Here is a 72,089-nt window from a genome sequence, read left to right as displayed (position 1 = left end):
TGCTCACCCGGCAGGCCCCAGCCGAACTAATAGCCAGAGAAATGTTAACAGAAAGATTACGGGGCCTCAAACCTATAGAGGTGAAGAAGAGTGTGGGTAATCAAACCTATAGAAGTGAAGAAGATTATAGGGCCTCAAACCTATAGGAGTGAAGACAACTTAGAAAGGTTGTATTGCAGCAAATAGGATTTTGTGTGGATAAAAGCTATCCAAAGTAGTTAAACAATGCCAAGTGTTCAGTTGTGAACTCCTATACAAAGAAGTAACATTATATGAACCAAAAGGTTGTATTTATATATTTAGGAGTCAATAGAGATACATACGTAACAGCAATTAAAGGCATAAAGACCCTGAATTTTAGAGACAACAAAAGGAGTGTATGTGAACGGTTGGAGGCCGGAAAGGAAAAACAGAAAAAATATGCAATTATATTTTTATTTCAAGAAATAAAACAAAATAAATTAAAAATATAAATAAATATAAAGTGAAATAAGTTAAAATATATAAATAAAACTCTAAAAGCTTTTACAAAAATAAAATAATGTAAAATGTAACTGCATCGTTTACTCAGCTCCCTCTTCTTCCTCTAAGCGTTCCTGTGCCTACCCAGACATACATAAAAATCTTATGTTACATGTTTCTGTATATGATTCTGATTTTAAAGATTAAAATCTTTATGTCATTATGCTGTATACTTAACATCATGCATGTAATATGTAACATGAAAATAAAATGGAACTACCAAACAATGAAAAGACCTCCCGTGTTCAGATATTATTAGCTTTAATATTAAGAAAATGCCATCATACCAAAAGCAACCTACAGATTCAGTGAAATCCCAGTCAAAATTCAACTGAAATTCTCCATTAAAATAGAAAACCCATGAGCACCTCTTTCCATATATACTTATGTAAAATAACATAGATGAACATTGGCTTGGATTTTAGGTAGAATTTCAAACAATTTCTGAACATGGTTTAAAGAAACTTAGGCAAACTTGTATACTTTAAATAAAAATGTGATTATTTTATAATAAAAATACTTATACACCTTAAAGTGTTGACTATACCTTGTCTTGGAATAGAAACTATTTATTCAAGGTATAATTCATTTTGTAATGTAAATGAGCATACCTTTGTCATAAGTATGTGAATTTGCCATTTTAAAACTGAGAAGAATAGTATATTTATCTTGTGAAAACTGCTTCAGGGACTGAGAAATTAGGTCAGTGAGTAAAGCCCTTGCTGCTCAAGTGGAAGAACTTGAGTTCTGATCACCTGAATTTATATAAAGCAGGGTGTGTAACTCAAATCTGTCATCTCAATGTTCCTAAGGGAAGGGGAAGTGAGAGGAGAGAAGAGAGAACAACTCTTGGAAGTGAATTGGCCACTGACCTGGGAAACCCATCAGTAAACAAGAAATCCTATACCCAAACAAGATGGCAAAGGAAAACTGACCTACCAAATATCCATAAATTTCGCTGAGTACTTCATGATGCAATTGTACCCCCCCCCCTCTCTCTCTCTCTCTCTCTCTCTCTCTCCCTGTTTCTCTTTCTCAACCCACATAGTAGAACCACATACATAAAGAAAAAACAAATTGTATTAAAATAAATTTCTTTAAATAACTACCAGCAATTCCACTGCAATTATTACTATTAGGTTATATGTCGTATATACATATATGTCTACAGTTGTGTAAAAATATTTTTTCGGATAAAGTTTAAGAATCCCTTATTTAGTGTATAGTTGCATGAGCAACATCTATAATTATGTAATTAATATGTGCTGGCTATTTTTTGTCATCTTGACACAAACTAAAGTCACCTGTGAAAAGAGAATCTCAACTGAGGGCTTACTTCCATCATATTGGCTGGTAAGCCTGACTTTGGAGGAAATTTTTAGGTACATTATTATGTGGGAGAATCCAGCCCACTGTAGGAAGATTGTCCTGAGCAAGAAGAAGCAGAGAAAAGTGTTGAATTCAAGCCAGTGAGAAGCACCTCTCTATTTTCTGTACTTCAGTGATTTTGTGCCTTTACTTCCCTCACTGGCGGATTGCAACTTGTAAGCAAAGAGAGCAGTGCCTATTCCAACTTGTTCTTGGCCAGTGTTTTATATAGAAACGAAGAAGCACCCCTTGATTGTTTAAGACCAGGAAACAGTACCCTTCTGTGATTTCTTAATTAATTTCAGCCTCATAATATGATTAAAAAGAAAAGACAGGCTTTTTATTGTTATATCATACATACACATTTCAACATATAATGCTGTATCTCAAAATTTTTCTTTATGGCAATATTTTCTGCTATTTCGATAAATTATAAAAATTAAATTAACAAATAAAGGAAGAAAATAAGGAATACAGAGTTACCAATTAAATATGTTCACTAAATACAAGATATACTTAAAACAAAAAGTACAAGCATGAAGACACATGTTTCCAATCAAACCTTCCACCTTGCCAACATTTTTCTTAGGGCAATTTTAACATCTTTATTTTTTAAGCTATAGATTAATGGATTCATCATAGGAACCACATTGGTATAAAAAACAGAAGAGATTTTTGCCCCATCCATAGACCCAGCTGAGGAGGGTTTGAAATACACAAATGCACCTGAACCAAAGAACAGAGAAACAGCAATGATGTGGGAGCTGCAGGTGCTAAAGGCTTTGGACCTGCCCTTTGATGAACTGATGTGGAAGATGTTGGAGAGGATAAAACTGTAAGAGATAAAGATGGTAGGAGTGGAAACAATGATGTTGATGATCACTATGACATAAGCTACGAGCTTATTAACGTAGGTGCTTGTGCAGGAGAGCTGAAGCAAGGGAAGAATGTCACAGAAATAATGATTGATGTTTGCATCACAAAAGGTCAGTCTCAGCATACACACAGTGAGGGCTAAAGCCTCAGAAAATGCCATCAAATATGAACCAATCATTAGGTTTAAACACACTTGAGGGGACATCACAACATTATATGAAAGTGGCCTACAGATGGCCACATATCGATCATAGGCCATTGAAGTCAGCACATAGCATTCAGAAGAAACAAAAAAAGAAAAGATGTAGAGCTGAGTCATACATTGCATATAGGAAATGACATTCAGTCTTAATGTGAAGTTCATCAACATTTTGGGAGTGAACACAGAAGAATAACAAAAATCTATAAAAGACAAGTTAAAGAGGAAAAAGTACATGGGTGTGTGAAGATGTGAATTCAAAAAACTAGAATCATCAAACCCAAATTTGCCAACGCACTGACTAGATACATTGCTAGGAACAGAAGGAACAGGGGTATTTGGAGATCAGGCTGGTGTGTTAATCCTATTAGAATGAAATCAGTCACCAAGGAGACATTTACTAAGTCCATGATTTTTAAAAGAATCTGTCAACTCAGGAAAAGTTGTACTAGAGATGAACCACATTCAGTCATGGGTCGAAACCACATGTGATGTGCATGCTGGGAATGTTTCTTCTAGCTCCCACTATGTCTAGAGATGCAGTTGGTATAATCACAAGCAAATTGTCTTACAGTCACAAGGCCAGTGGAACCACATTTCAATATTATTCCTGAAAAAGAAAATGCATGCAAAGGATGAAGACGAAAAGTACAAAATATGATTCAACTTTTCCCACCTAATTTTTCTGTTCACTAGAGCCCTCTCTATGTTAATGAAATCTGAAGCAGATATCTTGACAATGCAGAGTTATCTTTCGCAGCGACAGATTTTCCTGTTATGGCCTGAGTGAAAAACGTGTTTAGTCAAAAACTATAAGAACAAGAGTGGTGTAACTACTACCAAATGTCACAGAGTGAATAATCTTGAAGTCTGGAGTCCTGAGCATGCATAAGGACCATAATACAGATGTTGCAAATCCAGTGGCTACTTAGGCTTAAGACCAATCTCTGATTGCCCTGATGGCTTTCTTCTGCCACTTTCTCTTAGTCTCCAGTTATATAGGATAGACAAGGAACTGTTGCTAAATACCTTCATACACCAAGAACTATTGTTACTGTACTTGGTATTCAGAACCTCATTATTTACCTCTCTCTCTCTCTCTCTCTCTCTCTCTCTCTCTCTCTCTCTCTCTCTCTCTCTCTCCTCTCTCCCCGTGTGTGTGCTATATTTATTTAAATAAACTCCCTCATACAATACATTTTGAGGACAGTTTCCCCTCTCTACAGTCCTCCCAACTCTCCTACACCTAACCTCCCCGCTTGATTTACTCATCTACTATTTTCTCCTTAGAAAAAAAGAAGCCTCCAAGAGACAACAGGAATACATGACAAAACAAGATAAATAAAAGTCAAAAGTCTTATAGAGGCTAAATGAGACAGTACAACACAAGGAAAGGAGTCCCAGAAGCAGGCAAAAGAGTCAGAGAAACACCCACTCCTACTGTTAGATGTCTCAATCCAAACCTTGAAGATTTCCTGAGTTCCTATTTATACATATGCACCTGGTAGAATTACTTCTGATTCCACGGATCCATTCCATATCTTGTCAGTGTAAGAAGATGTAATCAAAATTCAATGCCTGAATGTTCCTGGAATGATGGTTGAATTTTGGAACATAATCACTGATTAATACTTTGAGTCTTTACTTGAGGCAGAAAAAATATGAACTGTAATGATATCATCCCACTGCCAATGGTAAGGCCCAGAGAGTTTTGTGTGGGCTTACCTGCAGAATACAGTTGGTTATAAACAGTGTGGAGATGTGTCTGCCTCTTCCCCTGAGAATGGCATTTAAACAGAAGAGTGAACTTGGGAAATTGTGTTACAGCCTGGGTGATGATTTGTCTTTAGATCTTCAGGGACTCGTGTATTTTCTCTTCACTCTATGGTAAATGCATCCCACAGTGGACGTAGAAAGATAGAATCTCATTTCCCCAGTCATCTTGAGATCTGTAGAAAATGTGTGTTTTAGATTCTTCATCTATTCCTTTCTGCAGTTAAGTGTAAAATGTCCACAGACTGTAGTCTAGGTTCACCAAGTTGCTTATAAACACTTACTAAAATATCCTGATCACCCTGTATATCCAATGACACTTATTATTTCATTTTTTCATACTATCATTCTTAAGTTTCTAATCTGATAGTATTAAGTTTATCTACTTGTATTTCATAGGTATTTGTTTTAGTGCTATCCCATATCATTGCCTAATGCTGGCCCTAAACTTACCCCTCTAGGTCTTATCATTTATTGTTGACATTAAATCCATACCTCCTTTTGTTTCAGTAGAGGTAGAGATGATTCATTCTCTCTCTCTCTCTCTCTCTCTCTCTCTCTCTCTCTCTCTCTCTCTCTCTCTCTCTCTCACCTCTCTCCTGCTCTCCCTCTCTCCCTTTTTCTCTCTCTCCCTTTCTTTTCCTCTTTCTCTCTCTCTGATATGGCTATGCAACTATAATTATTGTAACCCTATTTCTTGAAATTCCTCTAAATTATTCATTAGAATTCTTATATACTATTTAAAAAATTAGTCTTATGTATGAATTTTATTAGACTGTGAAGTTCAGTAACACAATTTAGTTAAAACTTCCAAGACCCTAAGCAACCACTTTACTCTGTCCATACAGATTTGCCCATTTGGACCTTGAACATAAAAATAACTGAGGATGTGTTGTACCTAATAGAAGGTGGTAAGCATCATGCTTCTTTACACATTCCAAAGCATACAAGGAACATGGGAAAGGTTATGAAAATAAATGCACCTTAGTGGCTGAAATTCAGTGCCTGAATGTTCCTGGAATGATGGTTGAATTTTAGAACATAATCTCTAAATAATACTTTGAGTCTTTTCTTGAAGCAGAAAAAAATATGAACAGTAATGGCATCATCCCACTGATAACGATGTGCCAATTATAACACGTACTTTATAACACAAATGCTTCAGAAGTTCCCATTATGTACCCTGTGTGCTATTTAGAACTAGAATGGAATAAAAGGTAAGCAGGAAAAATTAATCCTTACAGAAATTACAAGATTTAAGGCACACAAAAGTTAATAAAGTAAAAATAAATTATAATGATACAGAAATTATAACCAAACGCATAATGACAACTAGTATTTACTAGTATTTAAATACAACTAGTAATACTAGTTGTATTTAGCAATGACAACTTGCTGTGAGCCACTTAACAATTTCTACCATATGCTTTAAAGTGTATATAACTATATATATACTATATAACTTTATATAACTATACATTATATTTATATTTATATATTATATTCATTTTTCAATAAGTTACAATAAGCAAAGAGTATAAAAATCCCCAAGGTATTACTTAGAGTAAACACAGGATGGAAAACGGATTCAATGCCTTATATCTCACTTTATACAAAAAAGTAAATGACAAAATTGACATTAATGAAACTTACACAGACACACACACACACACACACACACACACATACACACACACACACACACGAGCAAAAATGAAAAACGAAAATAAACACAGGCTACAAACGTAAACCTGTCAATTGCTTAGAGAAAAAGGCATGGACATTGTTAGGTTTCTTATGAGTCTGATGCCAACCTAATCTATAAACAAATTTGGATCAGCTTATGCTACACAGAGAAACCCTTTTTTAATAAATATATTAATTGTTTTAAATTGTTTTAATTATCAAAACAAAGGTGGTCATAAGTTTGGTGGCTATAAGGGTATTACATATCCTCTAGGAGAGAGGTCAAAGCCTAAAGGAAAAAAATAAGAACAAAAACAAACAAACAAAAAACAGACTGCCAAATTGCATTAATCTATACCTTTGATGACTCTGAGTTGCTGGAGCATGGACATGTTATATTGGGAAAGAGGCTCTGTATTTAAGTTAACAGGAAGAAAAGTAGACTTTGGACTCCTTTCAAACTAATAAGGATTATATTTGATAAATGAAGACCACTCCCCCCAAAGATCTTAGCTACAGACAGGAAGGAAAAAATTCAAGACCAAACAGGACAGAAAACATGATTTCCTGATCCTTCTACATGGGAATAGCCCTGAAACAGGCTGAGACATAAAAATGTCTCTAGGCAGACCTTCAGCTATAAATAGTCTATAAATCTTGTTGGCTACAGAATCCTCAAAATTTATCATGCCATGGTTTCATGCAATATGAATGTATATTTATATCAGAATTTGGTTGATCGAACTAATTTTTAAAAAGACAGTTGTCTTTCACCTGCTCAAACAAGGAACAAAAATTCATCTTTAACTGATCTGTGCACCTGCTTAATCTATACAAATATGTTTATGGAACTATATATTAATTATAAGGTTTATATATTATATAATGTAATACCAAAAATGCACCTCTAACAAGATTCACCAATGGGGATGCTAAAATGACCTGATTTCTCATCTTCCTGTCTGATCCTTCTTCAACTAATGCTGTTTCCTAAGACTTGATTTGAAAATAACTTCAAAAATGGCTGCCAATCCCCAGGGACTTAGGTTCATCCAGCCTTTCAGATGGTTCCAGTCAGTACTTCAGTTAAGTCCTGAACTTTCTTAACACATAAAGATTAGACAATAACTAACGCCAGCTAGCTTTATTATGGCTTAACCATTTTTTTCAATTTCCTTTTGGGTAGAAATTCTTTTCCTCATTTCAACAGGAAGCAAAGACTGTAACTCCTATTCCCTTAAGTTGGGATAGTTGGTTTGGTCATTTTATGAATTATAGATATGTTGTCATTTTAAGGGATAATTTACAAATAATTATACTTTTGGACAGGGAGAGAGCTTACACTCAGGGATTTCTCTCTTTCCTTTCCTCTTCTCTATATCTCTTTTTTCCTTAGGTGAAGGGAAGAGAATTGAACAGAAAAAATGGAGGATATAGTAAAATTATAAGTAATTATACATGGATTACTAAATCTACTCAAAGGCATTTTATACATTATTTATTGTTTTTTGCATTGTTCCAATCATGTTTTTTATTAGATATTTCTTTATTTACATTTAAAATGTTATTCCCTTTCCCAGTTTCCTGTCCATAAGCCCACTCTCCCTTCTCCTCCCCTTCTATGAGGGTGTTCCCCTCCCAATCTGCCCCTCTTCCTGCCCCCCTCCGATATTCCCTTAAACTGGGGGTCCAACCTTAGCAGGACCAAGGGCTTCTCCTTCCTTTGGTGCCCACCAAGGTCATCCTCTGTTACATATGCAACTGGAGCCATAGTCAGTCCATGTATAGTCTTTGGGTAGTGATTTAGACCCTGGGAGCTCTGGTTGTTGGCACTGTTGTACTTAAGGGGTTGCAAGCCCCTTCAGCTCTTTCAGTCCTTTCTCTAATTCCTCCAACAATGGTCCTTTCCTCAGTACAATAGTTTGCTGCTAGCATTCGCCTCTATATTCAACATGTTCTAACTTGTGTCTCTCAGGAGAAATCTATATCAGGTTCCTGTCAGCATGCACTTCTTAGCTTCATGAATCTTATCTAGTTTGGGTGGCTGTATGGGCCACATGTGGGGCAGGCTCTGAAAAGCAATTCCTTCAGTCTCTGCTCCAAACTTTGCCTCCATATCCCCCACTATGATTATTTTTGTTCCCCCTTTAAAGAAGGCATGAAGCATCTGCACTTTGGTTATCCTTCTTCTTGAGTTTCTTAAGGTCTATAGATTGTATATTGGTAAATTTGAGCTTATGGGCTAGTATCCATTTATAGGTGAGTGCATACCATGTGTTTTTTTTTTTTTTCTGTGATTGGGTTACCTCACTCAGGATGATATTTTCTAGTTTAATCCATTTGGCTATGAATTTCATGAAGTCATTGTTTTTGATAGCTGAGTAATTTTCCATTGTGTAGATGTATCCATTCCTCTGTTGAAAGGCATCTGGGTTCTTCCCAGCTTCTGGCTATTATAAATAAGGCTGCTAGGAACATAGTGAAGCATGTGTCTTTGTTATATGTTGGGGCACATCTTGAGTATATGCCCAAGAGTGGTATAGCTGGGTCCTTAGGTTTTTCAATGTCCAATTTTCTGGGGAACCTCCAGACTGATTTCCAGAATGGTTGTACCAGTCTGCAATTCCACCAACAATGTAGAAGGGTTCCTCTTTCTCAGCATCCTGGCCAGCATCTGCTGTCACCAGAGTTTTTGATCTTAGCCATTCTCACTGGTGTGAGGTGGAATCTCAGGGTTGTTTTGATTTGCATTTCCCTTATGACTAAGATGTTGAACATTTCTTTACATGTTCTCAGCCATTCGGCATTCCTCAGCTATGAATTCTTTGTTTAGCTCTGAACTCCATTTTTTAATAGGTTTATTTGTCTCCCTGCAGTCTAACTTTATGAGTTCTTTGTATATTTTGGATATAAGCCCTCTATCAGTTGTAGGACTGGTAAAAATCTTTTCCCAATCTGTTGGTTGCCGTTTTGTCCTAACAACAATGTCCTTTGCCTTACAGAAGTTTTGCAGTTTTATGATATTCCATTTGACAATTCTTGATCTTAGAATATAAGCCACTGGTGTTTTGTTCAGGAAATTTTCTCCAGTGCCCATGTGTTCAAGATTCTTCCCCACTTTTTCTTCTATTAGTTTGAGTGTATCTGGTTTGATGTGGAGGTCCTTGATCCACTTAGACTTAAGCTTTGTACAGGGTGATAAGCATGGTTCGATCTGCATTCTTCTACAGGCTGACCTCCAGTTGAACCAGCACCATTTTCTGAAAATGCTATTGTCTTTCCATTGGATGGTTTTGGCTCCTTTGTCAAAAATCAAGTGCCCATAGGTATGTGGGTTCATTTCTCAGTCTTCAATTCTATTCCACTGGTCTATCTGCTTTCTCTGTACGAATACCATACAGTTTTTATCACTATTGCTCTGTAATTCTGCTTGAGTTCAGGGATAGTGATTCCCCCGGAAATCCTTTTATTTTTGAGGATAGTTTTAGCTATCCTGGGATCTTTGTTATTCCAGATGAATTTGCAAATTGTTCTGTCTCACTCTATGAAGAATTGGGTTGGAATTTTGATGGGGATTGCATTGAATCTGTAGATCTCTTTTGGTAAAATGGCCATTTTTACTAAATTAATCCTGCCAATCCATGAGTATGGGAGATCTTTCCATCTTCCGAGATCATCTTCAATTTCTTTCTTCAGAGGCTTGAAGTTCTTGTCATAAAGATCTTTCACCTGCTTGGTTAAAGTCACACCAAGATATTTTATTTTATTTGAGACTATTATGCAGGGTGTCATTTCCCTAATTTCTTTATTGATTCGTTTCTCTTTTGTGTAGAGAAAGGCTGCTGATTTATTTGAGTTAATTTTTTTACCCAGCCACTTTGCTGAAGGTGTTTATAAGGTTTAGTAGTTCTCTGGTGGAACTTTGGGGATCACTTAAATATACTATCATATCATCTGCAAATAGTGATATTTTGACTTCTTCCTTTCCAATCTGTATCCCCTTGATCTCCTTTTGTTGTCTGATTGCTCTGACTAGGACTTCAAGAACTATATTAAATAAGTAGGGAGAGATTTCTTCTTCTCTCCTCCTTCTTCTTCTCCTTCTTCTTCTCCTTCTTCTTCTCCTTCTCCTTCTCCTCCTCCTCCTCTTCCTCCTCCTCCTTCTTCTTCTTGCTCTTCTTCTTCTTGCTCTTCTTCTTCTTGCTCTTCTTCTTCTTTTTCTTCTTCTTCTTCTTCTTCTCCTCTTCTTCTCCTCCTCCTCCTCTTCCTCCTCCTTCTTCTTCTTGCTCTTCTTCTTCTTGCTCTTCTTCTTCTTCTTCTTCTTCTTCTTCTTCTTCTTCTTCTTCTTCCTCTTCTTCTTCCTCTTCCTCTTCCTCTTCTTTTTCTTCCTCTTCTTCTTCCCCTTCTCCTTCTCCTCCTCCTTCTTCTTTTTCTTCTTTTTGTTGTTTTTGTTTGTTTTTATTTTTTATTGGATATTTTAAATTTACATTTCAAATATTATCTCCTTTTTCCCACCCAGCCACCCCACCCTTGATATCCCACTACACTGGGGATTCCAGTCTTGACAGGGCCAAGGGCTTCTCCTCCCTTTGGTGCCCAACAAGGCCACCCTCTTATACATATGCAGCTGGAGTCATGGGTCTGTCCATGTGTACTCTTTGGATGGTGGATTAGTCTCTGGGAGTTCTGGTTGGTTGGCATTGTTGTTCTTATGGAGTTGCAAATCCCTTCAGCTTTTTAAATCCTTTCTCTAACTCCTCCAATGGGGACCTCCTTCTCAGTTCAATAGTTGGCTGTGAGAATTTTCCTCTGTATTTGTCATGTTCTGGAAGAGCCTCTCATTAGACAGTTATATCAGGATCCTGTCAGCATACACTTCTTGGCATCATCAATATTGTCTGTGTTTGGTGGCTGTATGTATATGTGCTGGATCCGTCTAAATGTACGGTGTCTGAAAAGTTTTTGTCAGGTTAGTTCTGACTCTTCTCTTTGTCCTCAGCAATTAAACATCTTTCAGAATATATGATCACTATTTATAATATTTGTAACTCTAACCAAGCAATGTGCAAAATAGTCAGAAGGTTTCTCAACAGACTAGACACAGATACATAATATGACTGATTATATAAAACCTGATTATATATGAAGATGTTTATTTCTTTCTAGGGAGATACCTATAAATTCACATTCATTGTCCCTCTTTTGACATAGTTAGGAAATGTAATCAATCTAGATTTTAATCACGTGATAAATAGATAGTGAAAACGTGGTATGTACATACATTAGTATACTACACAGATATTAAAAATAAAATTTTATTGCTCTTTAAGGCTGTAAAATATTCCATTTTATATATTTTTCCTAACTTATTAATGAAAGAATATACAGTATTCTCCCATTTTTTTCTTTTTCTTTTTGTCTATCATGAACAAACTGCTAGAAAATTTATAATCCTTTATATTTTAATTTTTATGATACAGGGGATAAAACTTGGGATCTTAAACTCTTGCAGAACCATTCTACCATCCAGTTACCTCTCCAGCTCTGGTGTTTAATTTTTGCATAGCTTCTATGATTGTACCACATTTATACACTTGTAAACATTGAGATGAGGTTCTAAATTACTGAATCTTCACCAACACTTGTTTCATCTGCTTGATTTTTTTTTCAATATACACCAAGATCTTCAGAATTAAAATCTGATGGTACTTTTGATATAAATATTCCTAGTGACTAATTATGGTGAGCAATGCTAATGAGTTCATTGAAAATTTACATGTGTCTTTGTAGATATGTATGTGTGACCCATGGGTCCTTTCATTAGTAAGTCATCACTGTGAGGTGAGAAGAGATATCTGTATATTCTATGACTGCAAAGTATTTCCTCCTCAGTGCTTCAGCAGTTACTATTTCATCGCTGTGACAAAATTTGCAACAGGAACCACTTAGCAAAAGGGATGTATCTTGTCTTACAGACTACATTAAAGAGAATCCTGGTAAGGAATTAAGGGTACAGAAGTGATAGACAACTGACCATATACTGTGTCCACAGTCAAGAGAAAGGATGTTGTTCTTGCTCAGCTTATTTTCTCATATTTTCAACTTATTTTTCTCCCATATGTTGCATTCTAATTGCAGTTTCCCCTCAGTCCTCTCTTCCTAGTCCCTCCTTGACACCTCCTCTCTTTGCCAGATCCACTTCTTCTCTATTTATCTTCAGAAAAAGGTAGGCCTCCCATAGTTACCAACCAAACATGATATATCAAGTTACATTAAGAATAGGCACTTTACCTCTATTAAGGTTAAGGAAATCTGGTAGGATAAGGCTCCCAAGAGCAGGCAAAAGCATCAGAAAAGGCCCCTCCCCCACTACTAGTAGTCTCACAGGAACACCAAGCTACACAACCATAATAGATATGTAGATGACCTAGGTCGTACCTATTCATGCTTTCTGCTTTGTAGGTTCAGGCTCTGTCAGCTCCTAGGACCCATGCTAAATTGATTCTGTGGGTAGTTTACTTGTGGTGACATTGGCCCCTATTTACTTGTACAATCCTTCCCTCCTTTTCATGGGATTCCCCAAACTCTGTCTAACGTTTGACGATGAGTCTCAGTATCTGCTCTTATATATTGCTGGATAAAGCCTCTCTGATTACCATTATGCTAGGATCTGGTCTATGATAATATCGTTAAAAATCATTTCATTCCCATGAAACAATGCAAACTAAAGTCATAGTGCATCTTTCCACCTCCATTAACTTAATCTAGAAACTCCTCTCAGGTGGTTATATACTCACTCAAGATCATTGTATTGACCAGTTGACACTATTAATCCTCAGAAACAGACAGTATTTACTCACATGAGAAAATAGTGAGAGTCCTTTTTTTATTTATTTTTTTATGGCTGCCTGTGTTTTTCCTGCTATTGTAAAGATGTCATCACCACATGTGGTACTGTGAATTGTTGGCCTGCTATTTTCTTTATTTTTAAATCTTGACTCTGGTGATTCGTCCCACTTGGTGTGATTTACATTTTCTGTAAAACCTCAGTATAATTTTATTGCCTGTCTACATTCAATTTTTCCCAATTGCAGACACTGTCCATTCTCTCCTGATAGATGGTCTTGGGACCTTCTTCAAATATTTCTGAAACTTTCACCTAAGATCTTGTTTATGGGCTTTCTATTCCATCTGTTGCTACTGATGCTTCAAGGCAGTGGAACCTGGGAGAATGGACCTTAAACTAAGGTGGAATAAAGTCTCATGTAATAACCAATATTATGATAATTTATACTTTGATGTTTAATAAGTGTTACATAAGTAAAATGTATAATCACATGGGGCAAAAAATGTTTTTTCATAGAATCATATAAACAGATAACAATATAGCTCACTTTTATCTGCTATACCTGGGAGAGGCACAACAGCATATTCTAAGAACAATTCTATGTTTTTGAAGAAACTGGTGTCAGACGACTTTTGTCTTTTTCTTGTCTTGTCTTATCTTGCCTTGGATTTTTCTCACGAGCACTCAGATTTCTCCTTGACCTTGTTCTGACAACAGAAGAAGCACCCCTTGATTGCTTAAGACCAGGAAACAGTCCCCTTCTGTGATTTCTTAATTAATTTCAGCCTCATAATATGATTAAAAGAAAAGACAAGCCTTTTATTGTTATATCATACATACACATTTTAACATATAATGCCTATCTCAAATTTTTTCTTTATGGCAATATTTTTGGCTATTTTGATAAATTATAAAAATTAACTTAAAAAAATACAAGAAGTAAATAAGGAATACAGAGTTACCAATTAAATATGTTCACTAAATACAAGATATACTTAAAACAAAAAGTACAAGAATGAAGACACATGTTTCCAATCAAACTGTCCACCTTGCCAACATTTTTCTTAGGGCAATTTTAACATCATTATTTTTCAAACTGTAGATTAATGGATTCATCATAGGAACCACATTGGTATAAAAAACAGAAGATATTTTTGCCCCATCCATAGACCCAGCTGAGGAGGGTTTGAAATACACAAATGCACCTGAACCAAAGAACAGAGAAACAACAATGATGTGGGAGCTGCAGGTGCTAAAGGCTTTGGACCTGCCCTTAGATGAACTGATGTGGAAGATGCTGGAGAGGATAAAACCATAAGAGATAAAGATGGTAGGAGTGGTAACAATGATGTTGATAATCACTATGACATAAACTACGAGCTTATTAACATAGGTGCTTGTGCAGGAGAGCTGAAGCAAAGGAAGGATGTCACAGAAATAATGATTGATGTTTGCATCACAAAAGGTCAGTCTCAGCATACACACAGTGAGGGCTAAAGCCTCAGAAAATGCCATCAAATATGAACCAATCATTAGGTTTAAACACACTTGAGGGGACATCACAACATTATATGAAAGTGGCCTACAGATGGCCACATATCGATCATAGGCCATTGAAGTCAGCACATAGCATTCAGAAGAAACAAAAAAACAAAAGAAGTAGAGCTGAGTCATACATTGCATATAGGAAATGACATTCAGTCTTAATGTGAAGTTCATCAACATTTTGGGAGTGAACACAGAAGAATAACAAAAATCTATAAAAGACAAGTTAAAGAGGAAAAAGTACATGGGTGTTTGAAGATGTGAATTCAGCAAAACGAGAATCATCAAAACCAAATTTGCCAATGCACTGACTAGATACATTGCTAGGAACAGAAGGAACAGGGGTATTTGGAAATCAGGCTGCTGTGTTAACCCTACTAGAATGAAATCAGTCACCAAGGAGACATTTACTAAGTCCATGATATTCTAAGGGAATCTGTCAACTCAGGAAAAGGAGTTATGCTAGAGATGAACCACATTCATTCATGGTCAATACCACCTGTGATGTGAATGTTTCTTCTAGCTCCCACTGTGTCTACAGATTCAGCAGATGTAGTCACAAGCAAATTGCCTTACAGTCACAAGGCCAGTGGCACCACATTTCAATATTATTCCTGAAAAAGACAATACATGCAAAGAATGAAGAAGAAAAAGTACAAAAAATGATTCAACTTTTCCCACCTAATGTTTCTTTTCACTAGAGCCCTCTCTACATTAATGAAATCTAAAGCAGATATCTTGGCAATGCACAGATATCTTTCGCAGTGACAGATTTTCCTGTTATGGCCTGAGTGAAAAACGTGTTTAGTCAAAAACTCTAAGAACAAGAGTAGTGTAACTACTACCCTATGTCACAGAGTGAATAATCTTGAAGTCTGGGGTCCTGAGCATGCATAAGAACCATAATACAGATGTTGCAACTCCAGTGGCTACTTAGGCCTATGACCAATCTCTGATTACTCGATGGCTTTCTTCTGCCACTTTCTCTTAGTCTCCAGTTATATAGGATAAAAAAGAAACTGTTGCTAAATACCTTCATACACCAAGAACTATTGTTACTGTACTTGGTATTCAGAACTTCATTATTTCTCTCTCTCTCTCTCTCTCTCTCTCTCTCTCTCTCTCTCTCTCTTCCTCTCTCTTTCTCTCTCCCTCCCTCCCCCTGTGTGTGTTATATATTTTTAAAATAAACTTCCTATTATAATACATTTGGGGAAAATTACCCCTCTCTACACTCCTCCCAATTCTCCTACACCTACCCTCCTGTCTTGATTCACTCATCTCCTATTTGCTCCTTAGAAAATAAGAAGCCTCTAAGAGATAACAAGTATACATGATAAAACAAGAAAAATAAGAAAAGGCAAAAGTCTTATACAGCCTAAATGACGCAATACAATGTGAGGAAAGGAGTACCAGAAGCAGCTAAAAGAGTCAGAGAAACACCTACTCCTACTGTTAGATGTCCCAATCCAAACCTTGAAGATTTCCTGAGTTCCTATTTATACATATGCACCTGGTAGAATTACTTCTGATTCCATGGATCCATTCCATATCTTGTCAGTGTAAGATGATGTAATCAAAACTCAATGCCTGAATGTTCCTGGAATGATGGTTGAATTTTGGAACATAATCACTGATTAATACTTTGAGTCTTTACTTGAAGCAGAAAAAATATGAACGGTAATGATATCATCCCACTGCCAATGATAAGGCCCAGAGAGTTTTGTGTGGGCTTACCTGCAGAATACAGTTGGTTATAAACAGTGTGGAGATGTGTCTGCCTCTTCCCCTGAGAATAGCATTTAAACAGAAGAGTGAACTTGGGAAATTGTTTTACAGCCTGGGTGATGATTTGTCATTAGATCTTCAGGGACTTATGTATTTTCTCTTCATTCTATGGTAAATGCATCCCACAGTGGACGTAGAAAGATAGAATCTCATTTCCCCAGTCATCTTGAGATCTGTAGAAAATGTTTGTTTTAGATTCTTCATCTATTCCTTTCTGCAATTAAGTGTAAAATGTCCACAGACTGTAGTCTAGGTTCACCAAGTTGCTTATAAACACTTACTAAAATATTCTGATCACCCTGATCATCCAATGAGACTTATTATTTCATTTTTTCATACTGTCATTCTTAATTTACTAATTTGATAGTATTAAATTTATCTACTTGTATTTCATAGATATTTATTTTAATCCTATCCCATAATCATTGCCTAATGGTGGACCTAAACTTGCCCCTCTAGTTGCCTTATAAAGGTCTTATTGTCTATTGTTGACATTAAATCCGTACCTCATTTTGTTTCAGTAGAGGTAGAGATGATTATCTCTCTCTCTCTCTCTCTCTCTCTCTCTCTCTCTCTCTCTCTCTCTCTCTCTGCTCTCCCTCTCTCCTTTTCTCTCTCCTTTCTTTTCCTCTTTCTCTCTCTGATATGGCTATGCAACCATAATTATTGTAACCCTATTTCTTGAAATTCCTCTAAATTATTCATTAGAATTCTTATATACTATTTAAAAATTAGTCTTATGTATGAATTTTATTAGACTGTGAAGTTCAGTAAATGAAATTTAGTTAAAACTTCCAAGACCCTAAGCAACCACTTTACTCTGTCCATACAGATTTGCCCATTTGGACCTTGAACATAAAAATAACTGAGGATGTGTTGTACCTAATAGAAGGTGGTAAGCATCATGCTTCTTTACTCATTCCAAAGCATACAAGGAACATGGGAAAGGTTATGAGAATAAATGCACCTTAGTGGCTGAAATTCAGTGCCTGAATGTTCCTGGAATGATGGTTGAATTTTAGGACATGATCTCTAATTAATACTTTGAGTCTTTTTTGAAGCAGAAAAAAATATGAACAGTAATGACATCATCCCATTGATAATGATGTGCCAATTATAACACATACTTTCAACAAATGCTTCAGAAGTTCCCATTATGTACCCTGTATCTATTTAGAACTAGAATGGAATAATAGGTAAGCAGCAAAAATTAATCTTTACAGAAACTACAAGTTTTAAGGCACACAAACGTTAATAAAGTAAAATAAATTTATTACGATACAGAGACTATAAGCAAACGCATAATGACAACTAGTATTTACTGGGAACTTACTGTGAGCCACTTAACAATTTCTGTCATATTCTTTGAAGTATCTTATTTATATAGCTATATATAATATTTATATTTATGTATTATATCCATTTTTCAATAAGTTACAATAAGCAGAGTATAAAATCCCCATGGTATTACTTAGAGTAAACACAGGATGGAAAATGGATTCAATGCCTTATATCTCACTTTATACAAAAAAGTAAATGAAAAAATTGATGTTAATGAAATTTACACACACACACACACACACACACACACACACACTCACACACACACACACACACGAGCAAAAATGAAAAACGAAAATAAGCACAGGCTACAAACCCAAATATGTCAATTGCTTAGGAGAAAAAGGCATGGCCAATGTTAGGTTTCTTATGAGTCTGATGCCAACCTAATCTATAAACAAATTTGGATCAGCTTATGCTACACAGAGAAACCCTTTTTAATAAATATATTAATTGTTTTAAATTGTTTTAATTATCAAAATAAATGTGGTCATTAGTTTGGTGGCTATAAAGGTATTACATATCCTCTAGGAGAGAGGTCAAAGCCTAAATTAAAAAAAAATAAAAGAACAAAAACCAACCAAACAAACAAACAAAAAACAGACTGCCAAATTGTATTAATCTATACTTTTGATGACTCTGAGCTGCTGGAGCATGGACATGCTATATTGGGAAAGAGGCTCTGTATTTAAGTTGACAGAAAGAATAAAAGTCTTTGGACTCCTTTCAAACTAATAAGGATTATATTTGATAAATGAAGACCACTCCCCCCAAAGATCTTAGCTACAGACAGGAAGGAAAAAATTCAAGAAAATCAAACAGGACAGAAAACATGATTTGCTGATCCTTCTACATGGGAATAGCTCTGAAACTGGCTGAGACATAAAAATGTCTCTAGGCAAAACTTCAGCTATAAATAGTCTATAAATCTTGTTGGCTACAGAATCCTCAAAATTTATCATGCCATACTTTCATGTGATATGAATGCATATATATATATATATATATATATATATAGTTGGTTTTGGTCATTTTATGAATTATATATAGACTGTCATTTTAAGGGAAAATTTACAAATAATTATACTTTTGGACAGGGAGGAAACTAAATAGAGAGCTTAGACTCAGGGATTTCTCTCTTTCCTTTCCTCTTCTCTATCTTTCTTTCGTAGGTAAAGGGAAAGAAATTGAAAAGAAAAAATGGGGGATATAGTAAAATTATAAGAAATTATATAGGGGTTATGTACTAAAGGCATTTTATATATTATTTATTATTATTTTTGCATTATTCCAATCACTTTTTTATTGGATATTTATTTACATTTAAATGTTATTCCCTTTCCCAGTTTCCTGTCCATAAACCCACTATCCCCTTCCCTTTCCCTTCTTCTATGAGGGTGTTCCCCTCCCAATCTGCCCCCACTTCCCGCCCTCCTCCGACATTCCCTTAAACTGGCGGTCCAACCTTGGCAGGACCAAGGGCTTCTTCTTCCTTTGGTGCCCACTAAGGCCATCCTCTGCTGCATATGCAGCTGGAGCCATGGCCAGTCTTTGGGTAGTGGTTTAGATCCTGGGAGCTCTGTTTGGTGACACTGTTGTTCTTATGGGGTTGCAAGCCCCTTCAGCTCTCTCAGACCTTTCTCTAATTCTGCCAACAGAGGAATTAAATCTGAAATCTGCTGACAACTGAATTGTCTTCAGTACAATGGTTTGTTGCTAGCATTTGCCTCTGTATTTAACATGTTCTGGCTGTGTCTCTCAGAAGAGATCAATATTCGGTTCCTGTCAGCATGCACTTCTTTTTTTTTTATTTATTTATTAACTTGAGTATTTCTTATATACATTTCGAGTGTTATTCCCTTTCCCGGTTTCCGGGCAAACATCCCCCTCCCCCCTCCCTTTCCTTATGGGTGTTCCCCTCCCAACCCTCCCCCCATTGCTGCCCTCTCCCCAACAGTCTAGTTCACTGGGGGTTCAGTCTTAGCAGGACCCAGGGCTTCCCCTTCCACTGGTGTTCTTACTAGGATATTCATTGCTACCTATGAGGTCAGAGTCCAGGGTCAGTCCATGTATAGTCTTTGGGTAGTGGCTTAGTCCCTGGAAGCTCTGGTTGGTTGGCATGCACTTCTTAGCTTCATCAACCTTATCTAGTTTTGGTGGAGATATATATACATATATGCCACATGTGAGGCAGGCTATGAATGGCCATGGCCATTCCTTCAGTCTCCATATCCCCCACTATTAATATTTTTGTTCTGCCTTTTAAGAAAGACTGAAGTGTCCGCATTTTGGTCATCCTTCTTCTTGAGTTTCATAAGGTCTATGGATTGTATTTTGGGAATTCAAGCTTCTGGGCTAATATCCATTTATTAGTGAGTGCATACCATGTGGTTTTTTTTTTTTTTCTGTGAATGGGTTACCTCACTCAGGATGATATTTTCTAGTTTAATCCATTTGCCTATAATTCAAAAATTATTTTGCTCAAATCCACATAAGTCATATACAGCATCATATTTCTACTTATAATCCCAGCACTCAGGAGGCTAAGACAAAAGAATAACAAGTTTGAGATGATCCTAAACCTTATAAGACAAAAGAGAAAATAGAAATTAGAAAATCTAAAAGTAAGCTAGAGAATTAACAACTGAGATTTACAATTATTAATTTATTGAATTATTTTAATTTATTGAAGTTTTGCATCTTATTTATTTATTGAAGATTTTTTTAAAGAATGAATGACTCATCCTTTTCTACACAGTGTCTTAATGTGTAAACTGTTTTGCCCAGTTAATTTTCTGTTTCACACAGCATTACCAAATACTTGGAGTTTCATTTCAACTTCTTAGACTTTTCTCTATAGCTTGATACATCACATGAAATAAGTAAGATCTGCATCTATAAGCAAAACAGTTTCTATCTAGATAAGGTTGCTTTTCTTCAAAGTCTTATGCAGTGCAATGTGAACATCCTTGTTCCTCAAACTGTAGATGAAAGGATTCAACATTGGGCCCACAATGGTGTAGAAAACAGTGGATACTTTGTCTTCATCCTCCGATCCAACAGGAGAAGGCTTCAGATACATGAATGCTGAGGCTCCAAAGAAAATAGAAACAGCTATTATGTGGGAGCTACAGGTACTGATAGCCTTGGATCTGCCCGCTGTGGAACGGATATGGGAAATGTTGAAAATGATCAAAGTATAAGAAGTGAAGATGATCAAAGTTGGTCCTATCACATTGACACCCACAACAATGAAAACCACCAGCTCGTTGATGGAGGTGCTTGTGCAGGAGAGCTTCAGGAGAGGGGGGATGTCACACATGTAATGATTGATAATGTTGCTATTACAGAAGGTGAGTCTTAGCATGCAAATTGTGTGGGCTATGGCACCCACAAACCCCATCATGTACACACTCATTGTCATCAGGAAGCAGACCTGAAAGGACATGGAAACCTTATAAAGCAGGGGCTTACATATGGCCACATATCTGTCATAGGCCATCGCTGTCAAAATACAACACTCATCAATAACAAAGAAGGCAAAGAAAAAGAGCTGAGTCATGCACTCAGCATGAGAGATGCTGTTCTGCTTCACAAAACTCACCAGCATTTTGGGGGTTATGACAGAGGAGTAGCAGAAATCAATGAAGGAAAGGTTGAAGAGAAAGTAGTACATGGGGGTGTGCAGGTGAGGATTCAAAACAATCAGAACAATCAAACCCAGGTTCCCTACCATGGAGACCACATAGATTCCCAGGAAGAGGAAGAAGAGAGGCAGCTGGAGCTCTGGCTGCTGCGTCAAACCCAGCAGAATAAACTCCTTCACTGTGGTTGAGTCATTGCCAGAGGCCATTCCTCCTCAGGTCATATCTGTGAGAATGGAAGAAATAGAAACATTAAGATGATATCCCAGCTTTTTCCAGTAGACCTTCTATAATAATATTAAGTGTAAGAATGGAAAATTAGACTCAAACTTATATCTCTCCTCACTTCTTTTCCATTTACATTTCCATAGACATATATTCTTATAATAATACTCAGGGAATGTATACAGGTGGATAGAGACCCAGAGAGATAGTAAACAGCACTTGCCTCCAAGCATGATAACCTTAGTTTGATCCCCGGGATCCATAGCCGGGAAGGAGGGAACCAATTGCTGCAAGTTTTCCTCTGATCTTCACAATCAATCTGTGAAATATATACACCCACACACATAAACATATAAACAAATGATACAATATCTTAATACTTTATAGCCCTGACATTTAATAAATTTAGATGTACACCTTAAATATACACTTTTGTGAGGATAAGGAACAAACTGTCTCAGCATCTCTGCTTACTGTCTACCTTGATAGCCTAGCTCCTACCTCAGACTTCACAGTGGTATCAGATGAGGACATGAGACATATCAAAGCAACCTCCCTTATCAGAGGTTTCTATAATCAAAGTAGTTCATCTTTTTGGATGGAGACTTTAGGAAAGGATCTTCTTCAATTTCTTCCTTTCCATTTCAGTACTCGTGAGTTCCAATATCGGTGAAGAAACTAGGGTGTATGATGCAGAAAAACATAATGCTAATCTTTTATTTTGGAATGAATTCTGTTCTGGGAGAATCAGAACATACTCTTTGCTTTCCAAGGCTCTGAGAAATCATTAGCTACTGATTATAACTGAATAAGAGGTTTTGCCCCAAGCAACCTCACTAGCCTTGGGGAGATAAGTAGCATCTACTGAGGCCAAAAGAGCCACCTGCCAATATGACCCAAGAGGATTTTGACATTGCAATCCTAGGGACCTGATTAAAAATTGAAAGACCTATGAGTCTCCAGAGGAAACACTATAGAGAATTTACTGACCTGTCTTTACATATATATTCACTACAGTTAAGTGGGTTTCATGAAAGCGCACAATTTTATATTCATTTTAAATTTCATATCACATGGTAATATCCCAAAGAATAAGAAATTAAGTAAAACATTGCATATGTCATCAGAGGAGTCTTTCGAGAAGCTGTCACTACCTAAAATTATGTGTCTGTATATACATAATATATGTACAATTATATATACACATATATTTATGTGTGTATATATTTATTTATATATTACATAAATATCATATACATTATATATATACAATATATATATACATATATATGTGTGTGTGTGTGTGTGTGTGTGTGTGTGTGTGTGTGTAGTGGTAGTTTGAATGTCTCAAATATACTCACATACGTGAATATTTGGTTCCATTGGTGGTGCTCTTTAAGAAAGTTATGAAACTTTTAAAGGTAGAAACTTAGAGTAATAAGTATGTTATTTATGGCTAGTTTGAAGGTTTATAGCCCTCTCACACTTATTATACTTTCTATCTTTCTCCCCTTTCTATTGTGGATGAAAGGATGATCATTCTGTTTACTGTTCCTGCCAACATCCTATGTCATGCTTGCTATGATGTATTTTATCTCTTTGGAATTTTAAGCTAAATTAAATCCTTTCTTACATTTCTCTGGATCACAATCTTTTAACCCAGTAATATACTCACTCAGAACACATATTGCTACCTGTATTTGCATGTGTATGAGTTATCAGCTGGGGAGTAGGCAACTTATCAATTGCTGCCACCCTAAATCGACCCTTTCCCATACTATCCCATTATTACTTTCATGACTTCCAATGTTTTCCACGCTAAATACATAAAACAGGACATTTGAGCTAACACCTATAACACCTATAAATGCTTTACATATGCTCTACATATAATTTTCCAGTTTCATCCAGATTTCATTTTCTGAAATCAAATTTTAGAATTTCATTTTTTTTCTTAATGACTGAATAATATTCCAGTCATGATTTCATTACCTGTTCATTGGTTGACAGATGTCTACATTCCATTTTGTAGTTCTTGCTAATAGAGTTGCAATGAGCATGCTTATGAAATACCTTTCAGTCCTTTCCATATATACCTGTTTTTTCTCCATAACTGACACACACGGTAAATCTATTTCTAGTTTTGTAATTACTGCAGATTTATTGATACATTGGCGACATTAGAGTAAACTTTATACCAACATTGTATGAAGGCTCCATTCTTACAACATCCACACTTGTCATTTGGATTCCTGATGACTAGAATTGTGAATGGAATGAGATGGGTTATTAAAGTACTTTTAATCTACATTAAAGTGGTAGCTGAACAATTTTTAAAGTGTTTGTGGAAGACTTTATTGTTGCTGTTTTTATTATTGTTGTTTCCAAAGAACTTCCTGTTCAATTCTGTAGCCAATGTATTATATTAATTGAGCTGTTATTTCCTTGCATTTGTGTTTTTTTAACTTGTTATTGTTGTTGTTAGTTCTTTGTATACTTTAAGTATTTTTCTTCTCTTTCATCTAATGATTTTTAGGAAAAAAATCATATAATTCTTCCCAGATTTTCATTTGTGCCTCCCTTCTTTTTAACAAAATCCTCAAAAACAAAAATCAAGACAAAAACAATAAGACAAAAACTGCCAGGGTGGAGAGGCAGGAGTGGGTGGATGGATGGTTCAACATACAAAAATCCACAAATGTAATCCACTATATAAACAAACTCAAAGAAAAAAATCACATGATAATCACATTAGATGCTAAGAAAGCATTTGACAAAATTAAACACCCTTTCATGATAAAAGTCTTGGAAAGATCAGGAATTCAAGACACATACCTAAACACAGTAAAAACAATATACACCACACCAGTAGCCAAGGTCAAACTAAATGGAGAGAAATTTGAAGCAATCCCACTAAAATCAGGGACTAGACAAGGCTGCCCACTCTCTCCCTACTTAGTAATCAAAGTCTTAGCCAAAGCAATCAGACAACAAGAGGATGTCAAAGGTATACAAAAGGGAAAGGAAGAAGTCAAAATATCACTATTTGCAGATGATATGATAGCATATAAAGTGACCACAAAAGTTCCACCAGACAACGTCATCAAAGTGGCTGGATATAAAATGAATTCAAACAAATTAGTAGACTTCTTCTACTCAAAGGATAAGCAGGCTGAGAAAGAAATTAGGGAAATAACACCCTTCACAATAGTCCCAAATAATATAAAATACCTCGGTGTGACTTTAACCAAGCAAGTGAAATGAAGAAAGAAATTCTCTGAAGAAAGAAGTTGAAGATCTCAAAACATGGAAAGATCTCCCATGCTCATGGATTGGCAGGATTAATATAGTAAAAAATGGCCATTTTGCCAAAAGCACACTGCAGAGTCAATGAAATCCCCATCAAAATTCCAACTCAATCCTTCATAGAGTTGGAAAGAGCAATTTGCAAATTTATTTAGAGTAACAAAAAATCCCAGGATAGCAAAAACTATCCTCAACAATAAAAGAACTTCTGGGGGAATCAACATCCCTGACCTCAAGATGTATTATAAAGCAATAGTGATAAAAACTGTATGGTAATTGTTCAGGGACAGGCAGATAGATTAAGGAAATAGAATTGAAGACTCAGAAATGAACCCACAAAACTATTGCCACTTGATCTTTGACAAAGTTGCTAAACCATCCAGTGGAGAAAAAGACAGCATTTTCAACAAATGGTGCTGTTTCAACTGGCTGTCAACATGTAGAAGAATGCAACTTGATCCATTTTTATTGCCTTGTACAAAACTTAAGGCCAAGTGGATCAAGGACCTCCATATAAAGTCAGATACACTCAAACTAATAGAATAGAAATTGGGGAAGAGTTTCAAACACATGGGCACTGGGGAAAATTTCCTGAAAAGAACACCAATGGCTTATGCTCTAAGATCAAAAATGGACAGAAGGAATTTCATAAAATTGCAAAGCTTCTGTAAGGCAAAGGACACTGTCATTAGGACAAAAGGGTAACTAACAGATGGAGAAAAGATCTTTGCCAATCCTACAGCCGACTGAGGGCTAATATCTAATATATACAAAGAACTCAAGAAGTTATACTCCAGAGACTCAAGTAGCCCTATTAAAAGTGTGGTACAGAGCTACACAAAGAATTCTCAGCAGAGGAATAGTGAATGGCTGAAAAGTACCTCGAAAAATGGTCAACATCATTAGTCATCAGGGAAATGCAGATCGAAAAACCCTGATATTCTACCTCACACCAGTCAGAATGGCTAATGTCAAAAACTCAGGTAACTACAGATGCTGGCAAGGATGTGGAGAAAGAACACTCCTCCATCATATGCTGGCTTATTTCCAACCACTCTGGAAATCAGTCTGGAGGTTCATCAGAAAATTGGACCTACAACTGCCTGAGGACCCAGTTATACCACTCCTGGGCATATACCCAGGTGATGTTCCAACATATAATAAGGACACATGCTCCTCTATGTTCATAGCAGCCTTATTTATAATAGTCAAATGCTGGAAAGAACCCATCAGAAGCCCTTTGACAGAAGAATGGATACAGAAAATGTGGTACATCTACACAATGGAGTACTACTCAGATATTAAAAATAATGACTTCATTAAATTTATAGGCAAATGGATGGAACTAGACAATATCATCTCTAGTGAGGTAACCTAATCCCAAAAAACACACATGGTGTGTACTCACTGATAAGTGCATATTAGCCCAAAAGCTTAAATTACCCAAGATACAGTCCACAGACTTCATAAAGCTCAAGAAAAAGGATGAGCAAAGCTAAGATGCTTTAGTCCTTCTTAAAAGGAAGATCAAAAATATTCATAGGAGTAGATATGTAGACAAAGTTTGGAGCAGAGACTGAAGGAATGGCTATTCAGAGCCTGCCCCACCTGGGTATCCAGCCCATATACATACAGCTACTAAACCCAGACAATATTGCTGATGCCAAGAAGTACATGCTGGCAGGAGACTGATACAGCTGTCTCCTGAGAGGTTCTGCCAGAGCCTGAAAAAATACAGAGGCAAATGCTAGCAGCTACCCATTGAACTGAGAATGGGGTCCCTTTTGGAGTAGTTAGAAAAAGGATAGAAGGAGCTGAAGGGGCTTGCAACCCCATAAGAACAACAGTGCTCTGAGGAACTAAACCATCACCCAAATGGTACACATGTGCAGACCCCTGACTCCAGCTGCATTTGTAGCAGAAGCTGGGCTTGTTGGGCACGAATGGAGGGAGAAGCCCTTGGTCTTGCCAAGGCTGGACCCTCCCAGTGTAGGGGATGTCATGGCTGGGAGGCGGGTAAGGGTGGGTGGTTTGAGGAGGAGGAACACCCACAGAAGAAGGGGATGGGGAATGGGATAGGGGTTTTTTTGGACAGGAACCTAGGAGAGAGGATAATATTTGTATTGTAAATAAAAACATTCCAATAAAGTAAAAGGAACCAAAAGAAAAAAAGAAGGAAAGCAAACAAAGCAAAGAAAAGAAGAGAGAAGAGTTAAAAAAGGAAAAAAAGCCAGGGCAGGGAGGCAGGAGTTGGTGGATGAGTGAGTACCCTCATAGAAACAGGGGGATGGGGGATGGGATATGGGGTTTCCAGAGGGGAAAATGAGAATGGGGATAACATTTGAATTGTAAATAAATAAAATATTCAATAAAAAATACAAACTAAAGCAAATACACAAAGAAAAACATGAAGTTTGTATTGTGCTGGCCAACTACACCGGAGAATGCCCCCTCCCACCTGAAATGTTACAACATTGGAGAAAACTGGTATTCCATTTCCCAGCATGTATCAATTGCAAACAGCTTCTTAGTTCAGGGTTGTACTTTGTGTCCACTTTCCCTTCTTGGTGCAAATTTTTCTATGGTTTGAAATTGTTCAAGTCCTGTTCCTATGCATGTCAGGACAGTCTCTCTAAGTTCATGTGTATATCAGTCTTCTTGTATGTGGAAGGCACTTTTTCCTTGGAGTCATCTGGCTTTGGCTCTTACAATCTTTCTTTCTCCACTTCCATATAGATCCCTGAGCCATAAATGGATAAGATCTCTGAGCCTTGAGAGGATAATTGGGGCTGCCTTGAGGAGAGACAAGAATTTTACGTATCCTCCACATCCTGCAAGTAGTGACATATCTATTCTGAGGATACCATTTATTTATGCCATTGAACATCAGGAAATTGAGCTAGTGGTGCCCAAATAGATGCTTCACCACTACTGACTACTGTCCTCGTGCTTAAAGTTACTTTGGATATTATTGGAGGGAAAAAATAATCAATCTCCCTAGCTACACAGCCTATGGTCTATAACAGTTGAAGGGACTGGTATCAGCTCAAGGCACCCCAATACCAAGTTTTCAGCACAAAGGAGATTTATTTGCCCCAGATCGGGAAGGAAATAAAAAACAAAGACAGGAAATAGAGGACAAGGGAGAAGGAAAAAGGAGGAAGAAGGGAGCGGAGGGAGGAATATTTGTCCCAGCAGAAGAAAAGATTGCCTCTAGATATAAAGAGGAGATGGATGTGATCCATGGGCAAATGCCAATTTGTAAAAGAAAGGAGAAAACCTTGAGTTAGGGTGAGTTGATTAGTTTTGATTGGCATGCTAATTAAAGTGGCCAAAAGTGGGAGGGAGATCCTGGACCATCATATGCATTGAACCATAAAGTAGAATGAAGTTGTGCTGTTGACAGGAAGTGAATGAAGATCATCATAGCAGACAAAATATGGAAACCTAGAAAGAAAAATGTCATGTTTTCTCACATTTTTAAATATAGATCTCATAATATACATATCGATTGAACTTGGAAGAATGAGTAAGCCTATCTAAGAAAATATGGAGGAAGGAAAGGAAGGATAGAGGAAAACTACCTGATGGAATTATGACACATAAGAATGGAAACGTCACAGAACACGTGAAACTCAAGAAGGATGACCAAAATTCGAATGCTTCACTCCTTCTTTAAAAGGGGAACAAGAATACCCTTGGGAGAGCATACGGAGGCAAAGTTTAGAACAGAGGCTGAAGGAATGCCCATTTAGAGCCTGCCCCACATGTGGCCCATACATATACAGCCATCAAACTAGATAAGGTGGATGAAGCAAAGAAGTGCAGACTGATAGGAACCGGATGTAGATCTCTCCTGAGAGACACAGCCAGAATATGGCAGATACATAGGCGAATGCCAGCAGCAAACCACTGAACTGAGAACGGGACCCCCATTGAAGGAATCAGAAAAAGGACTGAAAGAGCTTGAAGGGGCTCGAGACCCCATATGAACAACAATGCCAACCCACCAGAGCTTCCAGGGACTAAGCCACTACCTAAAGACTATACATGGACTGACCCTGGACTCTAACATGCATAGGTAGCGATGAATAGCCTAGTAAGGGCACCAGTGTAAGGGGAAGGCCTTGGTCCTGCCAAGACTGAACCCCCAGCGAATGAGATTGTTGGGGGAAGGGCGGTAATGGGAGGAGGATGGGGAAGGGAACACCCATATAGAAGGGGAGGGGGAGGGGTGAGGGGGATGTTGGCCTGGAAACAGGGAAAAGTAATAACAATTGAAATGTAAATAAGAAATACCCAATTTAATAAAGAAGGAGAAAAGAGAAGAGAATGGAAACGTACATGAATGTCATCATTATTTACAACTAATATATGCCACAAAAAGAATTAAAAAAGAATGTGAATCTGAGCAGTGAAATCCATACGAAGATATAGGTTAATTGAAAGCAGAGCAAAACAGAAGAGGGTCTGTGCGGAAAGTAAAGGTCTGGGAGATTGATCAATACAGGGGAAGGAGCAGTGATTAAAACCAAAGTCGAACTATGTCCATTTATCAGGATGTTGTAAAAAATCACATTGTCTTGTATGGTAACTTGAAGAGGTAAAATAATAAAAAGTAAATAAATTTGTTCAGATACACATTATAAAAATTAAAATGTGATAAATATACACTATGGCATTTTATTCAGTCATAAAAATAATTAAATTATGTTAATGGGAGGAAAAATGAAACTGCAAATAGCTATTTTAAATAATTCAAGGTAGAATAAAAATATAATTTTCACTTATATGCAGAATCTGGTCTTTAAATATTTAAATAAAATATTCATTATATTACATATAATAAAATTTTAAATTAAATAAGGAAATATGACAAGAGAGATAGGCATTTACAAAGAGAGAGTAGGCAACAACAGAGGGTGATGGAAGGAATGAGGAAAAATGACAAAATGTCACATTATCTTCCATATGAAGAATCGATCATTATAACTATGTGCATACCATATATTCATATATATGCACATACATATGTGACATTAAAGTTTAAGATGCTGTTTAGTGGATGGGGAAAAGGGGACCTGAAAGAGTAGAGAATAGAGGATGGGGAGAGTGAATGGTTTTTAATATAGCTAGACCTTATGACTTACACATAATAGTATAGAGAAACTCATTTTGTATGCTAAAATTAATTAAAATAGCTTGTTTGCTTCCCCTATAAGGTAACAACCACAATTGTATATTCCATCAAACACAGTGTTAAGGGTACTCCTCAAAGTTTTTAAATTCAGCTTTAATATGCAAAGTTCAGAAAATGACAATGACAAACATAATGAGAGCCAGGTACAGGTCTATAATTTTAGCACTTAGAAAGCTGAGTTCAGGGGTTGGGGATTTAGCTCAGTGGTAGCGCGCTTGCCTAGGAAGCGAAAGGCCCTGGGTTCGGTCCCCAGCTCAAAAAAAAAAGAACCAAAAAAAAAAAAAATAAAGAAAGAAAGAAAGCTGAGTTCAACATGGTCTGACTGTATAGTAAAGATGCCCAATTCAACCAACTACCCATACAAAAAACAGGTCTAATGAAAATTCACCAAGTGAAATAAATGTGATATTATAGTTGTGAGCCTTAAACAGATAAGGAATGGGAACATAAAACAAAACAAACAAACAAAAATTTCCAAGCCTTGTTCAGGAATAGTATTTCTGTATGTATGCCTAAAATCCAGCAATAGGGAGAAAGGAAGATCATGAGTTGAGACCAGAATGGGCAACAGAGAAAGTTCTTGTCAACAATAATTAAGGAGATAGATAGATGATAGATGATACATAGATAGATAGATAGATCACATATAAATAATAAATAAGCATCAAAAGTAAGTCTGAATAATTCATATACTTTATAATATATTGATATTACTTCACTAATTATCAAAAATGTATATACTAATAAAGAATAACAGTAGAGAAAATGCATGTCAAAATTATCTTCCTTGCTTCTCCTATCCTGAACATTTTTCTATAAATCTAAATTAATTCTGATACTCAAACATCATGTGGGAAAATACACATGAAAGCTAAATGAGATTAACAGTTTAAACACTAAAATAAAACTTTGAGTAAAAGCATCAATAAAATATTCAAAATAAATGCAGAAAGATGATTGAAAAATATTAGAGCTTCAGTGATATATTGGTCGCCTTCAGTCAACCTACTGAACGTTTAATACTCAGAGAGGATAAAATAGAAAAGACAAAAACTAAAAGCGTACCTCAAAATATCTAAAAATAAAAGTTAGATGCCTAAGTATGAGACCCTGGGCTCTTTATAGTGTTTGATAGCAAAGTGACTAAATGAGCTTTTTATCCACTATTGTATCTGAAATAATGAAATACTGGTTCTACATTATTGAGCCCTAACCTCCTATAAACACATCTAACTCTACTGAATAGTGTTCTGCAATATTCTTTTATAACACAACTGCAATTCTCTTTATATATGTTATAAATTATTAACCGACCTAGCTTATTTTTATAAACATTTAAGAATTATATTTTGTGACAAAAATCATAAAATAAGATATCAATTATACAGCATATTAATAAAATTATTTGTGTTTGAGGTAGATAGATGGCTGCTTCTCAAAGTGCTTGTTCCCTGAGCCTGATGACCTAGGTTGTATCTTCTAACCCTATTTCAGGTTGTAGAGCTGAGGTCAAGCATCTGTAATCCTGAGGAACCTGTGGGGGGTGGAGACAGGAGAATCCCTAGAAGTTCACATCCCAGCTAGCCTGGCTTACCCTGGATTAAAGGTATCCTGCTTTGAGCAACTCGTGAAGATTAAAGTAACAGCTGATGGTGAGCCTTCAGTCTTCAAACAAACTTACAAACTACAGGTATTCATAAAATTAATCTAAAATTTAAAATATCCCAGGAGATACAATTTATTAAATATTACTTCAAATAAAATATTTAATTACTAATGAAAATATTTAGTTGTTCTGAAGCACAAATCATCAGGCTCTGTATTTAATTGTTAATGACTATATCTACATTAATTAGAAATCAGTAGGTTCATGATGAGTTTTTCTGATTTTATTTGTTATTGAAAATAAAATTCTTCATACTTTGTTTATGAGTAGCAATGCTAGACAATAGATACTCACTGTGTAGTGAGTAAATTGAATAAAGTAAAAGATCATCAACTTATACAATTATTATGTCAGATGAAACAATATATTTATTCTTTATAGCATGAACATGTAAAATTTATTATTTTATAAATTTAAAATATAAAAATAACTAACAAGAGTCACTATGCAGTGTATTGGACTCAAATGTAATTTTCCTGATTGAAATCATACACATGATCTGGCTACTTGCTATCTTCTACACAGCTCCCTATACTTTTGGTAACTCTGATTCTATTATAAAATGAGAAAGCACCTACTCTTTTTCATTTCGATTTTAGATATGAAAGATTCCAAGGTTTTTTAACATAAAATTCAAATTTTTGAGGTGAGAAATAGTCTAGTTAAGAGAGTAGTAATAATGAAAATTACCTATATATTGATTGCATCATCAATATGGTATCAATCATTTGGATAACATGTTAGGTATGCTGGATTTACAAAAACAAAATTAAATTATCCATAGTTTATAAAGGGAGTTTAGCAACTTACACGTTGAGATTAAAAAGATCTTCACTGAAATTACCAAGAAAATTTAGGTATTCCAAATTCTTACAGGATTATTTATTCCAATTAAAATTTGTCTTCTCTCTGAAACTTAATAAATGATTTCCTTAACGCCACCTTGACATCTTTGTTCCTCAAACTGTAAATCAAAGGGTTGAGCATGGGCCCAACATTAGTGTAGAAAACTGAAGATATTTTTCCTTGTTCCATAGATCCAGAAGAATATCTAAGATACATGAATGCAGCTGATCCAAAGAAAAGAGAAATCGCCATGATGTGAGAGCTACAGGTGCTGAAGGCTTTTGACCTTCCTTGTGTGGATTTGATGTTTAGAATGTTGGCAAGGATGAAAACATAGGAAATGAGGATCGTACAGCTAGGGACTGTGATGTTAATACCCACAACTATGAGAACAACCACCTCATTGACATAAGTGCTGGTACAAGAAAGTTGGAGGAGAGGGAGAATGTCACACAAGTAATGGTTGATGAGATTGGCATTACAGAAAGTCAGTCTGAGCATGCAGCCTGTGTGGACAGAGGCTCCAGCAAACCCCATCCCATAAGCAGCAAAAGATATAATGGAACAGACCTGAGGGGACATGGTGACCTTATAGAGCAGTGGATTGCAAATGGCCACATAGCGATCATAGGCCATTGAAGTCAACATGTAGCATTCAGAGATGACAAAAAAGAGAAAGAGAAACAGCTGAGTCATGCACCCCTCATAGGAGATAGAGTTCTTCTCAGAGACAAAGTTCATCAGCATTTTGGGGCTGAAGACGGAAGAGTAGCTGAGGTCAATGAAGGAGAGGTTGAAGAGGAAATAGTACATCGGGGTGTGCAGATGAGGATTGAGGCCAATCAGGATAATCAAACCAATGTTTCCGGCCACTGTGATAATGTAGATTATTAGAAACAGGAAAAAGAGAGGCAGCTGGAGCTCTGGACAATCTGTCAAACCAGCAAGGACAAACTCAGTCACAAAGGAACCATTTCCAGCCAGCATGCTTACCATTGAAAATCTAGGAGAGAAGAAAATTTTAATGAATGGACCAGCTCTGTTCCAAGATTTTAACATCAGCTGAATTTAGCACAATTGACAAAAGTTATGTTTTGTCATCTGAATAAATTATCACACTCTCCTTTTATGGCAAATACGAGTTAGCTCATGCTTAGCTTTATAAGTCGAATACTAAAATAATATTTTTCTATCTTTGCCTCAACTTATCGAGATAATCTGCCCTACTCACATTCATATGTATTAATAAACTTAGGTGGTGGTATGTGGTTTATAAAAAAACACTCTTTGATCAGGTCCTTCAACTTCAATCCCTTAGTTACATTATACATTCTAGTTCTCCTGTGGTGTACATAAACAGTGAATTCTTGTAGCATCATCAGCCATAAGACTCTTTCCTCACAGTGTGAGGAAAGGTTTCCATAGATTCTATGAAGCTAACAATTTATAGCAGGTGTAGAGGACATTCACAATAGCTTAAAATTTATCTTCTTAATAATATAAGAATTAATTATATTCCTCAGTGTTTCTTCCCATTTTCCTCTACTCTAACCTATCTTCACACAGGGATGGAGAAATGTTTTGCTTTCAAAGTTTTATAGAGGCATAAAAGGGAAAATAGTAATTAATGTGGGTGTGGGTTTCATTAATGATACATATTTTAATGCTCAAACTATTCTTGTTATAAATAAAATCTTTCTGTACATGGTACTTTAATATTTCCTTAAGATAAGTACCCACTCCCTGCTATGATAGCTTTGTATTTCATGTGTCACCTGGAATTATTATGCTTCTCTTGCTCTTTGACTGGAGATAAAAACCAACACATCAAAGAGGAAACACATACATACAACAACAGAATCTGAGCTCTGTACTACTGATCCAATGTTTGTCTATTGTTATTGTTTGTTTTTCAATGGAATAAGTACTCTTTTTTTATACATAAATGTAATTGCAGAAATGAATAAAAATGAATGAACTCACCTTTTCTTATTTTTGAACAGCCCTTTCAATATACTGAGCTCATCTCCAATATCCAGGACGTAGAATTAGCATCAAATACCAATTAAAGATGGCCAGATGTCATCACTAAATTCTGTGTGTTAAAAGTGTCACAGCACACAGATCTCATGATTTGCAACTCACTCTGAGATATGAAAAACACTAACTAATCATTTTCCCAAAATGGGTGAAAGAAAGTCTATATCACTCTAGAGCCACCACTTAAATAGAGCACACAGACTGATTGTAATCTTTTGGATATGATTAGAAATCCAGAAACAGGTTCCCCTAAGGAATACTCAGTGGTGATCAAGAAGGAAAGGAAAAAACAAGGTCTATGTTTAAATCCCACTTTGTCATAGTACACTTAGTATTTTCATCAGGGATTATCTAGTCCACTGGGTATAGACTTAGAAAAGATGTAACTACAATTAACACCATTAAATTTTTCACTGATTCTGTCTATGAAGTGAATTAGTTTTAGTCAAAAATCTGTATCTGATTGATCTAAATTTTGTGATGCTCATCTTTGTAAATTTATTATATATTTATCATAGAAAGTGAGAATTACATCTAATAAACTTTAAACATATTCAACTCATACTGTTCTATTTCACATCTCTCTAATTTTTTTCTCTTCTACAACCCTAATAGTACCCTGTTCACATCTATAAACTTTTATATTTCTCTATAGAGCCCACATGCAGCATGATGATTCTCATTTCCATCCACTTTTCACACAAATAAAATAATTGTGATACTACTTATAAATGAAGTGATAAACATACAAAATGTATAATGTCATATGATCTTTATTTATGCATAAATTGATGGCCAACTTAGTGTTGAATTACACATATATTAGGCATGGAAATAGGCAATTTGTTCTTAGGCATTGCTACTTTACAAATATATAAAATTGGAATGGTCCTTCACTTCATGCCACTTTTTTCAGATTGCATTGGTCATAAAAATCTTTATGCATAATAGAATAAATTTAAATAGGTAAGCTATATTCGTAATTATGAGCAACCATTTCTAAAAAACATGACTTCACAATTTATACCTATACATAGAAATTTACTTATGAAAGATATGTACATTGTTATATCTTTTAAGTAAAACTTGATACATTGAATGGATTTTAATGTAAAAGCTTGTAACATGAAACTACATGAAAACACTGCTAGATTTAGTGTTTAAAGTTCATTACTGATACATTCCAGAGAATTCTCTGTTAATTTTAATAAATATATCAGAAGAGATTTAAATTTTTGAAAACTATATTTAAGGTAGGTCATTAAATACTTATTTACTACAGCTATTATTTCATTCAATAAGCAATTCATTAATTTTATTTATATCATTAATATTGCAATTATGTTAATGTATATACTGATAATATACACAAGTCATTTTGAGAGTGTAAAGAAAGTTAAATAAGTAGTTAATACATAAGACTCAGCTCTTATGTGTTATTTGTAATAGGGGAGTTAACTATAGTTAGTTGAGGCATCAGTGTTTATGTAGAGAAGCCAGTAAGTATTCAAAATCTATTGATGCCCATTTGACAAAATATGTCTCAGAACAGTCCACATAGACATCTGAAGGCTGTCAACTTTCAAAAAATGGGAATATTTAAATACCTGAAAATATTCTGACTCCTTACACACACTTACACACACAAACACACACACACACACACACACACACACACACAGGCTTACACACTACTAGATGAGATAAGTTTTTCATTACACCAAATGAAAGATATAAAAAGAGAAATGAATATTTTTCATGCCTGGATAGGCTATGCACACACGTATGTGAAATGCCATGCAACCATGTTTGGAGGGTTCAATGGGCAGTGAGAAAGAACCACTTGGTAAAGATATGCAGGGTGGTAGAGCATTGGAACCCTGATTGTTGGACTGATATAAGAAAATCAAAACAAGGTCCTTAAAATTATTTAATAGTAATTCACATAAAATTTTTAAAGCGACATAAAAATTATTTTCATACAACTTCTGCTTATAGTGACATTAGAAGTATAAAGCAATAGCAAAAGTAAGAAACTGACATTGGTCCAATAATGTTAACTAGACAACAAATGTTATTAATCAGGAGCTCTGTGGAGGGCATGTTTGCAGGTCTTGGCAGAGATTTGTGGAACTCTATGTTCCACATGGAGTGCACCGATCCTACAAATATTACTACCAAACTGACCATAATCAAGATACAGTATTATTCTATCAATATAAAACAACACCGCCATATAGACTATATATAATATATATATATATATATCTGCACTGCTAACATCATCATCTTATTCTGTCAACTAATGATCTCGTCATCATCTCTACAGTATGACTAACTTGAGGATAATAGAAGGATTCTTACACCATGTGACTTCTGGATATGCTGTTATGGATTTACAGTTATCTTAGTTATTTTGTTTTGCTTTGCTTTGCTTTTTACTACACATAATGTCTTTAACGTCTCTGTAAGCTTTGGCATCTCTGAAAAACCAGTTGCTTCAATTGCTGAAAAACATTCTATTTATGATTATACAAGTTTTCCATGCTAGTCAGAACAGCGTAAGAGTATTTGGTCCTTGTATCATAACACGGCTGTGTGTATAGACAATATTTCCAAAACAGAAGCTGGAGTACCACAGTTGAGTTTATCGACGTTAGCATTCCCAAGAGTTTCACCATTCTCGTTATTAAAAGAATAGGGAGATATAATCCAGTCTCAGTTCTGGAATCTCTTTGGTGACGAGAGCTGGCAAGTTGGAACTCTATCTCTTTGATGATTTGAAGATTTCATTAGGATTGCCTTCATGTATCTTAGGAATGATCCACTGCACTAGGTTTCCATGCTACTCTTTAAATGTATCTCAATTCTAGCTGTCTCTCTATGTATTCTCATTCCCTTCCCACCTGATCCTCCTGTTCTACCCCAGTGCTGCCAATTCACTTCCTGGGGAGATCTATGTGCAACTTCAGTCCTTTCTGGTATATCAAAACTCTCTGAATCTACATATTATAGCATGTTTATTATTTATTTAATGGCTAATAACCACATATAAACAAATACATGTCATACTTGTCTTTCTACATCTGGGTTACTCTGGTTAAGATGAAATTTTCGGGTTCTATCAATTCCTCTTCAAAATTAATGATGTCATGTTTTTGTTTTTGTTTTTTTTAAGATTTATTTATTTATTTTATGTACAGCATTATGTACAATAAGTTCTAAAAGAAATGTCTCCACCAAATCCCTACCTCACAGCTCAGGAAACCCAGCAGACGAGCAGAAGAGGAGGCATAAAGAGTGTAAGAACCAGAGGAGATGGAAGATACCAGAAGAAAGCCCTTTAAATCAACTCCTGAGCTCATGCACACAAACACTCTCTCTCTCTCTCTCTCTATATATATATATATATATATATATATATATATATATATATATATATCTTGTATTATATAGGACTACAGAGTGTGAAAATGGGTTAATGTTTGTGTCTTCTGACTTCTCTTGCACTCTTTTTTTTTCTGTTGTTTTGCTTTTTCCAACTACGATATGATGGGTTTTGTTATATTTCATTATATTTTATTTTGTTATGTTTTGTTACTATCTCTTAGAATTCTGTTGTTTTCTAATGTGAAACATAAAGGACAAGAGGATCTGGATAAGACAAGAGGATCTGGATAAGACAAGAGGAAGAGAAGACTTTGGAGGAGATGAGGGAAGGAAACCACACTCAGGATATATTATATGTAAAAAAGATCTATTTTTATTAAAAGAGAAAAATATTGGGAAAGGGAATTAAATACAAGTGAGCTCTGATCTGTTCCATAATTATGTGTTGTTAAAAAACATAGTTATTACTTATAATCAAACTAAACAGGAACAGAGACTTGGGAAGTTAAAAACTGCAAACAATGAAATATATAGCATTTTTGACACAAGGACCTTCAATTAAAAATGATCTCACACTTAAAACATGAAATACATATCAGTCTATCTCTATATATGCACGTACATATACATTTTAAATGAAATAATTATTACATCTGTGCTGACAATGCTTCCCCTAAAAGACATAGGCGATCAAACAAAAATGCCAGTGTCAGGAATAAAGAGACCCATTTTGAGTTGTTGGCCAAGGAAATGCAATACACTCTAAAAAGTTTATAGAGAACTGCTGTTGCCCTTGGTTGCCTCTGAGAAGTTGAAAACAAGATGCCTTGATGAAGACACTACACAGTTCAGACACAAACTTGAAAAAACTGGTCAGCATCTGACCTGAAATCCTACCCTACAAGGACTAGCCTCCATGGTATTGCAATGTGTTATTTGAGTTGCCAAGGAAGAGAAGCAACCAATATTCTGAACCAGCAGTGAGCCCGATGAATCACAACAATGACCAACATGGCAGCCTTAAAGTCAAAAGTAACACCTCTTATCTAGAAGGTAACCAGAAGCTGTCTAAATGGTCAGCTCACTAGGAGGAAATTATGCTTGATACTTGAAACCTAGTCAATACCAACAGCTAGTGAGGCTATGGATCTTAAAGCAGAAGGTACAATCACTGCTTTACTAAAACAGCATAATTATTACCTGCATTCTAAATACTTATCCTTGTACCCATCAAAATATACAGCGTTCACCACCCATCAAAGAAGCTTTCATTTGCAGTAAATGAAGACCACTACAGAAACCTACAAGTACTCAAAAAAATAGAGAACAATTGATCTTTAGTTTCAAGTCCCAATCTTCCTACACGTAAAGCTCAGAGAACATAGGAAAGAGGGGGCAGTAAGATTATGAGCCAGAGTACCAGGAAATCTTTCGAGAGATTGAGTCTCCTAGAAAGGAAACACCCATCATAGTTCAATAATAGGCCTATACAAGGCTTGCAAAAGAAAAACAGCATGTTAATGCACATGCTAATGTGGGAGGGAGAAATCTGATGTGCTCCCACACCCAGACAAAGAAATGCTTACATTGAAAACGAACTAGCCTTCTCATGGCAAACTCCCTTACTGGTTACTGAATACCAAGTCATCTACCCTGAAATCATATGTGCAAGCAACACTCAAAGGATTCAGGGAATAGACAGATGATGATGATGATGATGATGATGATGGTGGTGGTGGTGGTGGTGGTGGTGGTGGTGGTGGTGGCCCATTTGACGGGCCCGGCGGCCCGATGATGATGATGATGATATGTGTGTGTATGACAATTAGATAGATAGATAGATAGATAGATAGATAGATAGATAGATAGTGTCAGTGTGTGTGTGTGTGTGTGTGTGTGTGTGTGTGTGTGTGTGTGTGTGTGTGTGTAAAGAGGCCATACATTTGAGAGATAATTTAGATATGGGGAGAAGCTAGGGGAGGGGGAAGGACAAAAGGCAATAATGTAATTATATTTTAATTAAAAATAAATCTCTCTCCATGCTCCAGCTTACAAGATTGGTATGTTACACAATAATGGGCCCAGTCATGACTACAGCTAAGTTTCACAGAGCATTGTCTCATTTGTGACCTGGTATAAGCAATTGTATCATGCAGCATTTCTACTGAAGTGTTACTCTAAATGACAGGTAAGCAGACTTTGCTACCCTGAAATCATAGTTACATATAGAGCAAACATTTTTTATCTCTATGTTTAGTAGCATATTTCATTTTTCTGCACCTATTTCTTTTAAATTGAATTCCTTCCAAGAGAGATGAGTTTCCTAAGACTCAGTTTTATATGAGTGTGCAGCTAATAATTTTAATTATAAATATTATTAAATTGGAGTTGATTTAAATACTGAGCTATTTTATTTACCTAGGTCAATGAAAGCAGTTAAACTTGTAAAAAGCCCATTTGCTAAGATGTAACTCAATAGATAAAGCACTTGCTGTGTAAAAGTGAGGACTGGAGGACAAACCTAAGAATCGACATAGTTTCCAGGTCGGTACCTTGATATGCCTGTAGTTGCAGTACTCAGAAGGCAGAGACAGGATATCTTTGTACTAAAATAGCTATCTAGACTAGTTATAGTGCTGTGTTTAGATGTCAATTGAGAGATTCTAACTCAATGAATGTATGGATACTGGTCGTGAAAATCTGATATCAGTCTCTGGCATCTTAATGCACACACATGCACATGCACATCTTGTGTGTACACCCACTCATATGAACTCTAACTATATACACACGCAAATGGCATAAGCCCATTTACTTCACAGAACTGAGCCATGCTGTGTTCTGATTTGTTTTGCACCAGGATTTGCTCTTGACAAGAAAAGAATCCTCAGATAGCATTTCCATCTTAAACTTAAAACTCAGCATTTACTTTTTTGTCTAAGTACATTTTAGGTTTGGGTTTTACACACCTGACCCTGTGTCCTTACGAAATGGTGCCTGTCAACTAAAACATATGTCTGTTAGAGGATTTCAAATCAGTTTTCACAAATGTAATATGTCATGTGAAATAAGAATGAAGCAAAACTTCTAAAAATTGTAGAATAATCTTGTTAAGGCAACTTTAAGCACATTTGATAATCCTATAAATATAATAAATAAAAATGGCTCACGTTAGTACAAATACTTTTATTCGGATTGATTTTTCAGTGTATATTTTCAAGCAAATATCTTTTGAAATATCATGGTCTACATAAAAAAAATCACAGATTAAAGATTCATTTTATTTCAAATATACATACTATGATTTTTTATGTTATTGCCTCAGAACTGAAACAGTCTTTCCTAGTGGAAAAGGTAAGGCTTCTGATTTTAAGGCAGTTAACAATATTCACAATTCACTATCCTAAGAATATGTTACAAGTAAATGGTCCCTGAAGGAAGAAGATTTTATGTAGAGCTAACTGCTTGTTAGTGACAGACATTCAGTGAACCATTGTTCATCATGGGCTGGGCTTATCTAAGTAGTGTAGGAGCACACAAGTCTCCCATATTTCTGTCAGTATCCCAGCATCTAGACTTCTGTGAGCAACGTACTCCAAAATATATTGTGTTATCAGCTTGACATATGTGCAATTGATTCTTTGATCTGTTGTTGGTACTCTAGGTAGAATAACTGAAAGTTTATCCTGTGTCCTCAGAAAAAGTCTTATGATGTACATGAAGAACTATATATTCTGACTTGATTCCAGTCCTGTGAAAGTGCTATACAGTACAATTGACTGATGTGTTGTGTGTCTGCCTAAGTTATTTTCCTCTACAAATAAATATGTCACATGAAGTAGGCTCCTTAAATATACTTTGAACTAAGAGAACACTGTCCTAGAAAAATGATGCATAATCATAAAAAATATTACTCTGTCTCCCATGTCTGTGCCTCTTTAATATGTACACTATAAGAACATGTATAGTTTAAAAATTGGATCCTAAATCTTTTTGATTATCTCTATAATAGGCATCATTGCTAGATCCATTTTTGACAGAATCTCAACTTTTAAAATCATTATGAAACAATATTACAGAAGGTCTGTCTATTTTTTCACAATCATCTGCCTTTGTATTTCTTTATGAAATGCACAATGAGTATGATAAGAGTCCCTGATTCATAAGATATGTAGCCTTAAAAAGTCACATAGTTATTTCCTTATCCATATACCAGATACATGATAAAATAAAAATACAGATATAGATATTATTGTTGATCCCAAGAATCAAACTCATATGCATGGTCTTTATCTCTAAACCTTAAGCATATTTGTGGTTTGATTTTCAGAGGAAGCAAATAGATTGTTATTCCAAACTGCATCCTTCATATGTAAACAACATAGGAAATAAATGGCCTTGTGTTCTGTAGCCAGAAATATAAGCATGTCTTTTAAAAACAATCATAGACCAATCCATATATCAGAGAAAAACGGTGACAATTTCAGTTCGATTCAACAAGATAATCAGACTGTCTGTGCATTATAAAAATTGTGATGTCAGACAAGGCTAATAGCATTCTTAGAATCTTGTAAGAATCAAATATTATTTGAATAAAGTACAGAGTTTTGTTACAGATTTTAAACTAAAGTCTAGACTAAGGAAAACTCTCTGAAGTGCCCAAATTAATCTTAAAAAAAATGACAACTATGCTATATCTACTTAGTTGTCCCCTTTAATGTCATCTATGTAATTTTGGTAATAAAACTCCAAATTGTCTAAGGAAACAAACAAGCAAAGAAAATCAAAATTGTCTCTGAAATGCAAGAAAGAAAGGAAAAAGTCACAAAGGACACACTTTTTGCTTTGCTTACATAGAGAAGGCACAAAGAAAAAAGACCTAGATATTGTTATCTTTAGGAAAATAAAGAAAAACCTGAGACTGGGTCTTGATGTGATATTGAAAATGATCAACATCTTGGAGTCATGTGAAAATGAAAATAGCTGGTGGAAAAAAAATGAGACACAATAGTTACATTTCATAGTAGCTGGGAAAAAAAGAGATTACAGTGGAAATTTTTTCCAGATTCTAAAGAGAGGAAAAGAAAACAGAAGAGAAGAATGAAAAGACAGAGAGGATAAAGCAATGCAGTAGGACAGGACTATAGAAGCACAACTGTTCACTCAGCTTGTGATTCTTTGCATTGTTCTCTTCACAGCAAGTTTGACATCTTTGTTCCTGAGGCTGTAAATGAGAGGATTCAGCATGGGTACCACAAGAGTATAAAATATTGATAAAAGTTTCCCCTGGCCCACAGTGTCAGCAGATGTTGGTTTGACATAAGCAAGCAGTCCAGATCCATAGAAGAGACTGACAGTTATGATGTGAGACCCACAAGTGCCCAAGGCTTTGGACCAACCCTTACCTGATGACATATAAAGGATATTGGAAAGAATCATAGCATATGAGACCAAGATAATGATGCTAGATAAAATGATAATTGCTCCAACCACAGCAGAGCTCACAAGCTCATTGACATAGGTGCTAGTACAAGAAAGCTGAAGGAGGGGAAAGATGTCACACATGTAATGGTTGATGATGTTAGAATCACAGAAACTGAGTCTGATCATAAAACCTGTGTGAGCCAGGGCACCAGCAAACCCCATCAAGTAAGATCCAAACACCAGCAGACAGCAGATCTTAGGGGACATGACAGTTATGTACTGGAGGGGATGACAGATGGCTACATAGCGATCATAGGCCATGGCTGTCAGCACATAACATTCAGAGTTGACAAAAAAGCAGAAGAAAAAGAGCTGACTCATGCATCCAGCATAGGAGATGGTGTTCTCCTCTGAAATAAAACTCATCAGCATTGTGGGGTTACAAACAAATGAATAACAAAAGTCAATGCAGGACAGGTTGAAGATGAAAAAGTACATGGGAGTGTGAAGGTGTGAATTTAGGCAAATGAGATTCATTAAGCTCAGGTTTCCCACCACAGTGGCCATGTAGTTTAACAAGAAGAGGACAAACAGGGGCACCTGGAGCTCTCGTTGAACTGTTAACCCCATAAGAATGAACTCAGTCACTGAAGAGTTATTTGCTATAACTGTTTGCTTCATGACTTGCATCTGTAATAATCAGAGAATAAGATGTCATTAATAAGTATCCCATCATTGATCCCAGAATGAGAACTAGAGTTCCTGCTTACTAAGTTTGGTACTTAGTGAATACTAGCAAGGAATACAAATAGTACTTCTACTTATGCTTTTTCCTCAAAAAGCCCCATTTCCCCTTTTCTCACACCCATTTATCTCCATGCATCCAAAAAAAAAATGGAGAAAGAACTCCAATGTCTCTGAACATTATTATTTCCCTTGGCTTTCTTAGACTTCACTATGAATTAGTGCAAAAGAGTATAAGATAACTAACCCACAGAGGATTGAAGAGAAATTGTTAACGTAAGGATTACTTACTGCTCACCTTGGTTTTCTGGAGCTTTCTCTGCTATCAAAACGCATGATGTATTTCCCTTCACTGTTCTAAGAGGGATAAAGTTAACTAATAAGGCAGGTTATAATCATTAGTATACATATGCCTGTGGCATGGTAGGAGTAGTGTAACAGGGAGTAACATGAATCTGCATTTGAGTACTCTTCCTGAACTTTCTTTTCACATAAAGGAAAGCTAATCACTGTCTTCTATGAATCTCTAAAACATTATTAAGTTAAGTGAGAATTTGTATTGTAAGACCAGGATGTCAGAGAAAATTCATTAGTAGTCTTTGAAATTATTCTGTTTGTTGTGGGACTTCTTCCCATGTTGGGTGAGCCCTTGAGGGTAGACATCACTGAGCTTGTGTTTGCATCCGGTGTGATAACTAGTGTTGGATGTTTAGAGGTGATCTGATTTCCCAGTAGGAGATCCCAAGCCTTAGGGCAGAGTTGTGACTAGTCACCTTTCTTATTCTACTCATTATATTACTAATAACTCTGAAATAAATGTCTAGGGAGATGCCTTCTTGCCATTTATAATTTTCCTATGATTACAGTAATAAACATAGACCAATGAGTAACAGTACAAAAAATTAATACAAGATTTGCAATTCTATATAAATTTAAATCCAGATTTCGAACTTTGTAACTACAAAACTTCAGACTTCCTTGGTTCTTGTTTTGTATAATTGTAAAACACACTTATCAAAATGATTTGGTTTTATATCAGTGTAGAATTCTTCCCTAGAGTATATAAACCTGTGGTTTAACTTTTGCAGTGCAAAAAAAAAATGATTATACTGTTAAATAAAACAGTGATCTTGCTGTACAATTCAATGAAATGAATAACAAATGTATTAGAACTCTCCTACATGTGTGAGGAAGGACTAAGTGTCAGCTACCCTTTTTTACACATTTTTATTCAGATGAATTGTTTCTCAGCTTTGGCACATTTGGCATTTTTACAGGTATCTTGTGGCTCCTTACTATGGAGTGGAGCCAAAACGGTATCCAGGGAATGCAACCCATCCATTTTAATATTACCTTTCCTCATCACATACACCAGTTAACACCAAAAAGGATTTCTGTTTTTATTTTAAGACATTCTGTGACTGAGAAAATTAAATGCCAAAGCAAGGTGAGCCATTAGGGTGAGTACTTTGAAGTTGAGAAGATGATACATTTATATCAAATTCTAAGAACAATTATCAAGCTGTTCTCTCCTGGATGAAATTAAAATGTCATTTTAAAACAGTATATATTAAATATCAAAGGGTTAAAACTTCGTATATAGATAATTTGCATGGTTTCTGGGCTTTCTATCAATGGATCAACAAATCATGGACCAGTTTTTTATTGAGATGATAAAGTTTCTACACAATTTTAATTCATACCTAAGAGATGATATTTTATATTGGAAATAAATGATATTATGAAATTATTTGTGTCATATAAATGATTTATATTCATATAAAACAATTTTACTAATCTTATATGAATACTACATGTAATTTTTACTTGGGTTCTGGGGATGAAACCTCTCAAACTTAACTATGTCCCCAACTCTGATTTACCTATTAATTTTAATTTTTTTGTCGATTTTGTAATTATTAAATATTTTTGTTTATATTTAAAAAGATGTTTGTATTAACATCTTTTTAAATATATCTAGATTACAGTTTCACTTCCCTCTACTCCATCCAGTTCCTCCTTGCCACCCCTCACATCTGGATCCACTCCCTTTCTGCCTCTTACTCGAGACAAATATGATTCTAAAAAATGACTGCAAACAAAAAGATAACGAGATAAAACAAAAAAAAATCACATCAAAATTGAGCAAGGAAAACTAGCAGAAGAAAAGGAGCCCCAAGAAAAGTCAGACCCAATCAGTTACACATTCAGTGGTGCCAGAAAAATACTGAATTGAAAGCCAGACTGTATATGCATGGAGCTTGAGGCCGACCACTGTCGTCCCATGCTTGGTACTTCATTCTGTGATTTCTCTGAGTATAGCTCAAAAGACATAGAGGCCCTTGCTCACCTGCTGTCCTCCATACTTGTTGCATACATGTACCTACCTTCACCAGTATAGTGACGTCATCCTACACATACGCTTAGGCTCTTACACTTTTTCTAGTTCTGCTTCTGAGGGGTTTCCTGATACATAAGTGGGGAGACTTGACGGTGATATCCCATTTATAACTATGTATTCCGAAGTATTACTCTCTGAGTAATGAATGACCATGTGTCTCTGAATTTGTTCCCAACTGCTACAGCAGGAAGCCTCTTTGATGGTGACTGAATATCATTAAGAACAGTATGAGTCATTTTCTTGTTACTATTGTTTTTAGACCAGTAGTATTTGCTTTTATCCCGGTTTTATGAGCTATCTAATCCCTGATTCTTGGTCCTAGACACAGTGCTAGTTATGACTTCTCTCTTCTGGGATGGACTTTAATGAAACCAGACATTGACTGATTATTCTCACAAGCTTTGCATCACTATTGCATAGCATATTTTTTAGGTATGACAGATTATAGATTGAGGGGTTTGGGATTGGGTTGGTTATTATGTATTATTTTGATAGTACTCAAAAGAAAGGCATATCTAGATAAAACATGCTAGAAAGTAGGGATGAAGTTTTTATGTGGGGACAAGCTTTCCCTCTCTGTGTTCAAGGAGTTGTATGGGTCTTTTCTTCAAAATGTACACCTTGCTGCCAGTCTGTGGAGAGCAATCTATTGTCTTGGCAATAGCTGGTTTATTTATGAATTTCCAAGGGAATGCTTTGGCCAACATCTCAGTTGTATGTGATCAAGTCTCATCACTTGACACATTTCTTGGTGACTAAAGATGGCCAGTTAAGAGTCTATCTACCTCATTATTTGGAGACTTTATTATGATCACCTTCATATACTTTAGGAAGCTCCTACTGCACCATACCACATGTCAACTGTCCCTCAATTTTCTCCCTGCATTCTCTACCTCAAACCTGCTTCCCCTCCATAAACCCCTGATACTCCCATTCAAATTACCCACCCTCAGTCCACTGATAGATTCTATTTTATTACTCCCTCCCAGTCTCTTCTTCTACATTTAACCTTTCTGGGTGTATGAATTGTGACTTGGTTATCATTTGTTTAACAGTTAATATCTATATAAGTGAATGAATATCATAATTATCACTTGTGTCTGATTTATCTCAGTCACTGTTTTTTTTCTAGTTCTAACCATTTGCTTACAAATGTTATCATGTCTTTTTTTTTTTTTTAAAACAACTGAGCAATAGTCCATTGTGTAAAGTACAAGATATTTTCTTCATCGATTCTTCTGTTGAGGGACATCTAGGTTGTTTTCAGTTGTTGGCTATTGTGAACGGAGCAGCAATAAACACGGTCAAGCAAGTGTTCCTATGGCAGTATGAAACATCCTTAAGGAGTGGTAAAGATGTATGCTAATGTATCTAGATTCCTAATTTTGTGAGGAAATATTACATTAATTTATACAGTGGCATTACAAGTTTGCACTCCTACCATCAATAGCTTATTCCACATCCTCAAGAGCATGAGACATCAGTTGTGTTACTGATCTTATCCATTCTGGATATAAGATGGAATCTCAAAGTAGTTTTGATTTACATGTCTGATGTCTAAGAATGTTGAATATTTCATCATGTTTCTTGGCCGCTTGAGTTTACTCTATTAAGAATTCTGATAGATCTGTACTACATTTTTTTTTTTTTGGTTCTTTTTTTTTTTTTTTTCCGGAGCTGGGGACCGAACCCAGGGCCTTTTATGCTTGCTAGGCAAGCGCTCTACCACTGAGCCAAACCCAACCCCTACATTTTTAATTGAAGAAATCGTTGCTTTGGTATCTAGGCTTTTGAGTACTTTAATACTTTGGAAACTAAGTCTCTAATGGGGAGTTGGTAAATATCTTTATTCATTCTGTAGGCTGCCAATTTGCCTAATGACTATATCCTATGCCTTACATAAGCTTTTCAGTTTCATGAAGCTTCATTTATTTATTGTTGATCAGAGTGTCTGTTCTGTTCAGAAAGTCGTATTCTGTGTCAATGAAATCAAATTAATCCGTACTTTTTCTTCTATCACGTATGATTTATCTGGTTTTATGTTGCAGTAAAAATTAAAGGGAACGTTTTCTATCAGTTCCTGGGTGCCAGATTCGCTCCCTCCAGCTTCTACTGTGCCACGTGGTCTGAAAGCCGCCCTCTCTCAGCTGAATCCCTTCTAACCACCCTCTCAATGCAGTCCCCTAGGTGGTAGTTACCACGCCTGGCACACGCACACACACGCACACACTCACGCACGCACTCATGCACGCATGCATGCACGCACACACACATCTCGTTCTGTGGGCCCTTGCCTGTATTAACTCCACGGGGGCAACAGAACCAGATCTACACACTGCAACTGACTCTCAGCCATTTCTTTCACATGCTGTCCTCTTTAGCGCGGTAAATCAAAGTACCAGAAACTTGTAATTTAGCAATTAGATTTACATGTTAAATTCTCAATCCACCATTCTTTCATACAATAAATTTACTGCCAGCTGATAAAAATATAAACTGCCCACCTAGACAAGATAAAATCGATGTAGTTCACCTAAATCTGAACCATCCTCCTCTGTAGACTCCATGTTCATTTCTTTTGGCCTCCTCTCTCCTTCCTGGACTTTTTCCCTATCTACCCTTCCTTCTCATCCAATGATAGGCTTCGCCTTATCATGGACCTGTCCTGCTGCATAATGACATCATCCAACAGTTTTATGTTGAGTTCTTTGGTCCTTTAGAAGCTGAGTTATGTAAAGGTTGGTGACTATTAATCTGTTTGCATTCTTCTACATTCAGATATATGGTTTGAACAGTACTAATTATTGAAGATACTGTCTTTTATTTCCAGTTTGTATTTCTGGCTTCTTTATGAAAAAATAAGGGGTCCATATGTATATACATTTATGTCTGGGTTTTTAACTACATGTATTTATCAACACATTTGTTTTTATGCAAATACCATGTGGTTTTTCTGTAGTTTATCTTGAAATCTAGAATGGTAGGACATACAACAGTTCTTTTATTGTTCAGGATTGTTTTTAGCTATTCTGGGTTCTATGTTTTTCCATATGAGGTTGAGAGTTCTGTCAAAATCTGTGAAGAATTGTTTTGATATTTTGATGGTAATTGCATTAAGTCTGTAGATTATTATTGTGGGATGGCCATTTTTTTAACTGTTAATCTTATAAATTCATTGGCATTGAAGATCTTTCCATCATCTGATAAATTCTTCAAGTTCTTCCTTGAACAACTTACAGTTTTTAATAAAACATATATTTTACTTGCTTGGTTAGAGTTCCCCTAAGATATTTTATATCATCTGTGGCCATTTCAAAGGGTAATGTTTTCCTCAATTTTTTTCTCAGCCTGTTTTGGCTTTGTAAATATGAGGGCTACTGATTTTCTCTCTCTCTCTCTCTCTCTCTCTCTCTCTCTCTCTCTCTCTCTCTCTCTCTCTCTCTTTCCTTATTTTTTTAGTTAGTCTTGTATACAGCCACATTGCAGAAAGTGTATTACCTGTAGGAATTTACTAGGGAAACTTGTCATCTACAAATAAAGATAGTTTGACCTCCTTTTGTCTTTTGGTTCAAGCTAAACTTTCATGTACTGTATTGAAGAGGACTGGAGGACATGCACAACCTTGTTTTATCCTGATTTTAGTGAAATTCCTTTGAGTTTCTCTCCATTGATGTTGGCTACAGGGTTGCTGTAAGACGTCTTTTTTTCATTCTAAATATGTCCTAATCTGTCCAGGAATTTTATCATGAAGGGGTGATGGATTTTTTCAAATGTCTTTTTTATTTATATGTAATGAGATGATTATGTAGGTTTGTGTTTAAAAAATTATTTACATGGTAGATTCTAATTGCTTTTTGTATATTGAGTCATACTTGCATCTATGAGATGAAAGCCTACTTGATCATGGTGGATGATCTTTTTGATGTGTTCTAGGATTTAATTTGCATTTTTATTGAAAAATTTTGCATTTATATTAATAAAGTAAATTGGTCTGTGATTCCTTGTTAGGTCTTTATGTGCTTTGGGTATTAGTGTAACTGTGGTCTCGTACAATGAGTTAGGCAACATTCATTTTTGAGGAATATTGGCACTAAATCTATTTGAAAGTATTATTTTATGTTAAAATCATCTAGCCAATGGGTTTTGGGTTATGAGAAAATTTTAATGACTAATTCAATTTTACTAGGAATTAGAGGACTGTGTAAAATTTATCTCATCTTGATTTAAGTTTATAAATAGTACCTGTCAAAAAAATTATCTTTTTCTTTTAGATTTTTTCCATTATATTGGAGTATAGGCTGTATAGTGGGTCCTTATGAACTTTTGGATTTCCTTGGTGTATGTTGTTATGTCTCCCTTTTCATTTCTGATTTTTTTTTAAATTTGGATATTCTAACTTTTAGTTAGTTTGGATAATGGTTGTCTATCTTGTTCAAAGAAAAAACTCTTTATTTTGTTGACTCTGAATTGTCCTTTTTGTTTCTATTTTATTGATTTCAGTCCTCACTTTGATTGTCTTTTGATATCTATTACCGTTTTTGTGATTTCATCTTAATGTTTAGAGATTTCCCCATGGGATATTAAGTTGCTAATGAGGTTTCTCCAAATGTTATATGCTACCAAATGCATCTCAGAACACCTTTCAATGTGCTCCGTAAGTTTGTGTATGCCATAAATTCATTTTCAGTAAATTCTAGTTATTAATTTCTTTACTTCTCTCTTTACCTTTTTTTATTCATAAAGAGTTGTTCAGTTTCCATGAATTTGTAAGCTTTATGTTGCTTCTATTCTTGTTTGTAACCAACTTTATTCTGTGTTTGTCTGATATGATGAAGGGAGTCATCAGTTTTATTATATCTGATAAAGTTGCTTTGTGTCTGGAGAAAGCTCTATGAGGTACAGGAAAGAAGGCATAATCTTTTGTGTTTGGGTGAAATGCCCTGAATGTATCTGTTAAGCTCATTTGTTTTATGACTTCTTTTGGCTCCAACATTTTTCTCCTTAGTTTTTGTGTGGATGACTTGTCTTTTGGTGAGACTAGGGTACTGAAGTCTCTTACTATCAGTGTGTGAGAATCAATATGTGATTAAATAATCATGTTTCTTATACTAACTTGAGTGTCTGTGTTTAGGCTGTATATGTTAATAATTGTAATGTCCACTAAATGGATTATTTTTCTTTAATGAATAGTGTCCTTTCATCCTGTCTTATTAGTTTTGATTTAAAGATTATTTTGTTAGATTTTGAAATGGCTTTCTTCTTAGCACCATTTGCTTGGAATATTGGAGAAGTCCTAATACTGTACGTTAAGGTAATGTCTATTCTTGATGTTGAGGTATGTCTTTCAGATGCTGAATGAAAAAATCTTTCTGTTAGTCTGTATCATTTTATTTAGGGGTATTGAGGACACTAATATGAGAGATGTTTATAAATAATGATTATTTCTGCTATTTTGTTGTTGGTGATGGTGTTAGTGTTGCTAGGGTGGTGGTGGTGGTGGTGGTGGTGGTGGTGGTGGTGTGTGTGTGTATGTGTTTCTTTGCTTTCCATCTTTTTTCTTTTTGCTCTGAGATTATTTATTACCTCTGTTTTCATGGTTGCAGTTAACCTTAGGTTTGAGTTTTTCTTTTAGTACATTCCATAAGACTGCAATTGTAGGTAGATATTGTTTAAATTTGGCTTTATTATAGAATATATTTTTTTCTTCACCAATAGTGATTGGACACTTTGCTTGGTATAATGTACGGGCATTTGTGGTCCCGTAGAGTCTGCAGCACATCCCTCTAGGTACTTCTGACTTTTACAGTCTTTATTAATAAGTCACGTATAACTGTAATAGGTCTTCCTTTATATGTTACTTGGTCTGCCTTGTGGCAAGTGCCTAGCAGCTGACTTAGAACTGATGTGTAGCAGGAGACTGTTTAATTACAACAAAGCATTGAGAAAGTCCATGGTAGGTTGGCATGATGTGGTTTCTGCCCAGTACTCTGGATGTCAAAGTAGAGAAATTCAATGAAGCACAAGTAAAAGGTAGGTCAAAGGGATTAGAGGAGGAACAAAGGCATTAAGAGATGCTTTGAAAAGCTCTATTATTTTATAAGTCATTAAAAAAGAAACAACAGTTTCCTTAATAGAGAGGTCCTAGTGAAATACAGGTCTGAGGAAGGAGAAATGGATGTACAGGATCCCAGGAAGAATGCTGGAAGCAGAAAAGTTTAAGCAGGGATGGAGGCAGGAGAATGGGCCAGGTGGTTAGAGGAGAAACAGAGATAGTCAGGGACGCATGGAAATGCTATATGAAAACCTAGTATTTTGTAAGTCTGTGAAAAACAGAGGAGTTTCAAATAAGATATGCAGTATTGCTGCTCTTGAAACCATGAGATATTAAACAAAACTCCCAGTGTTACGTATAGGATACTTCCTTCTCAACTCTTGTTCCACTGAACCCCAGAGGCTCGAAAACAATACAGGAGTTGACAATTCTTCTGGGTTATCCACCAACACTCATTTCTTCCAATTCTGAAAAGCAAGATGTCTGAAGTAATAGAGTATTGCTATCAAATTCTGAGAGGTAACTAAGGGTCAGAGGAATGCTCCACATTACAGGGGAGATTCTTTTTAACTCCATGAATAACAACTCAAAAGAAGGCTTCCCAAACATGGAAATGAAGTTTTTGTGGGAACTAGCTCTTAGAGTATCTACAAACTTGATAAACTGACAAGGGAGAAAACAACCGATTTTCCTACCTAGCTTCAAAGCCTATGAATAACAATGATCATCACGGCAAGATATCCCTAAAGGTGCAATGGTGGCACCAACCAAAGGCTGTCTAATTGTCTTAAGTCCTACATGACATGAGGGAATTGATTCCTGATACTTTAAACCTACCCAAACAACTAACCATGGCTGGTAAAGTCATGAACTGGACAGGGAAAACTAGTACTGTCACTCTCCCAAACCAGTATAATTTCTCACTACATTCAACAAACATCCTCATTCCCATAGGTACTCACCATCATAAAAGACACTTCTGTTTGCAGCAGAAATTTGCATTATAGAAATGTAAAGCTAAGCAAAATGGAAAGAAAGACTAGGTATGGGTTTCCCCTCCCAAATGAATACGTAATCCCTAGAACTAATATACCAAAGCCTCACAGGACATCAAGGATGAGGGCTGGAAAGATTTCAAGAGACAGAAGTTCAGATGTTTGCTTTGAGATAGTATCTTCTTTATATGATAGGGAGTTGTACCCAGGAAATCTCAAAAATGTGGCGGCAGAAAAAAGACCTGCACAACACAAACAATTGCAACATTTGACATGCCAAAGTGGCTATATGAAATCTCACAAGTCTCCACTCCTAGAGGAAGAGCTACCAGCAATGAATAGCTGCTGATTACAGGAGAATTCTGTTTTCTTCTGAGATAAGTTCTCTCATAGAATATTTGATCCCAAATAGTCAGCTATAAAAGTATGTAAGTAATTCTAAAAGAAAAAAACTAGATCTATTTACATATATATGCAAATGTTTTTGTTATATATATGCATATGTGTTAAATAAATATGTCATTAATTTGAGAGAGAGGTGGGGGAGCACAGGAGGTGTCAGGGAGAATAATTAGATGCAAATTATATATACATGTATATATATATCATATATTATTCATGAACTCTAAATAAGTAAATAAATAAGTAATTGAAAAGTATGTAGAAAACTAACCCCATAAGATCTCTATGTGATGCTAGTACAGGAGTAAATTAGACCCATATTAATGTAAAAGGTATATATAGAGAGGAAAAATGTAACTTCATTTTATGGAGAAAGATAATAAGACATTAGAGCGGGCATACTCTTATCCCACTCTGGGCATATTCAAGAAATAAAAATGAAGAGAAAGAAAGTGTGCCATAAAAGAAGCTCACAGGGAAGAGAAGTGAAGAGAAGGAGGTAAATTGAAGACATGGATTATATCTACAACCCAAACACTTCACTTAGGTTGTGACTCTCTTTAGTGTTCTCTTCACAGCAAGTTTGACATCCTTGTTCCTGAGGCTATAAATAAGGGGGTTCAACAAAGGCAGCACAAAAGTATAAACTACTGAAAAAAATTTCCTCTGAACTACAGACTCTGATGATGATGGTTTGATGTGGGCAAGCAGGCCAAATCCATAGAAAAGGGCAACAGTTATTATATGAGAACTACATGTGCTCACGGCTTTGGACCAACCCTTGGATGATGACAAATGGATAACATTGATAAGAATCAAAGAATATGAGGATACAATAATGAGGCTAGACATAACAACAACCACAGCCACAGAAACAGAACTTACCAGCTCACTGGCATGGTTGCTACCACAGGAGAGCTCAAGGAGGGGGAATGTATCACACATGTAGTGGTTGATGACTTTTGAACCACAAAACCTGAGATGAATTATACACCCTGTGTGGACAATAGCAGAAGAAACACCCATCAAGTGTGCAGCAAGCATCAGCAGGGAACAAGCCCTGGGAGACATGACCACTGTGTACAGCAGAGGCCTACAGATGGCCACATATCTATCATAGGCCATGGCTGTCAGCACATAGCACTCGGAGTTAACAAAAAGACAGAAAAAAAACAGCTGGGTCATGCATCCTGTGAAGGAGATGGTGGTGTGTTCTGAGACAAATCCCATCAGCATTTTGGGGGTAAAAACAAATGAATAGCAGAAGTCAATGAAGGACAAGTTGAGGATAAAAAAGTACATTGGTGTGTGAAGATGTGAATTCAGACAGATGAGAGTCATCAGAGTCAGGTTTCCCATCACAGTGGCTGTATAGTTCACCAAGAACAGGACAAATAAGGGCCATCGGAGATCAGGCTGGTATGTCAGTCCCATAAGAATGAACTCAGACACTGAAGAGTCATTTTCCATCCTCATTTGCTTCATGTGCGGTGTCTGTAGAAACATCAATCAGAACCTGGTGACCTTAGCAAAGAAACCTGCATCTTAAACACAGAACAAGAACGGGATTTCAATGTTTCCAGTCTCAATGTTGTCTATAGGAAAACAGCAAGACATTCAAAGAACATGACCATCACTTATGCTCAAGAGCTGACCCACAATGAGTGATTCTCTCTGAGATAATGCCAGGAGAAATGTTGGTGAACATTTCCCCCATTAATTAGTATCCATTAATGAATCAGAGCAAAAGAAGTCATCCAGGGGCCCACTCCAGATCCCATGATTTATAAAGCTTTGTATACGAAGGGAAAGTTTTCGATCCATGGGTGATTCAGGGCTTACCTGTTTCCTGGCTGATTTACTGCTGTTGAGGCACAGTATTCCAGTGTCCTAAAGATTCTGATGTTTGATGATAAATGAGTTACCTCCTATCAGAACTGGTTCATCACTGGATTTTGAAAACCCATACAGTGGAAAAATGACATGATTTCTAGTTGAGAGTTTATCTCGATTATTCTCCTTACCTGCATGATGGAATAAAAAAAGAACACACAAGAAGCTACAAATATCTCCTCATTCAGATTACAATCTCTCTGATCAACCAGCACAGAAAATTATTCTCACCTTTATGATTTCCTGCCAGGTTGCATGAACCCCTTGATGATAGAAACTTCTGAGCCTATTTACCATAGATTCCATAAACCTAACAGTGAATCTTCAGGGATTTGAAGCTCTATTCTATTTTTAATTTCCCTCCACGAGTACCTAGTTCCCAGGGCAGAGTTACATGTTCTCCTTTGGGAATTTTTACACTATGTCAGAACAATTCTAATAGAGGAAAAGCTAAGAATATAATCACTTGCCATTTCTGAGGATTTCCTACAATCTTCTTGGATTTAATAATAAGTATGAAATTCTTTAACTTTTAGCAAACATTTTGTAAAGACTAGAGTAAAGAATAAAGAAGGAATTTTAAATGCTTCTAAGTTTATATCCCTGTGCGTGACCTTTCTTACCTGCCAAATAGTAACATATCGTGCCTGACCTTTCTTTATAATTATAGTTCCATACTCCTATGTGTAGATATAAAATAAGGTTCATAAAACAGAGACTGGCATACACATCAGTGTTCCTCTATGTTTCAACACAATGGATCTAATTTTATGCTAGTGAAAATACATCCTTTTTCAAGAAATGCAATTGGGAAAACTCTTTATGTACCTAGGTTCCCATCTTCTGCTCCACAAAAAAGTCAATTCAAAATTTACCAAAGTCCTTTAAATAAAATAAAATTTTTCAAATTTCTAGAGTTAAATATCAGCAGTATGCCTCAGTGTCATAATATGTCATTTTGAATAAGACTGCAGTAGTAGAAAAACCAATCGAATTAATAAATGGAATTAAAGAAAATTCAAAAGTTTCTTCACAAGAAAAATATTTAGTGAAGTGATGGCAATCAGAGTAGAAGAAAAATATATGACAGATATTTAACTGACAGGAACCTAAAAAACAAAGAATAATAATTGAAGGAATAATAGTTGATGTAGCAAATGGTCAAGTAAAAGCTGGGAATGGAGCAGACTAAAAGAATGCTTGCCGAGTATGATGGAACCCTTACTTTGATAACCATTGTTGCAAAATATAAACAAACAAAAATAATTAAATGAGCTAATGAATTGAAAACAAGTCCTCCAAAAATTATAATAGCTAATATACAAAAATATTCAATACCCTTTTCCATCAGGAAAATTACAAATCAAAACTATGTGAATAAGTACATGGAGTCTCCAGCCTGTAATCCTTGCATGTGAGACATGGGAATGCGGATTTTTAGAAATTTTCAGATAGCCTTGATTACTGAATAAGTCCTGATGGGATCAGCAGGAACATAGAAGAAAGACAACACCAACCACAACTACCACCACCATCATGGCAGAATAAACACACACACACACACACACACACACACACACACACACACACACACACCCATACACACACACATTGGGATTCTATCCGCCTCTATTCTTAACATCTGTCAGCAAGAAAAATTAATATCTGGCTAGGATGATAAGAGAAAGCATCCCTTACAAAATTGGTGGAAGGGTAAAGTAGCGGAAACACAATAGAAATGATTGTGTAGGTTTCTCCTGAAGAGCTTAAATGAGATCTCTCATGCGATTCTGTTTTGTCATTCCTGGCATCCAATAGCTATACCTACATACCTGCCTTTACCAGGAAATTCCTCACTGTAGCTGAGTTAAAGAACCATTATAGAAGCATAGAACTGAATTAGTGGATAAAGATTATATTGTGGATTCATGATGGAGTGTTGTCTATTGAAGGAAATGGCATGGAAGTTCAGACAAGTCAAGAGAAATACTAGATTCAGAAAGACCATATTTTCTCTCCTGGGCAGAACCAAGATTGAAGAGAGCATGGTGTGGGCACAATTTTGTATGTTATTTACACAATAAAAATATATGAAAAACCATTAGTTTTAAAGTCAATATATTTGGATTGAATTATTTGAATTATTTTTAACATAGATAATTAGTAAATTAAAGCATCAGATGTATTACTTTATCCTAACTAGTTCCCAATAACGATACAAACAAAACAAAACAAAACAAACACAAGATTCATTTTCAAAGCTTCACCTCAATATATGGCAAGTCTACTTATTTATAGTAAATATCCTCAGCTAATCTGGTTACCTCCCAGCCAAGAATTCCAATACTGGCAATTAGGGATTCTATTGATCAGCAAAATTCTATGAACTTACCTTCCTTCCTCTGGTGGCAGCTCTTCCCTCTCTACCACTTCTTTACTTTTCTGTCTGAACACTCTCTCTCTCTCTCTCTCTCTCTCTCTCTCTCTCTCTCTCTCTCTCTCTCTCTAGCTCTTGATCTCTTGATGTCTTGATCTCTCACCCTCCAGCTCTCTCACTTTCTCATTCCCTAGTTCTCTCTTGCTCTTTCTATCTCTCTTTCCCTCATTGGCAAAAGCCCCACCTTTTTCTTTCTTCTGCCCAGTCATTGAGGGGTTAGCATTTATTTGTCAAAGTATAAAAGGTAAGAATGAATTGCTAACACAAACTTGAGACAGAAGATTCTTGGCATAAACATTACAATGCAGTGTACAGATTTAAAGGAGATATGAGGGCAGAGAAATCAACATTTGAATAACACAAGGATAACCTTTGCACAATGCACAAAAGCATTGTCTTCTAGAACTTCATTGTATTTCTCATTCTTTCTCTACACCATCTTAATCCCCAGCAATCATTAATATTTGCAGGGTTACTGAGAGTTTACCCACTTTACATAATAGTGGCACTGGACTCGTCTGGTATACAACCTATGGAGGTTGGGTTTTCACATAGCAATGTGTGTTTAAGACTTCTCCACATTTTTTCAAGGCTCAGTACCTAACTTCTTATTCTATTATATGGAATGCACTACAGACTGTTTGTCTAGCCATGTTTTTAATTATATTTTAATTATTCAATATGTATTCTGCTGACTGTTCCATCCCTGTCAGTCCATCCCCCTATATTTCCTACATTCACCCTTTTTTTCCTAAGTGGGTAAGGGCTCCCCTGGGTACCTCCCTATCCTGGCACTTCAAGTCACTGTGAGGCTAGGCAATTCTTCTCCTACTGAGCCCAAACAAGGCAGTTCAACTAGAAGAACACATCCCACATACAGGCAACAGTTTTTGGTACCAAGTAAAGTCCAAACTGCTTATCTGTTACATATATTTATTCAGGGATACATAGGTTCAGCCTGTGTATATTCTTTGGTTGGTAGTTCATTCTCTGTGAGACCCAAGGGTCCAGGTTAGTTACCCTTGGTCCTGCTAAGACTGAACCCCCAGTGAATGTGATTGTTGGGGGGAGGGCGGCAATGGGGGGAGGATGGGGAGGGGAACACCCTTAAAGAAGGGGAGGGGGAGGGATTAGGGGGATGATTGCCCGGAAACCGGGAAAGGGAATAACACTCGAAATGTAAATAAGAAATACTCAAGTTAATAAAAAAAAAAAAAAGAATAACATAATATGTCTTCCTCGAGAATTCCTATCCCCTTAGGGGTTGCAATTCTTTCTTCAATTCTTCCATAAGAGTTCACAAGCTCCATCCACTGTTCGGCTATCTGCAGTTGTCTGAGTTACCTACTGGGTGAAGTCTCAAAGGAAAGCCATGCTAGACTCTTGTCTGTGACATAATAGAGTATCATTATTAGTGCCAGGGAGTATTGCTTACTCATAGAATGGATCTCCTGTTGGGGTGGTTATTGGTTGGTCATTCCCTCAGTCTTTCCTCTATCCCTATACCTGCCTTTCTTATAGACAGCATAAGTTTTGGGTCAAATACTTTGTGGGTTCCCACCCACCTGTTGAAGAATATCTTGGTTGGCTGTTCGTATTGAGAAAGATGAGTAAAGCTGATATACTCACCTGCAAGTTTTCTCTTGTACACTTGTTTTCAAACCAGTCAATATCAGTAATCTAGGAGCAGATTGACTATGAGAGAAAAGGATAATTTGCTTTGTTTTGTTTTGTTTTGTTTGTTGCTGTTGTTGCTGCTACGGCTGCTGATGCTGTTGTTTTGGTTTAGTGTGGTTTTGGTTTGGATTTTAGGAAAAGGAGAGGATAAAGTTGGGTGGGTAGGAAGATAGGGAGGATCTGGAACAAACTTCAGGAAGGGAGAATACAAACAAAATATATTGTCTAATTTTTTTTTTCAATTAAAGAACAAGAGCTACCACATTCTCTTCCAAAATGATTTTCATTTTAAATTCTCATAAAAAGCAAATAACATTTCCCATTCTTCCAGATTTTTCAATATTGAGATATCTTGGGATCAGGATTTTCTTTTCAAGTTTAGTCCTCCCAGTAGATATAATATACTAATAGTTTTATTTTGTAATTTCCTAACTTCAAATATAATTTTTTCAAATGCTGATATTCCATCCCATTATGTTTTTTGATGACATGATTATTCAGATTTTTGCCTATGTCTTACTATTGTGTTTCTTTGTGATTGAATGCTTATTACTATTTACTTATTGATGATAAGCATTTCTCATGGGATATAATCCATTTCAAAAATACTCTCTGTCATTGTATGGTTTGCTTCAATTTATTTCTTGACACAAATGTAGTGGGTTGTCCTATTGCTGCTTGCATTCTATAGCTAATTTGGGACCCTAAGTGTGACAAAGACAAGCGACTCTGCATATAACACACTGAGAGATCTGGCCCCCCAGTTAATTGTGATTGGTAAAGATCCCAACGGCCAATAGCTGGGCAGAAGACACATAGGTAGGGTTGAGTATTCATGGGCTTGGGAAGAGAGGATTATGAGGAAAAGACCAAGAAATGGAATCCAGCTGCCATAGAACAGAAATTAAAATGGGAGCGGAAAGGCAAAAAAAAAAAAAAAAACCAGAATAGTGAAAACAATTCTTAACAATAAAAGAAGAGCTGGGGAATCACCATTCCTGACCTCAAGCTCTACTACAGAGAAATCATGATGAAACCTGCATGGTATTGGTGCAGAGACAGACAGGTTGATCAGTGGAATAGAATTGAAGACCCAGAAATAAAAGCACACACTTACACACACTTGATCTTTGACAAAGAAGCCAAAAATATACAATGGAAAAAAGAAAGCATCTTCAATCAATGGTCCTGGTCTAACTGGCTGTCTGTATGTAGAAAATGAAAATAGATCCTTATTTGTCACAGTGCACGAACCTCAAGTCAACGTGAATCAAGGACCTCAACATAAAGCCAGACACACTGAATAGAAGAGAAAGTAGGAAAGAGCCTTGAACTCACTGGCACAGGGGGAAATTTCCTAAACAGAACTCTAGTGGCTCGTGTTCTAAGATCAAGAATTGAGAAATGGGACCTCATGAAACTGGAAAGCCTCTGTAACTGAAAAACATTGTCACTAAGACAAATTGGCAACTTACAGATTGGGGAAAAAAATCGTCACTAACCCCACATCCTACAGAAAGCTAATATCCAAAATATATAAAGAACTCAAGAAGCAAACCACCAAAAAATCCAAGCAACCAAATCAAAAATGGAGTGTGAAAATCCCAAACAGAGGAATCGTGAATGGCTGAGAAGCACATAAGGAAATGTTCAAAGTCTTTAGTGAGTAATGCAAATCAAAAGGACTCTGAGATTCCACCTTACACCAGTCAGAACAGCTAAGATCAAAACCTCAGATGACAAGTAAATGTTGGAAAGGATGTGGAGAAAGGAACATTCTACCATTACTGGTGGGGTTGCAAACTAGTACAATCATGCTGGAAATCGATTTGGAGCTTCATCAGAAAATTGAAATTAGATCTACCTAAAGACCAAGCAATACCACTCTTGGGAACATACCCAAATGATGCCCCGTCATGCCACAGGGACACATCTTCCACTATGTTCACAGCGGTCTAATTGTGATAGCCAGAAGCTGGAAATAACCCAGATGTCCCATGACAGAAGAATAGATACAGAAAATGGGGTTCATTTACACAATGGAATATGACTCAGCTATTAAGAATGAGGACATCCTGAGTTTTGCAGGCAAATGGAGGGAACTTAAAAATATCATCCTGAGTATGGTAACTCAGACCAAAAAGGACATGCATGGTATGTTCTTACTAATAAGTGGATATTAGCCAGAAAAAAAAATACAGACTACCCAAGATACAGTCCACAGAATTCAAAAGGTCAACAAGTTGAAGGGCCCAAGTGAGGACACCTCAGTACCACTTGGGAGAGTAAAGAAAGCAAACACAATCGGGAAGAAAGGAAGGGACCCTGGAGGGAAAGGGGCTGGAGGTTGGGGAAAAGGGGAACATTATCTGGTATTGAGTGGGGGGAAAAGGGCTGAAGCCCTGAGGGCCAACAGAAAGAATGGAAAGAGGCAACCTCAGTAGTTAGGAGATTAAAAGGACCTTCCAGAATGTACCAGAGACCTGGGAGGTGAGAGACTCTCAAGATTCAAAAGGGGGAGATCCTAGCTGAAATGCCTTACAGTGGAGAGAGGAAACTTATTGAGATCACTCCAGTAGAATGACGGGGCATTAAGTGAGGCATGGGGTTGCTATCCCACAGTTAAAACTCTGACCCATAATTGGTCCTGTCTGAAAGCACTGCAGGAATGGAAATGGAAAAGATCGTGAGAAAAAGAAGGTCATGAGACAAGCCCAAACTGTGATCAAGCTAAAGGAGAGACCTCAAGACCTGACACCATTACTGATGCTATGGGTCACTAACAAAAAGGAACCTCTCATGACTGCCCTCCAAAAGACCCAACAAACAGCTGAGTCAGATGCAGATATGTGCACCCAACCAATGAACAGAAGCTGCTGACCACTTTGTTGAATTAGGAAAAAGCTGGAGGAAGCTGAAGAGGATGGCAACCCTGTAAAAGGACAAGGGGTCTCAATTATCCTGGACCCCCAAGATTTTTAGACAGTGGATCACCAACCAGACAACATATACTTGCTGATATGAGGCCTCCAACACATGTACAGCAGGGTACTCCTGAGTCTGGATTCATTCAGAGAAGATTCACCTAACCCTCAACACACTGGAGGCCCTAGGGAGTTTAGAGGTGAGAGGTATGTGGGATGGGGACATTCTCGTGGAGACAGGAGGCAGAAAGAGGTATGGGATGTGGAACAGTCAGAAGGTGCACCAGGAGGGGAATAAAATCTGTATTGTTAAAATTAAAAAAAAAAGAAAAAGTATAAGCTCTATGCAATAGTGATTTATAACCTTATACAACCCCTATCTCTGTAATAGAATATATTCTTACAAAACCTTCAATCTCTGTGATAGTTTTTATTTTCTTACAGTACCCCATCTTACAATCATTGGGAATAATTCTCCTGAAATTCACTTTATTTCTTCAGAAGTTTGTTTCTCTTCTGTTCATCTCTTTCTTTTTTTAAATCTTTTAAAGAACAGTTGATATAGAAAAAAATCACAATCAAATAAACCTTTATCTGACAAAAACTTATATAGATAGAGTTTCACAAGGGCTAGAGTTTTACTCTTGCTAATAGGGCAGGTAATTAATGACACCTATACTAAAAAGAAAAAACAAAGTAACTCTTTCACCAGTAGGCATGGCACAGAAAATGCACTAAAACCAATTCTACTACAAGCTACTATGTAATTTACAACAGTGTTATGTATAATATATATATGTACATTTTTTCAATCTGCTGCTCTAAGATAATCAAAAATAATCATGAATACATAGTCTGAATGTTCATAGTCTGAATGTTGCAAAGTCTGTAGTCAGTTTGTCTGAATTATTCAGGCCCTTCCTGCAGTAGCATCTCATGTCAGAAGTACACAGTATATGGTGGGAGTAAGAGTCATGATGCAAGTAGGAAAATGAGCAGTAGAGGAACAAATAAATTATTTTTATACATCCATAAAAATGATTCCAGATCTTTAATAGGTTCATCAATGCAATCAGGACAACTGCTGTCAGGATTGATCATCTCTTAAAAACACTGCAAAGTACTTTACACTGACAATTTCATTTCATAATGGTTTTCAGGGGAGAGATTTAAATTATGGTAATTTGCTCTTACCATCAAAGAACATTTGAAAATTAAAACATTTAAAAGCTGTTATCATACAACAGCACCCAAAACCAAAACCTTAGGAATATCTCAGAAAGATATGAGCATCAGAGTTGTTGTCTGTTCAAAATTGTTTCATTTCATTACCTTTACAATTTATTTACTTATATATCTATTTTCATTTGTGTGTATACTTGTGTGTGTGTGTGTGTGTGTGTGTGTGTGTGTTTGCACACATATGAACTTGCCTGTGTATGCTAGAGTTCAAGGACTAGTTTATTTTCTGGGGCATCATATGCCTGTTATTTCAGTTTACTGTTTGTCTTTGACCAAGAACTTGATTATTAAACTAAGATTGCAAACCAGTGAGCTTAAGGACCCACCTATCTGTAACAGTACAGTGTGGTCATTGGAAATGGCTTTCTTCCATTACACTTTGGGTTTTGGTTGAAGAGGGGTGAGGGTCAAGAGGCTCTCTGTCTTGCATGCAACTCTTTTTTTTTACTGTGTTATCTTCCCAACCTGGTCTTTAATTTTAAAATAGTTGATCAATTAGGACAATTATACTATGCTTCTTCCAGTGAATGAAAGAACATGACTTTTTAAATGTTGAATATGCAGAAATATTTAGAAAATCAAAGATGAAGGAAATTATTAGTACCTTAAAATTCATTGGGCAAGGTCTATTGACCTCCCATTGTGGCTTTCTGTGTGTAGAATTAATTTGAAGATTTATGATTTAAAAGTCCATTGTTATTAGAAAATGGTGAGTGCTTCCACTTCTGTGATTGTCATTTAGTAGGTTCTTTCCTTTGTCATTAAAAGTCTTGTTTGAAATGGGAAAATATCCTTAGTTCACATTGATTACCACTAGTAAGTCATTAAGAATAACTTTCAGGGGTTGGAGAGATGGCTCAGAGGTTAAGAGCTCTGACTGCTCTTCCAGATGTCCTGAGTTCAATTCCCAGCAACCACATGTTGGCTCATAACTATCTGTAATATGATCCAATGCCCTCTTCTAGTGTGTCTGAAAACAGCTACAAATATACTCATAAAATTAAATAAATAAATCTTTATTTAAAAAAAAAGAATGACTTTCATAGAACATTTGTGCTATAATGAACTCTATCTATTCCAATGACTTGAGGAGGCATCATAACCATCATTAATAACACATAGATGGAAAGTCTCTATTTCTAGTGTTGCCAAGTTATAGGGATGCTCCTGATCTGAGGACATTACTTTGGAAAGCCCTTACTTATATTTCTCAGAGGAACACTGCATAGTGAGAATAGATTAGTGTGACCACTATGCTTCCAAGTTCTATACTCTGTCATGTATAAGGCTAAGTGGTTCACTATAGAATAAATTTTCTGGAGTATTTCAGCTGTCACTGTAAAATCCTCACCACATTCAAGACATCTTCATTTGGTTTCATTATAAAAACTGTGCCATAACCCACTGTTGGACAAAACTGTACAATAAAAATGGATGCTAAAGATCTGGAAAACATGGAATACATTGTTTATGGATATCTACAATTATGCAGCCATGTTATTAAACACTCTGGTAGTACAACAAGTGGGTGACTGAAGCAACTGGGAACATTTTCAAATCATGTCAAATGACCTATGGTCACCAAAGAAAGTAAATCAGGAATAAAGGCAGATTATTTAAATCACAACCTAAAAAAGATAATAACTATACCATCCAATGAGAGACTTTAATTTATTATTTATGTAATCTTTATGTGGACTTGTTCTGACAATTAATACATTTGAAACGTGATACACTGATAATGAAAGTGAGAAGTTATTTACTTACCGATGTTCTCAAATCATTGAAAGGGTGAAAGAAAGCTTTCCAATGGTAAGGATCAAAGAAAACCTACTAAAAATTAACAAGTTACAAATTATCTCCCCTCACCTCCCCCACACACAATACAGTGAAGAATCCAGAAAAATATATTGACCAGTGCACAGTAACTCTTGGACGTTATAACTAAAGGATCGAAAGGTAAAAAGGATACCAAATTCTTTTTAAAACTTTCTCTTGGTTAAGGTTTTTTTCAGAGCAGTTTTAACATCTTTGTTCCTTAGGCTATAGATTAATGGATTCATCATGGGGACCACAATGTTATAAAACACAGAAGATATTTTCCCCTGGTCCAAAGACCCAGATGAGGAAGGTTTTAGATACATATATGCACATGATCCAAAGAACAGAGAAACAGCTATTATGTGGGAACTACATGTGCTGAAGGCTTTGGATCTGCCTGCTGTGGAGTTTATTTTGAGGATGCTTGAGAGAATGAAGCCATAAGAGGTAAAGATGATAAGGGTGGGTACAATGATGTTTTTTCCTGCTACAATTAACACCTCTATCTCATTGACATAGGTGCTGGTACAGGAGAGCTGCAGCAAAGGGAGGAGGTCACAGAAATAATGGTTGATAGTGTTTTCATCACAGAAGGTCAGTCTCAGGACACATCCAGTATGAATCATGCCATCAGAAAACCCCACCAAATATGAAGCAATCATAAGATAAGAACACACCTTAGGAGACATGACAATGTTGTACAAAAGTGGATTACAAATGGCCACATAGCGATCATAGGCCATTGCTGTCAGCACATAACATTCAGATATAACAAAAAAACAAAAGAAGTAGAACTGAGTCATACATCCCTCATAAGAAATAACATTCTCCTTTAGTACAAAGTTCATCAGCATCTTGGGTGTGCCAACGGAGCAATAACAAAGGTCTATGCAGGACAAGTTAAGGAGGAAAAAGTACATGGGTGTGTGAAGGTGAGAATTCAGGAAAATCAAGATGATCAAAGCCAAATTCCCCATTGTAGTTATCATGTACATCACCAGAAAGAGTAGGAACAGGGGTATCTGTAGGTCAGGCTGGTTTGTTAATCCTACCAAGATGAACTCAGTGACCAAGGAAACATTTTCCAGAGCCATTCTTCTATAAAAGTATCTGTAGGAAGAAGGAAAGATGAAATTATGTGACATAAAAGAACGCACCATCAAAACTTCTCCTATGTATGTAAGGTATGTATTAGAAATGTCTGAAATTTATTAATTTGAAAAAAACAGTCGCATATCATGATACCACATTACTCAATGGCATAGTCTATCCCTTGAAACATGAACTATATCTTAGATCTTCAATGACAACTCATGAAAGCTGACTAGCCTACTGTCGTATTCAATACAACTATTAGAGAAACTAAGGGAGAAGGGTGAAGCAGGTTGTGCCAAGTCTCTTAACTTAGCTTCTTTTTTGGGCTGGAAGAGGCTAGTGTACTAGTGCTGAACTTCATCTAAATTTAACCCTTGCAGAACATAAACCAAAAAACTTAATCTGATGCAGTGTACTATGTGACTATTCTGTTAGTATAAAAGGGACCAGTAGATGTTAACAGGTTAACTTCTTATACAATAACACAAATGGTTTATTGTATATACTTCAAAGTGTAGCAAGCTTGGACAAGGCAATAGAGAACTATCTGTTGCATGAATAGTGAGTTGAAAGGATCACTTTTAATAGTGTTTGTGAGGTTTAGATGAGCCTCTCTTTGAGTCAGTCTGCTTCTACCTCAGTTGGTCATCTGTCCATGTGATTCCCACCCCTCTCTCGCTGGTGTTTGTGTATGTGTGTGTGTGTACAAGTTGAGCTCATGCATGTATTTTCCCAGCAAGTAATTCATAGCAAAATTGTCAAATTGAAAAAAAAAAAAAAACCACTTTGGTATGCAGTCATTGTCAACCACCTTGCAAGTAAGAATCTCCAGGTGGATGATCTATGCCGTTAAATAGGAGCCATGCAAATAAAATAAGGGCCATCTAAATAAGAACTTTCAGGGCCTACAGGTCAGGCCCTGTTGCTAGGATGCAGGTCTTTAAATCAGCTCTAGCATTCTTGATGTGCTTGGGATTCCCAGACTTATAAAGAATTCCTTTGAGAGGACAACCTTCATTTTCTGGTTTCTTGTTGATGGTTCACTCTCCAATTTAGTTACCAAGCCTCTCAACAACAACAACAACAACAACAACAACAACAACCAAACAAAACAGAAAAAAGTAAAATAAAATTAGATGTGAGTTCTAGCTATTGAAAAGAACTTGTTGATTAAGACACCAAAGTAACCCCAGGTTTACTGCCTCTATAGAAATCTTCTGCACTGTTTCCAGAATATTTCCTAGTGAATCTTGGTTAAATTTTATGACTGTACAGATTGGAAAGAATGGAATATCTTGGTGCTGGGCTTCAGCTCAACAGGAAGCCATTTTGCAAACATAACGAGCTCAATGCATAGAATGGAAAACACTTTATGACCTCTATGATATGTGTAATCCAAGAGTTTTGTCCAGACACAAAGATCATAGGATGTTGGTTACTAGAGTAAACAAGAGGAGAAAAAATTAGAGTTGAAGAGTAAATGGAAGGTAAGTGTCACTGTGTAAATTAATGAATAAAAAAGATGGTACAAATACAAGATGTTGGTTTTAACCTACAAGGACTATATACGAAAAAGAAATCCATTCAACTGGGAAAGATGCCTAGAGCTAGAGATCTACTGTTTAGCATAGTATCAGGAACAATGCCCCATTGTTATCTTGAATTTATTAAGAGGGCATATCTTAAGGTTACCTTCTCACTGCATACATACTGAAACAAATAAAAGCAGTCCTATGTTCAAAAATGTTATGTTAAAATCAGTTCCATTTTTAAACATTTTATAAACACATGGGACAAAACAAATTTGTCTCACATGAACATTTTAGAGTTTAGAAATATCTAAGTGAAAGGGCCAAATAAAAAGGAAAATATCATCAGAGAATTCAAAACTTATCTTCCTTTGGTAATAAAAATGTGCTTGCTTACTTGCAGGTTTTATTTTCCGTGGTATACTGAGGAGGACATAGATGCTCTTGATTCCAAGGTGATGCAGTACAAAATTAATATCCTATACTCATTGGAAAGCTTTCTGAACTACCATCATAGTTCACAAAGCTATTCCCTAACACTCTGAAGAATCACAGGAAAGCAAGCAACTCTTCTTTTTATCATGCTGGTCACTGGAGAACACTGGATATTTTACATATTTTACATACTACTCTCCTACATGTGACTATGGTTAAGGAAGGGACTTTCTCACTCTCATCTCTGGACACAGGCCTCAGATATAAAGAGGAAATGGTGCTATTGCATTTGCATGTTAGACTGCGATGTGTGTCTAAACCTTTAGGGACCAGTTCTGTCTTCAGTTATGCCTTCTCCCTTAGGGAATATACTTCCTTTCTGCTACAACCAATACTGGACTCCCATCAGACAGTCGCCTTCATCTCTTTAGGGAAATCTGCTGCTTTTGTTATTTCTCATTACTCCCATATCCTTGTATGGCGATGTTCCTCAGAGTCTATTTCTATTTCCATTATTGTCTTCTGTCCAATTATTTTTGTGTGTTTTTTCAAGGAAGTCACCCTTTATTAAATATTTTTCTCATGGCCATGCCTTGCTATTATAGATCTGCATAAAACTCAGGAAGTCATCCATGCTTGGCATGCACTCTATCACTGAGCAATATATCCAGACCTCCAAAACCCTAAAATCACATTTATTGCTCTGTGTGAAGTAGAATAGTCTTGAATTTACACCACTCAAGAGCAGGCAAATCTCTGTGAGTTCAAAACTAGCCTGGTTCTAAATATTAAATGCCAAGCCATTCAGGGCTACATTATAATATATTTTCTTAAATAAATAAATAAAAATAAATAAAATAAACCAACAAACAAAATCACATTAATGGTGTTGCAATTCAACTTAATACTTTTAAACAATTAGGAAAATGTTCTGAGTGGGTGCCCCGCTGGGTCATTAGCAGTTTAGTAACAAGATGAAAATTTCTTCCCAGTAAAAAACTTGTTATTAAGTGGTTAAAAAACAAGCAAATGATAATCTTTAATCAATATGTAAGCATATTATCTATATATTAATGAAAGTAGTGAAAATTTAATCACATGTAAGTTTGACTTATTTTTGTTTGTGGGTTTTTTATTCTAATTTCAACATTTGAAAATTACTGTAGCCTAGTACATTGATGGAAAATCGAGCTAGAAAGGGAAGGTATATACAAATGAAAATGCAAATTTAAATTAAGCTAAATTAAACAACTTTGATATTTCTTCACATTCCAGTCAGAATGACAGTTATCAAGTAATCAAATGAAAGCAAAGGGTAGGTTCAGGTAACACCTGAAGGTGGACCTGTAGTCTTCACACACACTCACAAGCTATAAATATGTACAAAGTTCTTCCAAGGTGTAAAAATCCCAGAAGATACTATTCATTTTCATTTTTATTAAATACTATTTTAAATTATATATGTATGTATATATGTATACACTAATGAAAATACGTAATTTTTCTGAAGCACGATTCATCCATCAGGTATTAAATTTAGTTTTTAATGACTATGCCTACATTAATTAGAAATTGTGTAAACAAATGATAAATTTTTCTGAGATTTTATTTTTAATTTAAAATAAAGTCCGATGTATGTTGTTTATGAGCAACAATGCTAGACAATGGATATGCACTGTGAAGTAATTAAATTGAAATGAAAAATTTATTCTTTTAAAAAGTAAAAAAAAAAAACAACAAAAAAAAACAATAACCAGAGTCACTGTGTGGTATACATGATCTGCTTTCTTCTTAATATCTTCTACACAGCTCCCTATACTTCTAGTAATTATGATTCTATCACAAGGTGAAAAAGCACCTATTATTTGTCATTTTTGGTTTTAAATGTGAAAAGTTTCATTGGTTTATAACATAAAATTTACTTTTCTTTGAGGTAAGAAATAGCCTGGGAGACAAAGTATGGAACAATAATGAAAATTGAAAATCATCTATGATTTTATTGCATCATGGATATGGTATCAATCATTTAGAGCACCTGTTAAATTATGCTGAAAAAACAGAAACAAAAATAAAATTATCCATATATTATAAAGAAGTTTACCAAACTGTACATTAACATAGAAAAGATTTTCACTGAAAAGACCAAGAAAAATTTAAATATTCCAATTTTTTAGGATTATTGATTCTAATTAGAATTTGTCTTTTCTCTGAAACTTAATCAATGATTTCCTTAGTGCCACCTTGACATCTTTGTTCCTCAAACTGTAGATCAGAGGGTTGAGCATGGGCCCAACATTAGTGTAGAAAACTGAAGATATTTTTCCCTGTTCCATAGATCCAGAAGAATATCTAAGATACATGAATGCAGCTGATCCAAAGAAAAGAGAAATCGCCATGATGTGAGAGCTACAGTTACTGAAGGCTTTTGACCTTCCTTGTGTGGATTTGATGTTTATAATGTTGGCAAGGATGAAAACATAGGAAATGAGGATGGTACAGCTGGGGACTGTGATGTTAATACCCACAACTACAAGAACAACCACCTCATTGACATAAGTGCTGGTACAAGAAAGTTGGAGGAGAGGAAGAATGTCACACAAATAATGGTTGATGAGATTGGCATTACAGAAAGTCAGTCTGAGCATGCAGCCTGTGTGGACAGAGGCTCCAGCAAACCCCATCCCATAAGCAGCAAAAGATAGAATAGAACAGACCTGAGGGGACATTGAGACCTTATACAGCAGTGGATTACAAAT

At 36.0% G+C, this 72,089-nt stretch overlaps 7 protein-coding genes and 1 pseudogene across 7 annotated transcripts in view; all 8 read right to left on the bottom strand.

Annotated features, from left to right (window-relative positions):
• Positions 1-2,446: 2,446 nt before the first annotated feature.
• LOC116907152 lies at positions 2,447-3,378 on the bottom strand (annotated as a pseudogene).
• A 10,928-nt stretch (positions 3,379-14,306) lies between these two features.
• Positions 14,307-15,236, bottom strand: LOC116907154 (olfactory receptor 8B3-like). The gene has a single exon (XM_032910116.1). It carries the CDS (start codon positions 15,234-15,236, stop codon positions 14,307-14,309), a length of 930 nt encoding a protein of 309 aa, XP_032766007.1.
• A 5,626-nt stretch (positions 15,237-20,862) lies between these two features.
• LOC116907495 (olfactory receptor 145-like) lies at positions 20,863-21,813 on the bottom strand. The gene is given in 1 exon segment (XM_032910488.1): positions 20,863-21,813. A coding segment is annotated over 1 exon segment (951 nt).
• Positions 21,814-32,877: 11,064 nt separating this feature from the next.
• Positions 32,878-33,852, bottom strand: LOC116907016 (olfactory receptor 147). Its single transcript, XM_032909950.1, has one exon. It carries the CDS (start codon positions 33,826-33,828, stop codon positions 32,878-32,880), a length of 951 nt encoding a protein of 316 aa, XP_032765841.1. The 5' UTR covers positions 33,829-33,852.
• A 9,573-nt stretch (positions 33,853-43,425) lies between these two features.
• LOC116907366 (olfactory receptor 143-like) lies at positions 43,426-44,379 on the bottom strand. The gene has a single exon (XM_032910317.1). It carries the CDS (start codon positions 44,374-44,376, stop codon positions 43,426-43,428), a length of 951 nt encoding a protein of 316 aa, XP_032766208.1. The 5' UTR covers positions 44,377-44,379.
• A 10,444-nt stretch (positions 44,380-54,823) lies between these two features.
• Positions 54,824-55,786, bottom strand: LOC116907603 (olfactory receptor 143-like). The gene has a single exon (XM_032910654.1). It carries the CDS (start codon positions 55,784-55,786, stop codon positions 54,824-54,826), a length of 963 nt encoding a protein of 320 aa, XP_032766545.1.
• Positions 55,787-66,435: 10,649 nt separating this feature from the next.
• On the bottom strand, positions 66,436-67,371 carry LOC116906780 (olfactory receptor 8B3-like). The gene has a single exon (XM_032909631.1). The coding sequence runs from the start codon at positions 67,366-67,368 to the stop codon at positions 66,436-66,438; it is 933 nt and encodes a 310-aa protein (XP_032765522.1). The 5' UTR covers positions 67,369-67,371.
• Positions 67,372-71,522: 4,151 nt separating this feature from the next.
• Positions 71,523-72,089, bottom strand: part of LOC116906779 (olfactory receptor 147-like) — a 957-nt gene continuing 390 nt past the window's right edge. The window contains exon 1 of the mRNA XM_032909630.1: positions 71,523-72,089. This exon is cut by the window's right edge and continues 390 nt beyond it. Coding sequence (XP_032765521.1) covers positions 71,523-72,089 — 567 coding nt within the window.

The sequence above is a fragment of the Rattus rattus genome, chromosome 8 (assembly GCF_011064425.1).
Source record: "Rattus rattus isolate New Zealand chromosome 8, Rrattus_CSIRO_v1, whole genome shotgun sequence".
NCBI lineage: Eukaryota > Metazoa > Chordata > Mammalia > Rodentia > Muridae > Rattus > Rattus rattus.
This window is presented reverse-complemented; position numbering and strand designations above follow the sequence as displayed.

Excerpts from the sequence above, each read along its gene's own strand:
- LOC116907016 (XM_032909950.1), bottom strand. The coding sequence starts at position 33,828 with ATGGTAAGCATGCTGGCTGGAAATGGTTCCTTTGTGACTGAGTTTGTC.
- LOC116906780 (XM_032909631.1), bottom strand. The coding sequence starts at position 67,368 with ATGGCTCTGGAAAATGTTTCCTTGGTCACTGAGTTCATCTTGGTAGGA.
- LOC116907603 (XM_032910654.1), bottom strand. The coding sequence starts at position 55,786 with ATGTTTCTACAGACACCGCACATGAAGCAAATGAGGATGGAAAATGAC.
- LOC116907366 (XM_032910317.1), bottom strand. The coding sequence starts at position 44,376 with ATGCAAGTCATGAAGCAAACAGTTATAGCAAATAACTCTTCAGTGACT.
- LOC116907154 (XM_032910116.1), bottom strand. The coding sequence starts at position 15,236 with ATGGACTTAGTAAATGTCTCCTTGGTGACTGATTTCATTCTAGTAGGG.